This window comes from Lygodium microphyllum, chromosome 8, assembly GCF_053477565.2.
Source record: "Lygodium microphyllum isolate KBCC chromosome 8, Lygodium_microphyllum_v1.1.10, whole genome shotgun sequence".
Classification (NCBI taxonomy): Eukaryota; Viridiplantae; Streptophyta; class Polypodiopsida; order Schizaeales; family Lygodiaceae; genus Lygodium; species Lygodium microphyllum.
Window position 1 is genome coordinate 26,778,000 of NC_141142.1, and position 72,089 is coordinate 26,850,088.

Genomic DNA, 72,089 nt, shown 5'->3' on the forward strand with positions numbered 1-72,089 from the left:
ATTTTTGGGTTTTGACCATATTTTTGTATCTGAATTAATGTGATTTATCCAGCAGACTGTCAATTTACTTCCAGATGTCCAAGTTATAGGTTCCCATAGACTTATTTTTCATAAATATACATGGTATAACTGCAAATTATATGCTAAATATAAAAAAACTTGTATAACTAAGGTGGTTATTGGATAATAATGCTTAAATTTTGTATGCAATTATCTCATATAACTTCCAGTGAAACTCTTTTGAGTTCATAAGAATCCCATGATTTATATCATAAACAGTAAATTCTTTGACAGCGATACAAGTGTGACCGAGTTGTTCAGGTACCTTGTACATACGCTTCATTGATTTTTTTTTTCGGCACTATTATTACAAACATTTGTGCTTTTTCAAGGTGTTTTATGATTTTTTTGAGGTTATTGAAATATTATATATTATCACCTGTAAATACCATGCCAGAGTCTTGTGTTGATATACGACATGTTTTACAAAAGCTTGGCATGGACTACAATAACATCCATGCATGTATCAATGATTGCATACTGTTTTGAGGAGAATACGAGACTATGGAGACATGTCCAAAGTGTAGTGCTCACAGGTATTGACAGGACTTGCAAGGACAAACCATCCCTCAAAAAGTTCTCAGACACTTTCCGCTTGTCTCCCGCATAAACCACATGTTTCGTACGTCCGACATGGCGAGCTTGACAACGTGGCATGCACAGAATAGGTCCACGGATGGAGTTCGATGAATATCAACGGATTCGCGCGCATGGAGCTACATTGACTCTACCTTCCCAGGCTTTGCCGGAGAGCCAAGGAATATTCGGCTCGGTCTTGCAATGGATGGCGTGAACCCATTCGGTCTATGCTCAACTTCTTACAGTGTGTGGCCTATAGTCCTTGTCAACTATAACATCCCTCCATGGCTTTCTACAAAGAAAGGACATCTCATCCTTAGCTTGCTCGTCCCCGGCCGCTACAAAGTAAAAAATATGGACGTGTATCTTCGTCCATTAGTCGATGAGCTTAAAATTTTGTGGGAGGAGGGGATCACCGTACAAGATATGAGCAGGCGCAATGATCAACGGTCAGCCAATATTTGAGTCATTCTCATGTGGACAATGCATGACTTTTTGAGATTCGGAGAGTGCTAGTAATATCTAGTAATATCTCTAGTAATATCTATATTTTATCTCGTTCAAGCTAGTATTCACTAGGTCATGGTGTTGGAACAGGTCTGGTTACCTCACGTTATCATGCATGTCCATTGTTTGAGAACGATGTGGACTCATTTTTTTGTGGTGATTTGTCTATCAACCTTCCAGTGTATGCGGAGTTGTGCCAGGAGATTAACATGGGACCATAGGATACTTCATACTTGGAACATCCACTTACTCAATTTGTTTTGACCAATCGCTTATAAGGGTACATAAGATATGCATTTTAAGTGAGTTTTTTTTAATGATTTATATTGCTGTGCTTTGTATGATTTAAATTGATTATTCTAACATCATTTTTTGTCTGTACAGGTGACATTTTTAGGATGAGTCGAGGGATGAGCGATGAGGAGTTACACGACATCTTCGCACGCATGTCTCCAAACCAGATCGCGAGATTCAGAGAGATGGCAAACCAAGAGCTGTCTCGGTCTTTGTCCGGGCGCTCTTCTAGATCTGATTCAACGCGATCGGATGCTTCGGCTTCTAGCAGACAAGCTCGACGCTCACGACTTGGGCCAGAGGGAGGGAGTGCATCGGGATCATGGGAATGTTGTAGAGATACAGAGGCAGTGAGCCCGCGGTCGACACGGGATACATGTGCGACTCTTTGCTCTCGTGGCCCTTCCAGAGAGCATGGCTCAGGCTCAGGTGGATGCTGTGGAGACACGGACGCGGTGTCTCTGTCTCATCGTTCAGCTAGAGTTGCATCACCTCAAGGATTTGTCACACCTATGGGGACGTCTACTCCAGTTACTCCGGCTTTTGCTTAGCCATCAGCAGGTGGTACCCTTGTGGGTGCTACTCTGAGAGATATCACCCCGGTGGGTACACCGGATACACAGGGGTCTCCTAGATATGCCCATGAGCATGGACGCAGATGGGAGAGAGCCCATCATAGGAAAACTCCAAGGGGTTATGGATATCTAGTCGATAGTAGGTCATGAGCCATTATCATGAATGATGAGAGGAGGAGGGTGATGGCTCACATGAGAGAGTTGTGCCAACATGTTTTTCAGCACAACGTCTTGGATCATTGGAAGAACATATTGAAGGGGAGCAAGGACTACATAGTAGCATCCTTGCACGAGGAGTTTCCGGTGCCAGCCTCAGTAGCTAGATTCTCTATGGGCTGGATGATAGATTGCATGCATGCATACATGTCACAAAGACGATCCGACACACGCAAGGCAATCAAGAGTGGGGCTGCAAAGCTCGAGTGGTTAGATGCAGATGACTGGCACTGACTAAGGGAGAAGGCTATAGATTCTCCAGGACGTTGGAGTTAGCAGCGCGAGACGGTGAGGGCACGACTCGAGGCCGAAGTGGTCCATCATCTTGGGAGTGGCGGCCACATGACATATTTGGAGGACTTTGTAAGTTTTTCTTTTATTTTTCTTGTTTATTTTTTTTGAAATATTCTTTGTATTGACAATCATGTTTCTAACAGTTAGCATTTTGTTTTCTTTGCAGCACTCCACTACAAATCCTGATCCGACTAGCCTTGAGACTCGATATGTAGAGAGGCACTGTCTCATTGCATTGATCGACCGATTGTATAGATGTGGTGGCCCTGTAAGTCACTCATCTTTCTTGTCCGTAGTTACCATGAGATATTTGAATGCATTATTGTATGGTAGACTGATGTGTTGTTTCTTTTTCTGCAGAGTCCATTCGATGCTCCTTTGCAGTGGCGGGACGAGCTTTTGGCGGACGAGGATATGTAGCTCGCCCTTGGATCCTTGGAGCTCACACACCTTTATTTTTGAGTCGCCTGATCTATGTAGACATTTTCTATGTATTAGTGATATCCTGTCATGATTGTACCAACCGCTTATCATGTGATCATGCATTTATTTCATGTATCAATTTTATGATTTCAGTATACATTGTTTTTGTTTGCAAGCGCATTATACACAGTAGTGCATAAACTATTTTGTATGGCTCTCATAAAGCACAGATTGCTATATGTGGCAGGGCAGTCAATTTATTTTTTCCATGTTACCGTCCCTATTAGCGTCACAAATTTTACTACTCGCATCGTTATTGGCGTCATTATATACGTCGCAAACCGTCACTACCCGTGTCGGTATTGGCATTTGTATCAGTGTCACATTTACCGACGCTGATAGCGACGGTGATACTGACCGTTCTATGGCGTCACCAATAACTACACTTTTTGCAACGACGGGGGAAATTTTATTATTTGCATTCTCGTCGCTTTAAACGTCGGTATAAGGCCTATATCTTGTAGTATCTTTGTTGTTGGTTGTATACAATTGACCATTATATACTTCAAGAGCTTTGCTCTGACGTACCAAACATGCTCAGATGCATAGCAATCCTTCAAAAACTGTCATACACTTATAGGAAAAAGAGTTTTAGTTCATTATTGTTATTAAATAGACTATATTTTTATCATCAATGGACTATTTGCAATGAATATCTATCTTGAAGTTTAGCATCTTTCATATTACTTTTACATGTTTATCATCATTAATATAAACAAGGTTAACCATTCTTCTAGCATTTGCAATCACCCTCTAGCCACAAGAATGGATACCATCCTGATGAGGACACTGCAACCACCAACACAAAGTAAAACTATGAAATTTACGGATGGTAGTTCATAGAATAAACTTATGTTTCAATTATTTTAATCAATAACTTACCGCAACTTGTCTATATTGCATTGTTGCAAGCTAATCAGATGGCATAGGGGGGCCTTTTCTCTAGCTCTTCAATTAATCTTTTTACACCTCTATATATGAAACATATTGAAATTTAGAGTACTTACAAAAAAAAAGAATTGAAATATCAAGGAGCCCTTAGATAATATAACTTACAATTTAGCATTTTCATGGCTTCCTTTCATAGAGTTGATTAAAAAACATTGCTTATCCACACAGTCTACTACAACCAAGCTCGAATGAGTATAAACAATCAACAAAACTAAGAAAAACAAATCATTAACCTAAGGAATGCCATAACAATTACCTACAATCTCTACACCATTAAAGCCATAGAAGCAATGTTATAAAACATTAGGGAAAAATAATTCTTTATAGTACCACCAGATCATTATATCATAGACATGAACTTTTGAAACGCAAGTCAAAGGAAAAGAACAGAATACCATACCTTGTCTGGCGCTTTGCTGGAAAAAGTCCGTTTAAAACCAATTTTGTGAATAACTCTGGTGAAACATGAATACATTCTTCACAACCACAGCTCGAAGACCCTGCTACATGACCACGAAAATGTGTTCCATGACCATTAAAATATGAAACAAATTTGGCTGTTGTTTTTCTTTATTGGGGGACTTTTCTAAAAATTGATGGTACATGCATTACTTGGCGGTGTGTTAAGTGGAACACGTGCGACGTATTCTGAGACTGTTATTTCCAAAAAAAGGGAATGCGCACATCTTCTGAGATATTTTATACGGTGTGTTAAGTGGAACACGTGTGCACATATTCTGAGGTATTTCATGCATGTGAAAATATTAGAAATTTCGTCGAAATTTGTGGTCGCCTTTATTTTGCCATCATTATGTTAACTTTTTCGTTGGAACTATCAACACACGTTTGACAATCAATATAAAAGCTTTTCGAAATCATAATCTCCGATATTATCTTTCTTTCTCCCAGAATTTTGCTTCAATTTGCCTTCAAGGTCCTTGCTTCATGTTTGAAGAGCAGTTCAACAATTTCTAATAGGTAACAAAATTTTATTATTACAAGTATCTGAATAAAATCTCATTGATTATTATAGAAAGAATTTTTTATAACACTTGAAAAATCACAGATGTCATGTTCTTTGTGTCTTTCAAAAGGAGCATGGCACTTCCAGAAAGGATTTTATCATAAATTTCTGTGTTTTAATAGAATTAATTCATAGTTCATGTTTTTCTTCTTGTTTTGCATCTATTGACCGATGAAACGCGAAATAATGTCTCTGGTTAGTGATGTGTTGCTAATTGTCGTGTTTCATCGGTGAAATGTTGAAATAACTCTTGTTTTCAAGTGGTGTTCAGTGAAACGCGAGCTCTTCACCAGCTTTTGCCTCTGGACACCTTTCACGTTTCACCAGTCACTTAAAAATTTTCTCATTTTTCGATCTTTTGTCTTGTGAAATGCGATTTTGGGGCCTCTTTCCATGGTTCTATCGCGTTTGATTGGACATTGTTGCCATTCTGCTTTGTTTTCAGGGATAAATCTTTTGTTGGTCAAGATGACAAAGAGAAAGCTATCTTTGGAAGGAATGGATGAGGAGGAGCTAATGGAGACTTCTGATGATAGGGTCTTTGATTTCTTACACACAACTGGAAATTCTTCCAAGTTTAGCTATATCAGGGAAATTTTCAATGTTCCTTTTGATTTGAAAGAGTTATTGGAGGATCTTGAAGATAAACTTAAGGAGTACACATATTTTTATGATAGACATGTGCAAGGTTTAGAAGTCAATGGATTTGTTCATTATAGTGATGTCATGGGAGCCACCAGTATAGCCAGATCAACTTTGCTAGGCAGGTTCAACCTCATTGATGAGGAATTCAGGAAGAGAGAAACATGTTGCCCTTTCCACAGGTATCAACACCAATGTCTTCTGATCCACAAGGACATCGGATTTATTGTGTATCTTCAGTATATGGAAAATTCTTCTCACAGATATAGCCCAACAAGGAAAGCTAGAGGATATTGCAAGTATGGATAAGGAGGTCGAAGAGAAGGAGGAGATGTTCCAAGAAGATATTGAGAATCAACTTGTCCAAGGTTTTGATGTAGGTTTGTTTAAAAGTGACAATATCACAATGGTGGAAGAAAAGGAGATCGAGCCAAGTGCACAGGTTGATGAAGGTCCTCTTGCATGTGTTCCAATATTTTCCACTTATCTTATCAACAAGAAGATATATGTGTTGCTAAATGATATTCAACATCTTTTTGATCTTAGAGAAGATCATTGCTTAGCAATCCTTGCAAGTTGGGGCCAAAATGACATGAATTTTATAGGTTATGAACAAGAACCACTAGCAAGTCTTGATGTTGAGGGAGAGAATTTCCAAGACAGCTCTATAGCCTTACATACATGTATTAATTAGATCGTAGAATACGAAAAGGGGGGGCTACCTACAGAAGAAGAGTTCTTCACTACAAGATATAGACCTTATACCGACGTTTAAAGCGACGAAAATACAAACAACAAAATTTGCCCCTGTCGTCGCAAAAAGCGTCGTTATTGACGACACCATAAAAGCGTCGCTATTGGCATCGCTATATGCGTCGCTAATAGCGATGCATATAGCGATGCCAATAGTAGCCAGTAAATTTGCGACGCGCATAGCGACGAAAATAGCGACACGAGTAGTAAATTTGCGACGCCAATAGCGATGGTAACAGGGATATAAATTTTTTTGTGGCAAGGCAGCAAGCTCCCCTGCCACATATAGCACTGTGTACTGTATGAGAGCCATACAAAATAGTTTCATTACTGTATACAAAGTGCTTGCAAACAAAAAGAATGTATATTGAAATCATAAAATTGATACATGAAATAAATATATGATCGCATAAAAAGTGATTGGTACAATCATGACAGGATATCACTAATACATAGAAGATGTCTACATAGATCAGGCGACTAAAAAATAAAGGTGTGACAGGATATCACTAATACATAGAAAATGTCTACATAGATCAGGCGACTAAAAAATAAAGGTGTGTGAGCTCCAAGGATCCAAGGGCGAGCTACAAATCCTCATCCCGCAAAAGCTCGTCCCGCCGCAAAGGAGCATCAAACGGATTCTGTAGAAAAAGAAACAACACATCAATCCAGCATACAATAATGCATTCAAATATCTCATGGTAACTACGAACAAGAAAGATGAGTGACTTACAGGGCCGCCGCATCTATACAATCGGTCAATCAATGCATTGAGACTGTGCGTCTCTGCATATCGAGTCTCAAGGCCTTGCGGATCGCGATTTGTAATGGAGTGCTGCAAAGAAAACAAAATGCTAACTGTTAGAAACATGATTGTCAGTACAAAGAATATTTCAAAAAAACAAACAAGCAAAACAAAAGAGAAACTTACAAAGTCCTCCAAATATGTCCTGTGGCCGCCACTCCCAAGATGATGGACCACTCCGGCCTCGAGTCGTGCCCTCGCCGCCTCGCGCTACTGACTCCAACATCCTGGAGAATCTGTAGCCTCCTCCCTCAGTCGACGCCAGTCGTCTGCATCTAACCACTCGGGCTTTGTAGCCTCACTCTTGATTGCCTTGCATGCATTGGATCGTCTATGTGATATGTATACATGCATGCAGTCCATCATCTAGCCCGTAGAGAATCTATCTACTGTGCGGTTGGTATCGGAAACTCCTCGTGCAAGGATGCTACTATGTAGTCCTTGCTCCCCTCTGGTATATTCTTCCAATGATCTAGGACGTTGTGCCAAAAAACTTGTTGTCACAACTCTCTCATGCGAGCCATCACCCTTCTCCCCTCATCATTCATGATGATGGCTCCTGACATACTATCGACCAGATATCCATAACCCCTAGGAGTCTGCCTAAGATGGGTCCTCTCCCATCTCCGTCCACGCTCCTGGGCATATCCAGGAGACCCCTCTACATTCGGTGTACCAACAAGGGTAACCTCTCTCGGAGTGGCACCAAAAGGGGTGCCACCTGCTGACGGCTGCGCAAAAGCCGGAGTAACTGGAGTAGACAATCCCACAAGTGTGACAAATCCTAGAGATGACGCAGCTCCTACTGAACGACGAGATGGAGACACCACATTCGTGTCTCCACAGCAGCATCCCCCTGATCCTGATGCAGTCCCTCCCTCTGGCCCAAGTCGTGAGCATCGAGATCGTCTGCTCGAAGCTGAAGCATCCGATCGCGCTGAAGCAAATCTAGCAGAGCGCCCTGACGAAGAAAGAGACAGATCCTAGTCTGCCATCTCTCTGAATCTCGCGAGCTAGTCTGGAGACATGCGTGCAAAGATATCCTGTAACTCCTCATCGCTCATCCCTCGACTCATCCTGAAAATGTCACCTGCACAGATAAAAAATGGTGTTAGAATAATCAATTTAAATTATACAAAGCACAGTAATATAAATAATTTTAAAACAATCCCTCTTAAAATGCATATCTTATGTACCTTTATAAGAGATCTAAACAACGAATTGAGTAAGTGGATGCTCCAAGTATGAAGTATCCTATGGTCCCATGTTAATCTCCTGACACAACTCCGCATACACTGGAAGGTCGATAGACATGTCACCACAAAAGAATGAGTCCGCCTCGTTCTCAAAAACTTCTTGGACTCCTCTATTTCCATCATTGTTAGCCAATACGGGCTCCAAGCTTTCGACAGCCTCCACCCCTTGTAATATCGACCCCTCTATTTGCATATTATCTTCATCTATGCTCGGAACATCGCTTTGATTATATACTCTCGCACTTCGGGGAGTTGAAGGTATAACATACCACCATCGAGGTTGTCGGGGGTTTGGATAGAAGATTACTTGTTCACAAACACGTACAAAGCGAGTTCAAACCATTGTGACATAAACCATGTCGTATTATAATTAGCAAGCAAATGACTCCATGCACCTATTCACAATGGGCCGGCAATACAAAGGTGTCGTGCAAATCTATCCATTTTTTTTTGGAATCTATTTCAGAAATCCCAATGGACCTCGTCGAACTGTTGCTCAAGCTCCTCCAAGTACCACTTTGAACCACTGCACATCGAATAATATCATGTAGAAGCTACGGTAATCCATCGTAATAATACTTTGCAAGTTTCCAAAATACTCCATCTCATCCACAACCGTGTTCGGATCCGTTGCTCATCGTAGGCTCTCTTGCTTGAACCTTGCCATGACACCACAATCCATTGTGGAGCACATTTTGTCAATACGGTCCACGCGAAAATGCCGTCCGCGCGACCACGCTGCACTATATATTTTGTATTGTACATTGAAACACTCAAATTAGATGTCGCATATAAAATTTAGATATGACAGATTCTAAACCCCTCATCACCTTTGGACTACATCCCCTCGAGAATTCCCACTCCTCCATTGAGACCTCTGTCCCTTCGCTGGATGCTGCGGTCAAGGCTCCATGCATCGTGTTGACATAAACCATGGCATCTCCTCCATGCCTTCGGGATATCAAATCCGTCGATGATGCGTACTATGTCGGTGTCGCGATGCTGCGCATCTGAGCCGTGAACACCTCCATTTTTGTTGTGCATTTGTGTTAATTTCTGCGTGTGATTCATTGTTTGTGTGGTGCATTTTAATAAACTACATTCAATGTATGTATATATTCCCTTAAATGTATTGCATATACGATGCTTATAATAGGAAGGAAAACCTATCCTACCCTTTGTAGACCGTCCTGTTTGTGGGAGCATCCGAGACTTGGGGCAAGCTTACAATGAGTCCTTCACAGATCCAGATTGTAATTAGGACTCCAGTGATAAGGTCCCTGATTTTGTTGAGACTATGATATACTGTCCAAACGAGGCTGTTTGTATGGTTGGTCTCTATGCGTCAAAAGAGGAATTCACAAATGGAAGATAGGAAGCTAAAGATAGAGGGAGGATATTCGAATGGAAAAAGGGAGGGAAAAAGATGGATTGTCATGCGCTTGAATGGGAGGAAAGGTTCCTTCTTTTTCGTTTCTGTGGCGAAAAGGAAGGGGGAGTAATGCTAATTGGAGGGAAAGAATTTGAATGAGATAGCTTTTTGGGATCTCTCGGTCTGTTTTTGGTGTCTGTGGTGGGTCTACCTGGGACGGCGAGTCTGCATTTAGGGACCGCTGGGTTTTTCCGAGAGGAGGGCATGTTGAAGACGGGCAAGACAAGATCGATCAGAGGAGTTTTTGGGATGCTTGGAGTGGGGATGAGCTGCACTCTTTCGAGCACAAGCATATTGTTCGGACTTGCGCTTTTTCTGAGATGGGAAGCCTATGCTGAGGAATGGAGAGACAGGAGATTGGATTGGCACATTTGAAGGTCATAAAGGTGCTGTTTGGGGTGCCTGCTTAGATACTCCAGCACTGCGTGCAGCCACAGCATCTGCAGATTTTAGCTCGAATCAGGATGGGGATTGATCAGAGTTGAATGGATCGCTGTTTCGCCTGGTTTTCAGAACACAAGAAGGGAGCTACTACTGCCCTCTGATGAACCTCTCCCTGGTGGCTACCTTCAGCGTCGGGCAATACAAGATCGACCAGGAGAGGACCAAGGGGGCAGATGAATGCTGGAGCCTGTGTATGGAGGAGGCGAAGGGTCCCAATTAGATGAGGCTCTCTTCCGCTTCCCCCAATTGTCCTCCAAATTCGTGCAACTCTACTCTGCGCCCCCCCCCCCGGAGGTTTGCGCCCGAGCTTCAGGTCGTGTGAATCTTATTGGTGAACATATTGACTAAGAGAGCTACTCTGTTTTACCCATGGCTATACGATCCTTATCAGGAAATTGATCTTCAAAATTTGGACTTGATGTGTGGTCGATGCTCGCATCCAACACCTCAGGCGGGCTATTGTCCTTTCCTTGAAGCACGCACACTTACCAATGGAGCTGCAGGACAAGCAATCCCCTTTTCGTACATAAACAGGAGCCGAAATTCACTTGGCGATCGATCTCTCTGAGATTCTGCAACCTTTGCCTCAGATTCTCCTACCGTTGCTGCCGCTTTTTGTCCAGAGAAGTTGTGGATTTGCTTGCTGAGATGAATCGATGTCTTACACGACCAGTTTAGAGAAGATAGCTAATCTTCGGAAGGGAAAAAGGATAAAGATGTCAGTAATACACGCCATATCGCTGCCCAGATTTTTACTAATGCTTGATAGGTGAAGGAGGTTTTGGTCGAGTGTTCAAAGGCTAATTGGAGAGTACCAACCAGGTTGCGGCAGTGAAGCAGCTTGATCGTAATGGTCTACAAGGAAACAGAGAATTCCTCGTTGAAGTCTTAATGCTCAGTTTGTTCCATCATCCCAATCTAGTTAATTTGATAGGCTATTGTGCCGATGGTGATCAGAGACTTCTTGTTTATGAATACTTGTCGTTGGGATCTTTGGTAGATCACTTGCATGACTTATCCCCTAAAAGAGAACCCCTTGATTGGAATACACGCATGAAGATTGAGGCAGGATGGAAGAACATCACAGATGATATTCTCTATTCCTGTTCAGCATCTAATTTTGCAATGTAATTCTGAGTAGATATGTCAAAGGGCTGCTTTGCTTGAAGCTAATTTAGCCATTCAAACGTGCAGTCTTCAAACTTGTCAGGCGGGCACTAGCCATGATCAATAGGTACAAGGATCCAGTCTGTTTCTCCTTTCTTGCAAACCAGAATGTTTACACCATTTCAGACTGTGTTTGCAAGGTGAAGGTCAAGGACTGCAATTTTGTGAACTTCATGGACAGGTCTTTCCTTGGATAGCAAATCTGAAAGAGCTCACAGTTTTTTTTTATCGCTTGATGTAACCAACTTCCATGTTGCAAGTATCCCAAAGGCTCTGTTTAGGCTGAAAGTTCAGTAATCCTGTTCCCCTTCTCAGCAATCCTCTCGACAGAATTTTCATCTTCAAACATGGCATGCTACAGCTGAACGACCGCGAGCAAGTCTTTACTTGATGCTGTACTTGTTGAAATACAAAAACTGTTCATGACAGCTTATCAAGAACATGAATTTACTCAATTTCTTTGTTGTAACTCTATGATTATGATAAGGAATATAGTGATCATTGACTTCCAACATTTGAGTTCTTCTTGTTAGCCTCATTTCTTGCTGTACCTTGAACCCCGTGTTCTGCAGCTCTCGCACAATCTCTTTGACATTTCTGGTGAACCCGACGTGAAAGTGCTGCGTCATCAGCAAGATGGGAGACTCGCAAGAAGAGATGACAGATGATAATGTTATGAAGAACCTGTTTCAGTCATTTACCATGTATATGCAGCAGCAAGCTCATGCTAAACGTGACAGTGATGCTATGGATGCTTTGAAAGCTGTCCAACAGGAGATGAAGCAGTTTAATGGCCAGCAAGTGTCAACTTACCTGCATTTGTATGAAGAAAAGATGAAGTTTTTTGGAGTTTCTCAAGATGTTTGGAGCCGCTACTTCTTGCGGATCATGGTGCGCGCTCTTGAAGGTCGAATTGCAGAAATTCAAGAGGCACATGCAGGTTGGGCTGAATTTAAAAAGGCATTAAAAGATGAATATTTCCTGGAGGATACAGGTCTTATGAATCGCAGGAATTTTTTAGCATGGGTTTCTATGCCTAATAAGGGACTTTCTGTTACTGCTCTTCTGCGAGAGTTTGAAAGCCGTTATGATCAGTTGGATGGGACTGAACAGCAAGCCTTGGAGATGCAGAAAGTGGAGTTGTTTTTGCAAGCTGCAGATGCTGATTTACAGGAAAAGTCGGATGATCTTTTGGAAGATCAAGCTACTGATTCAGGTTTAAAGACTGAGTGGAGACATGTCATTGATGCTGTGAATGCTCTTGTCAAGAAGCAGCGCAGGAGAGTCAGATTGCATCGAAACACAGGATCAGTTCCTGAAAAATCCTTGGAGACTTCTTCTTCTACCCTTGCTACTTCTTTGCCTAAGCCTACTCTTCCAGTTGTAAATCCACCAGTTCCTGCTGCTCCAGTGCCTTTATCTGTAGATGATGTTATTAAAGGCTTGGCAGATTTGACGATTGAAGCAGTCAAAGCTGAAGTTGGTAAGTTAAAGGAGCAACTTATGTCTGTACCTGCTGTAGCGCCTGCTCCAGTGACTGCTTTTCCAGCTGGTCAAAGAAAAGGATGACGATGTATTTGGTGTGATAGTACAGAGCACCAACACTGCAGAGATTGTGATGCTTTTCAGGAAGCACGTAGGAAGAATGTAGTGTTCTGGGGACAAGATGGAAAGATATGGCTGACAGAGACTGGCGCTCCTCTTGACACGAACTTTGGTAAAGGAGGTATGAAGAAGCTTGTTGATGATATGGCTGCGCGATCAGCTTATGTGAGTGTTAGAGGAGATGCTTCAGCTTTTGGAGTTCAGCTTGAGCAGAAGTCTGATGGAGACTCTGCTTTATGGTCTTCTGCCTTGGAGATAGAGAGAAGAGGAAAAGTTGAAACTTCTACTATGACTTGTGTGGGCTCTAGCATCCGAGGAGAGACCGGATGGGATTCTCCCGTTGACAGGTATTCTATTTTTGATTATATGGCTAAAATGCAGGGTTTAGATGCCATGGTTGAGGAAAAGAGAAGAAGAGATGAGGAGGGTCCTAGCTCCTCCAAAAAGACTAGAGGGGGTGACTTTGTTTCACCACCTGTTACAGCTCCACCTAAGTCAAATTCTCCAACTCAAACAGGTTCCGATCAACCAATGGGAGACAAGCAGAAAGAAAAGAGGCAACCAAGAAAAGAGCCAGGATTCAAGCTCTTGTCAAACCTTGATATGCAAACGGATATGAGTAAGATTTTTCATGAAAGAATTTTGAATAGTGAAGTCACTTTTACTGTTGGAGAGGCTCTTGGGATTGCTAGAAGAGAAATACAGGATCAGATGCAGGATCTTTTGCGGAGGAAACGACATGCGATGGAAGGACCTGCTTTACAGGGATTGTGGCATGGAGCTCTTGGAGAAGTACATGATGATGCAGTGATGGTTGAGAATGCTTCTGTTAATCCGCACTTGGAGAAAATAGTGCAGCCTATGCAGTATGAAGATGATGAGTCCCCTATTCTCATTCCTCGCAGTCATTTTTCACGAAGTCATTGGGCTAGAGCAACCACTGAGACAGTGGTAAGGATTGGAGAGAAACAAATTCCCTTGATCGCTTTAGTTGATCATGGTTCTGAAATTAATCTTATTGCTCGAGGTGTTTATGAGAGTGGCAAGTGGCCTATGGATGCAGAGCATGGCTGGCGCATGAGAGCCGCCAATAATACTTCTGGTGATATGTATGCTGCTTGTCCGAGTATCAGAATTTCTATTGGTAATGTTGAAGAGGATTATCATTGCTTTGTTCAGGATTCATGCTCTTATCTGATTATTCTTGGACAACCTTTCATTACAGAAGCAAGAATGGAAACAAAAGTGATGGATGACGGATCAGCTTATGCGCGGATACGCAGTAAAGATGGTATGCGAGCTGTTCAGTTTATGACTGTTGGGGTAAATCATCCGAGAAACAGGGACTCCTTGCGTGAGGCACCACTACCTGCGAAGGAGTTGGATTTTCATTAGGTACCGCTGTCTTGCGAGACGCCAGTGGTACGGAGCGGAGAAAAGAGGAGATCTCGCCTCCTGGCAGCCAGTCTTTCTCCAATAACTTTGTTGGGATTACTTCAGATAGTTCAGTAAGTTATCAGAAAATTTCAGATTTGCCTAGAGCTGCCAGGCAGTACATTGGTCGTAAGGAGAAAGAGTTGAAGAATGCAGGTATTTTGCAAGTAGAAGAGCATGTGGATGGATTGTATGAAGGGATGTCTTATGCAGATACATTGTTTGAGATGAGAGCAATGTTGAAAACTGATGTATGCAAGGGTTCAAAGATCATACCTGTGCAAACCTTGGATATGTTTTAGGAAATTTCTGGTTTTATGCTGCAAACAGGGTTAGAGGCTGAGAAAACTCAGCAAACTGAATTTATGGCTAATCTTGATCAGCTAATAGAATTGCAGAGGGCTGAATTCATTCAGCCAACAGAGTTGAAAGCAGAAAAATTTCTGCATATAGAGTTTCAGGCTGCACCCATGCAGTCTATAGAGCTAAAGGCTGAAAATTTTCAGTCAACAGAGTTGAAAGATGCTGAAAATTTGCAGAAATTGCAGCAAAGGAAAGAGTGCTTGAATGATGCCAAGGTTGACACAAAATATAAAACAATTGATAAGAAGGTTAAGCCGGTTGCAGGCCCGCTTCCTTCTGATAGTGATGAACAGATTGAAAAAGCTATGAAGCAGCCTATGTTGAGGGATCCTACAAATATTGGACATAAGTTTTTAGGGCTGAAATCTGTCTTTGCTGCTAATGAAGTCATCATAGTTGGGCATATGGTTGGATATTATGGCAGAAAGCCTTCTCCTGCAAAGGTGGATGCCATCAACAGGATTGCAGAGTATTGCTCAACTACTTCAAAGGTGCGGAGATTTGTGGGAGCTTGTGTATTTTACATGATTTGGATTCCACATTTTGCTCATATTGCAGATGTTCTCTATCAGCTGTTTCGAAAGGGGCAGAAATTTCATTGGGATGATGAAGCTAATGGAGAAACAGGTTTACTAGAATCAGAAGATGGACTTGACCTGTTTGTGGAGTTGAATGATCCTGGATAGTTGGCACATCCGGAGGATGTGCAGGTTTAGAGGGGGTGGATGTCGCGATGCTGCGCATCTGAGCCGTGAACACCTCCATTTTTGTTGTGCATTTGTGTTAATTTCTGCGTGTGATTCATTGTTTGTGTGGTGCATTTTAATAAACTACATTCAATGTATGTATATATTCCCTTAAATGTATTACATATACGATGCTTATAATAGGAAGGAAAACCTATCCTACCCTTTGTAGACCGTCCTGTTTGTGGGAGCATCCGAGACTTGGGGCAAGCTTACAATGAGTCCTTCACAGATCCAGATTGTAATCAGGACTCCAGTGATAAGGTCCCTGATTTTGTTGAGACTATGATATACTGTCCAAACGAGGCTGTTTGTATGGTTGGTCTCTATGCGTCAAAAGAGGAATTCACAAATGGAAGATAGGAAGCTAAAGATAGAGGGAGGATATTCGAATGGAAAAAGGGAGGGAAAAAGATGGATTGTCATGCGCTTGAATGGGAGGAAAGGTTCCTTCTTTTTCGTTTCTGTGGCGAAAAGGAAGGGGGAGTAATGCTAATTGGAGGGAAAGAATTTGAATGAGATAGCTTTTTGGGATCTCTCGGTCTGTTTTTGGTGTCTGTGGTGGGTCTACCTGGGACGGCGAGTCTGCATTTAGGGACCGCTGGGTTTTTCCGAGAGGAGGGCATGTTGAAGACGGGCAAGACAAGATCGATCAGAGGAGTTTTTGGGATGCTTGGAGTGGGGATGAGCTGCACTCTTTCGAGCACAAGCATATTGTTCGGACTTGCGCTTTTTCTGAGATGGGAAGCCTATGCTGAGGAATGGAGAGACAGGAGATTGGATTGGCACATTTGAAGGTCATAAAGGTGCTGTTTGGGGTGCCTGCTTAGATACTCCAGCACTGCGTGCAGCCACAGCATCTGCAGATTTTAGCTCGAATCAGGATGGGGATTGATCAGAGTTGAATGGATCGCTGTTTCGCCTGGTTTTCAGAACACAAGAAGGGAGCTACTACTGCCCTCTGATGAACCTCTCCCTGGTGGCTACCTTCAGCGTCGGGCAATACAAGATCGACCAGGAGAGGACCAAGGGGGCAGATGAATGCTGGAGCCTGTGTATGGAGGAGGCGAAGGGTCCCAATTAGATGAGGCTCTCTTCCGCTTCCCCCAATTGTCCTCCAAATTCGTGCAACTCTACTCTGCGCCCCCCCCCGGAGGTTTGCGCCCGAGCTTCAGGTCGTGTGAATCTTATTGGTGAACATATTGACTAAGAGAGCTACTCTGTTTTACCCATGGCTATACGATCCTTATCAGGAAATTGATCTTCAAAATTTGGACTTGATGTGTGGTCGATGCTCGCATCCAACACCTCAGGCGGGCTATTGTCCTTTCCTTGAAGCACGCACACTTACCAATGGAGCTGCAGGACAAGCAATCCCCTTTTCGTACATAAACAGGAGCCGAAATTCACTTGGCGATCGATCTCTCTGAGATTCTGCAACCTTTGCCTCAGATTCTCCTACCGTTGCTGCCGCTTTTTGTCCAGAGAAGTTGTGGATTTGCTTGCTGAGATGAATCGATGTCTTACACGACCAGTTTAGAGAAGATAGCTAATCTTCGGAAGGGAAAAAGGATAAAGATGTCAGTAATACACGCCATATCGCTGCCCAGATTTTTACTAATGCTTGATAGGTGAAGGAGGTTTTGGTCGAGTGTTCAAAGGCTAATTGGAGAGTACCAACCAGGTTGCGGCAGTGAAGCAGCTTGATCGTAATGGTCTACAAGGAAACAGAGAATTCCTCGTTGAAGTCTTAATGCTCAGTTTGTTCCATCATCCCAATCTAGTTAATTTGATAGGCTATTGTGCCGATGGTGATCAGAGACTTCTTGTTTATGAATACTTGTCGTTGGGATCTTTGGTAGATCACTTGCATGACTTATCCCCTAAAAGAGAACCCCTTGATTGGAATACACGCATGAAGATTGAGGCAGGATGGAAGAACATCACAGATGATATTCTCTATTCCTGTTCAGCATCTAATTTTGCAATGTAATTCTGAGTAGATATGTCAAAGGGCTGCTTTGCTTGAAGCTAATTTAGCCATTCAAACGTGCAGTCTTCAAACTTGTCAGGCGGGCACTAGCCATGATCAATAGGTACAAGGATCCAGTCTGTTTCTCCTTTCTTGCAAACCAGAATGTTTACACCATTTCAGACTGTGTTTGCAAGGTGAAGGTCAAGGACTGCAATTTTGTGAACTTCATGGACAGGTCTTTCCCTGGATAGCAAATCTGAAAGAGCTCACAGTTTTTTTTTATCGCTTGATGTAACCAACTTCCATGTTGCAAGTATCCCAAAGGCTCTGTTTAGGCTGAAAGTTCAGTAATCCTGTTCCCCTTCTCAGCAATCCTCTCGACAGAATTTTCATCTTCAAACATGGCATGCTACAGCTGAACGACCGCGAGCAAGTCTTTACTTGATGCTGTACTTGTTGAAATACAAAAACTGTTCATGACAGCTTATCAAGAACATGAATTTACTCAATTTCTTTGTTGTAACTCTATGATTATGATAAGGAATATAGTGATCATTGACTTCCAACATTTGAGTTCTTCTTGTTAGCCTCATTTATTGCTGTACCTTGAACCCCGTGTTCTGCAGCTCTCGCACAATCTCTTTGACATCGGAATTCATCTCGCACTTCCTCTCAATCTTGCCTTGCAATCTGGTACTTCGCGAGCCACGTCGCCATGGAGGCATGGTGCAACATACAAAAGCAATTCACCTTCTCTTCCATTGAGGCATCCATTCTTTTTTCTACCCCATTTCCAACCACCACATCTCTAGTCAGTTTATCATTGTCCTTCAGCGTCCATAGCATTTCATTGTTTGGTTCCACCGTTGGTAGCCATTGTGAGATATGCACTAACGCCTCTGACACCAACCAACCTTCGGCCATGCTACCTTCTCGTCGAGCTCGTTGTCGCAAAAAGCCTTTCAGGGTTTTCATGAAGCGCTCCAGGAAGAACATCCATCGCGTATGGACAGGTCCAGCAATCTCCACTTCGTCCACAAGATGCACAAGAAGGTGGACTTGTATCGTAAGCATGCTAGTGGGCAGGTATTTCTCAAAGAGACAGACTGTCTCCACTGCTCTCCGCCTCGCGGATTCAATAGAGGACGTGTTAATCTCTTTCTATGAGATCCATTGCACCAAAGTCGACAACTTGTAAATGGCCCTGCGAATTTCTGGAGTAAGGCATCTTGCGATCGCGATCGGTAGGACAAACTGCCACAAATGAGAAAGCATTATGAATAATGGCCACTTTTCAAATTGCAAAATGCCCACGCTAATTACAATCCATTTGGTGCACAAACCTGACATATCTTATGCCAATCATACCTGAGAGAACACATCATATCCATCGGAGTGCAGATAGACTTGATTACTTGCTTCACAATGTGCTCTTCTTTAGTGGACAAAACCCAAGGAGCGCGAGGAAGTTGCACATGACCATCAGCACACGACTGCGGCCAAAGCGCCTCCATCTTACCTACCTCCTTCAAATCCATTCGTGCGCCTATAGTGTCTCTCTTTCCTGTGATGTGGTCCCATAGCAAGATGCCCACATTCTTGAAAATATGCATGGGATCCAACAAGTGGTTGACCTGTAAGTGGGTCCAATATGGCAACTCGTAGAAAACTGAGAACTGTCGCATTCTATTTGGATGTGATTCTGGGTTTACCATTTTCAGCTCGTACCAGCTTGCAGCGTTCATACGTGTTGGAGGTCATCCAAGAAAACCTTCCCTGAGTTCATGATCCTCCGGCAAGAAAGCGGCGTGTCCTTGATATACCATCTTCTTCATGGTTCGTGACCTTCGGGAGTCTAACTATGGCCCACACAATGGATATGTATGATAACCTGAGGTAACCATACCTCTAAGGCGAGCCACGACCTAGTGAATACTTGATTGAATGAGATAAAATATAGATATTACCAGCGAGAACGGAGGTCTGCTCACCTGAGCACTCTCCCAATCTCGAAAAGTCATGCATCGTCCACATGAGAATGACTCGAATGTTAGCTGACCGTCGACCATCGCGCCTGCTCATATCTTGCACAGTGACCCCCTCCTCCCACAAAATCTTAAGCTCATCGACTAATGGACGAAGATACACGTCCATATTTTTTACTTTGTAGTGGCCTGGGAAGAGCAAGCTAAGGATGAGATGTCCTTTCTTCGTAGAAAGCCATGGAGGGATGTTGTAGTTGACAATCACTATAGGCCACACACTGTAAGAAGTTGAGTGCAGACTGAATGGGTTCACACCATCCATTGCGAGACCGAGCCGAAGATTCCTTGGCTCTCGCGCAAAGCCTGGGAAGGTAGAGTCAATGGGCTCCATGCGCGCAAATCCGCTGATATTCGTTGAACTCCATTCGTGGACCTATTCTACACATGCCACGTTGTTAAGCTTGCCATGCCAAACGTACGAAACATGTGGTTTATGCGGGGGATGAGCGAAAAGTGTCTGAGAACTTTTTGAGGGATGGTTTGCCCTTGCAAGTCCTGTCGATACCTATGAGCACCACACTTTGGACATGCCTCCATAGTCTCGTATTCATCTCGAAATAGTATGCAATCGTTGATACATGCATGGATGTTATTGTAGTCCATGCCAAGCTTTCGTAAAACATGTCGTGCATCATCATGAGACTTAGGCATGGTATTTGCAGGTGGTAATATATGATATTTCAATAACTTGAAAAAAATCATAAAACACCTTGAAAAAGCACAAATGTTTGTAATAATAGTGTCGAAAAAAAAATCAATGAAGCCTATGTGCAAGGTCCTTGAATAACTCGGTCACACTTGTATCGCTCCACCCGTATTTTGCTTGCACACTTAAGAGTGCAAGCAATGTCTTCAACCGAGATACTCGGCACCCATTATATAATGGTATGGATGCTTCCTCTCTAAGCGGATCAGATGTCTCGACATCCATGGGAATCAATGCATCGATCATTGCCTCCATCTCAGGCTCCAAGATTATAGGTAGGTTTGGAAGGTTGTCTGTCCCCTCTGGCATTGACGGTATAGATTGGCCTTGCGAGTGGTGGATTGGCTCCTACAATCCATCCATCGCACGACCACGAACTCTTCTAATTGGCCGCAAAGACCCAATCTTATTGTGTATGGTTTTCAATTAGCTTGCGAGTACAATGCATGATTAATATTAACTCCAAATTACCATTTGCTGAAAATCCATAATCGCTTGATCAATGATCTTAGATTGAAAATCACCAAATCTTCGTACGTGTTCTATAGACAATCGGCGTTTTCGTCTAATTGCCAACTTGCATTGAGAGCAAGGATATGGGACACGCTGATTAAGATACGCCTCGCGATCTTGAACAAAAAGACCTTCTTCGTTTTCCATCTTATCTACATTACAACCCTCTCCCTCTCTTTCTCTTTATCTCCCTCTCCCTCTCTTTCTCTCTTTCTCTCTCATTTCCTCTTCTAAACAAACAAAAAAGAAAGTGATTTAAACCTTAAACAAGCAAAAGGGAGAGGGAGAGAGAGAATGCACTCTCCCTCCCTCTCCCTCTCCCTCTCCCTCTCCCTCTCCCTCTCCCTCTCTTTCTCTTTCTCTCCCTCTCTCTCCCTCTCCCTGTCTTTCTCTCTCATTTCCTCTCCTAAACAAGCAAAAGAGAAAGTAATTTAAACCTTAAACAAGCAAAAGAAAGAGAGAGGGAGACTCACCAATGAGATACTGTCAGTGTGGAGCGGCTCCTCTTTGCGATGAAGGCTCCTCCTCTCCTTCGCGAACAATGGCAGCGGCGGCAAGTCTTCTTCCTCTCCTTCTCTCACGATGGTCGCTCTCTCCCTTGCTCTCGCTCTCAAAACACAAAACATGCAAACGCGAAATAAAGCCACGCTCGGTTTCGGCCCGCTTTTTTCCCTGTGGAACGTCGCTATTTGCGTCGCTATTGGCAAATAGCGATGCCAATAGTGACGCAAATAGCGACGCCGCTACCCGCCGTCGCTACCAGCTCAAATCCTTGTAGTGCTTGTAGGTCCAGAAGAGACTTCATATTGATAATGTAGGGTATGAAGAGAGATTGAAGTTTCCATCAGATGAGAAACCCAAAATTTCAATAAATATTTATGACAATAGTCTTCTCGAAGAAGACAAATACCCTAAGGCATGAAATATAATTCGAAGTTACCCATTGAGTTTATGTTAGACTTTATTATGCATCATAGATAAATATCTTATATCTTATACTGTTGTGGTTTGTTGTGCAGATTGAGATTAAAGATCTGGACAACTTTCTTGGAAAGGGCCAAGGGCTCTAGGCCAATGAAGCTTGGGAAAAATCAAAGCCTTGGCCATTATATTGGAAACTCAAACAATCAAACAATTGTAATATATCATAGTAGATTGTCAAGCTCTCCAAGTCTACTAATGATGACTTTGAGAGCTATCTCAAAGGTAATTGGATCTCAAGTTTTCAACAGAGGTTTGAACAAGATCATTTTAGTGGAGAAGGAAGAAGCCATAAGATTTTTTGGCTTCATGCTTGGATATAGTGGACTAGAGCTGGATATTTTGGAGTTCTTGGCTCCTATTTGCTCTCTTATGTAGGAGATAGTAAGAATTTGAAGCTTCTTCCAGGCTATCAGAAACAAGAGTTTTTAAAATATAGAGGTCTTATTGAGTGGGATGAAACAAAAGATTCCTCTAGAGGCCCTGTCGAGCTACCTGAAACTAAGGACTCCTCTGAAGGCCCTGTTGAGGTGCCTGAAACTAAGGACTCCTTTAGAGGCCCTGTTGAGGCGCCTGAAACTAAGGACTCTTTTGCAACACAATCAGACTAGAAGATGCCAAAGATCAAGGGTTTCTTAAGACCCATCTTTTCCCAACTCTTTGTTTGGTTTGTAACCATTCTGTAAACCTTTGCTTTGCGTAAGAATTTAAATATCTATCTTTTTTTCTTTGGGCAACAATTTGTATAGTCCTTGCTAAAGATAATGTATTGCTTGATGTGGTTGTATCTTTAAGCTTGAATTTATACCAGATTTGTCGATAGAACCATTGAAAGACCTCTAATAAACTGTTGGCTTTGTGTCTTCCACCTCCATGTCTTGTGTGTCTAAAATATTTTGTTCTTGCTTGATAATGTGATTTTTTCATACCTTGGGTTGACCAGATAGATAGAGATCCATATTGTTTAATAAAATATGGAGCATGCTTATATAAAATATGTTGCATAGTCAACAAATAAAGAAAGTTATTAAAAAACATTATATGAGTTTGACAATGAAGAAACAAACATATAAAAACTTCTTACCATATAGTGAGTAAAGTGTTGATCACCCCAAGCTTCTGTCATCGCCTTTTTGAGAAAATGTTCAATTGGTTTTTAAAGTCTTTGAGATCATCATCATTCCATTCAGTCTTATCACAATAAAAAAACACTTTTTCTAGTGTTTTCCAAACTTTAGCTTTTCTATTTCGAGCTTGTCCACTATCAGTGTGATCCTTAACTGCATTATGTAGGGATTTCCATTGATTAAATTTAATAGTTGAGCCACCACTTCTCAAGTTTATCTTGCCAAGTCTCCCATGAAAGCCTAGAAACCTTCTAGCCTTCACTCCACCAATAGATGGTTTTTTTGGGACACAATTACCATTCTTAGACATCTGAAGATTTGGTTCAATAACAACAATACCACCATGCAAACCAATTACAAAGAGAACTTTTTCAACCTTTGTTATAGCATCTATTCTAGTTGATAATGGCTTCAGCTTCCATGCAAATCCTATATACATATGAATAAGCTTTTTAATTATCCTACAAAGTGCATGAAGTGTACAAATATAGGCATTCTCTAAAGGAATGTCCAAGACTGGTTTAAACTGTGAATCCATATTGTGCCTAGAGGGAGCTCTATTCCAATTGCTTGATTTTAACTCTGCAACTGGCGACATGCCGTATAAGCAAGGAGATCTCGAGTTGGCTCCCTTTGATACATTATACATACATTTGAGTGTCTTTAGGTCACTAGCTATGTGCCACTCAATTCTGTAGTTCCCAAATCCTTCAACAAATAGCTCTTCTCCTGCTTGTTGCCTTTGAATAACATTAGGTATTAACACAATATTAGTGAGTTTGGGAATCTCCCAATTCCCATTTTTTTAATACTAAAAAGGTGGCACCTAGATAGCATGCCCATAAGTTTTTCAAAGCCATATGACATGACCTATCATTAGAAAGTGCTTGAAAAATAGAATCTATTGAGCTATTGAACACTCGATTTGGAGTTATAGTGTTCAAGTTATGACAAATCTAAGGATTTGACCATGTGTCCTAAACTTATGGAAAATTTCCATATTCCCCAATATGGTGTTTATTGATGTTTGATGAAAAACCCAATATAATATATCAAAATTCTCAGTATCTACCTCAAATGCTCCTAGCCACCAGATGTTATATTCAGATTGAACACTAAATGATGTTGAGTGATTGCAATGACCTGACGAAAGTGCTCTATTCATCAAGGTGATAGAGATTCTCTCCAATTTTTTACATTTCAGAATCTCACTTTCATCAAGTTTAATCACAAATCTAGCCACTCCTTATGTCTCTGCCCTACTGACAAGTCATAAAATTTGATTATTAAGCATTGTAGGATGGGCAAGTCAAGGAAAATATCGTTAAATTCATTGAATGTAACCTCCTTTTTCTTGCCCTTGAAGGTAGCCTTGATATGAAAAGGCTCATCTAGAATCCCCATCACTTTGTTATTAACTCTCTATCTGATAGTCCTAACCACAAATGGCTTCGGAAGTATGCAATTGTGTACATGTCCTTGCTTCATATTTGATTGTAAAAGCTGGAAAAGTTGCATATAAGCATCTCGACTGATACCAATACTATCCAGTGTCTTTTGTACTATCTCAGAATCCAAAGAATGATCCTTTACAAATGACTCCAAGCATTGTTTCTTTGCCTTTTTAAATTTCTTCTTCTCCAAAATATCCTTTGAAACTACTGAAGGAAGAAGATGATAATAAAATTGAGCTACTTTTAAAGAATCTCTTTCACTTACATTTGGTTGTAGAAGAGATCTAAGAAAAATTAACGTCATAAATCAATGGAAGTAATTTAAATAAAGCCATATTTAAGATTTTCAAAGTGAAAAAAAATATACCTTGCTGCTTGGATTCTTTTACCACAGCCTCCTCCTCCTCGTTTGAGATTCTCAATATTTTTAAGAGCTCTTTGTCGATTTCGAAGGCCTAATAAAGTTTGCTTTCGTTGATAAGCTTTGATACACTTTTCCAATGAATGAATTTTTTAATTGTTGACAATCCTCTAGCTTCTGCAACAACTCTATGTTGTGTTTCATCAAAAGATGATTCTCTAGTCCAAGGATATCCTTTTCTACAACAAGGTTAAGTGTAAAACCTAAAAATCCATTGTAGCCATCACCAATAAACCTCATTAATGATGAGCTATTATAAAAAGGAGGAGTGCTATTTTTGCTAGGATCTTTGGGATATAGCTTTCCATCTAACCAAAGATTAATATTCTTCTTTCCTTCAAACCTCAATATATGTTTCATAGACTCTGTAACCGTGATAGATTTTGTTATCTTTCTTATTGGTTCATACTCACTATCCAACTCAATATGAAGATGATAGAGAGGTCTTTTATGAGAGCTATAGAGATCATTGGATGATGGATCCATAGCTGAGTTACAGAGATCATTGGGTGATTGATCCATAGCTAAGGATATGATTAAAAGCAAGAACGAAAACAAAGAAGAGACTACTAAGGAGGAGAAAAAAAGAAGAGAAAAATAATGGAGGGAGGCAATTGAGTATCCACCAAAATTTAAATTGAATATTAGTTTTCACTTTAATGAGGAGAGGTAAGATCTTCATTATGACAACCTTTGCCAACTTTATGGCGACCTAGATTTCTAGGTTTGATGTGACCACGAGAATATCACGACAATGACTTATTAACGAATTTTGATATTTTAACTTACCAAAATATAAACCTTTTAAAAAATCTATAAAATGAGTTTATTTCTCAAATTTTTTTCTCTCTCTAGGATCTCTTACAGGGCATTTTCGAGACCTCAAAACTCCCCTAATGAGAGCAAGTGAGATAGTCAATATGTCTTGCATCTTGGCATTCATGTATAGTAGAAACAAAGAATAAGAATTTGTTGTTGGATGCTCCTTCTCCGTAAGCCTATGCTTTCTCTTTCCCTCTTCTCCACCAATAACCCTGCCCCTCCATTGCCTATACGCTAGCTTCTTACTTGTGCCACCTTCTAGCACCCTTGCCCTCACATCTTTATGTCTCCTTTGATATTCCTTATAGTAGTACCCATCCTAAGCATCATGGCAATGGCAGCCATTTAGCATCCCATGCATCACCCAACCGCCTCCCCACACCTGATCCACATAGCATAAGCAATGGTGCCATTTTACACCTCACCACCACCGTTACTATCCACACAAGCTATAGCTAAGACTTAAGATAATTAAGAAATGGTGCATATTTAAATGATTATGGAAATAAATGAGGTGTTTCATATGTGTTTAAGGCATTGTTTGTATGGCCATCATATAAATAGGTTTTCCATGCTTCTTAAATTTCTAGATGTGGATGGGTAGATAGAAAATTACTTCTCCATCATGGATCTCCTAGTTCATGGTGGTTCCTTCAATAGTAAGTCACCCTCAAATAATGTCATTTTCCCCCACTAGAAACATACATATACTTAAAATCATACTATGTGACCTTTTTCCATTTGGCATTCCCTTTATACCCCATGAGAAGAATCAACAATATGAGAAGAGAAAGACAAAGAATAAGAAGTCTATCCCTAATCATGGGCAACCAAAGACACCCATGAAAGAAAAGGAGGAGAGATGAGAAGTTTTTCATTGTGATCAATGGAGTTCCCTTTCAAAATTCCCTTTATTCCTTCAAGTTTGTTATCCCTAGCCAACCTCCTCTTCTTCCTCAATTCCTATCTTTCCTTTGTCCCCTCCTATGCACTCTATGCAATGACCTAATGAGATAAGTTAAATTTTTATTACCCTCAAAACTTCTCATTAATCTTTATCATGGAAACCCTAATGACACTAACCTCAAAATTTTCATTCTCCTATCTCATAACACTAAGAAACCCCACTCCATATAAGGAGAAATACATAAAGTTATATCTACAACTCGATCCTATTCTTATAAGTGCCTTTTGAGCTACATGATGGAGGGAGTCATTATTTCTATCTCCATTGGAATGGAGGAGTTATTCTCATGATTCATGTGGAATGTTGAACCCTATCATTTGAAGACTATGCAACATTTTTGGTGTGGGAGTATGATTGAGGTAGGAGTTTCCTTACTTTGGTGGTCATAGTTATGGAGTCCCTATACCCTACCATGGCTAGGCCTTATCATCATGATCCAAGTTTTTTTCTAACAATTCTATGAGTTTTGTATGTTGGATAGTGGTTCCTCTTTCACAAGGTTCTCGAGGACACTTCACGCTTGAGTGTGGGAGGAAATGATGCCACCTAAATAAGCATAAAAGAATCCAAGCACACACCATGTTTTCATTTTTTGGTCAAGAGATTACTACTATCTTGTTGAGAAATTAGTAAAAGGAGATCTCACACGGAGAGGGGGCCACATCCATATACATCAAAATAAATAGTATGCACAAATGTGCATGTGCATGCACTTCTAAAAAGCTAGAAAGAATTGAAATATGAAGGTTAAAGCCTTATGAATACAAATGTATCAAAATATGAAGCCTAGAGCGTTAACGAGTACAAATGTATAAATTTTTTAAAGAAATAATTAAAAATATAAAGGGTTGTGTGTCTTTTGGGAAAATGGTGCAATGGAGTGCACAGTGTCGCACGAGGTTTTCATAGGGGTTCATGGAAGTCACTTGCCGCAGGGACGCTTAGCAAGAAGAGAGCAAAAAGATTAAGAATAATACTCAAGTCAATATAAATACATGGAGTGAAAGAATGGTTAGGATTCTCATTCGAACGATTTCATGTGTCGGCATGATAAGGAGAAGTGGGAATACAAAGATTTCAGCCTTGTTGATATGTTCTCATACATAGGTTTCTTGATTGCTACACAGAAGGGATGGAATAGAAGAAGTTCAATAAATCAATTCGCAAGAGAATTTCCAAGTTTGGTCACAAGAGAGCTTTATATATCATGGATATGCATGAAAAGAGAAGTGATTACTACTTCTGAAGTCTTTGTCGGTACAAGAAAGTAACTCTATCTCATAAATCCTTGGAGAATAAAGACTGGTAGGTTGCTTGGCATACGAAACACCCTCAGAACTGATATGCTGGCGAGGTAAATTGGAATTTTTCTCCTTTGGTCATGTGTCCTGAGCCAGAAATTTCTGCATAGAGTCCTTGTAAGCATCCAAAGCAAGAATTCAGGAAGCCTTGAAAACTTCATGGTAAAGCTTCAGATCGACGTTGCAAAGGAAGAGTTTCATGCCGTTTTTAACTTATATTACTGTGCCCTTCTTAAAAACAGCCATCATTCAGTTAGCCTACAATGTCATCCAATTATGGACTAGTTGGCTCTTATGCTAAGAATATGATATGATGATGAGAGGCCAGGTGTCATTGTTCAAAGAAACATCATAAGCAATCATGAATCCAATGTTGTGGAGGTTAATGAAGACCTTCAAGCACTCCGAAGCAGGCTTGGACTTAGCGATGGAGGCCTTCTTATGGACAACCAGGAATCCAACGTCGGCAGCTCGCAATGGGCTCTAATGGCTCCAGAATGAAGGTGTGAGTCAACGACTTTCCAGCTTCCAGTTTATCCCAAGAACTGGAGCTGTTTCTGCTAACAATATATGCCTTATCACCGAGCAAAATACCATCATTGTTACTGCCCTTTGCCAATTAGAATATGCCGCCAAGATGCCGCCACAACTCGAACACCGCTTGGAGGCTACTGTCAGTTAAGAAGAGAGTCTGCTTCTCCGTCTTCGTTGTCATTTTGTCCTGCTTTTGCCTCTCTGTCATACCAACGTCGTCCTTCCATTCGAAACGAACTAGCTTCGACCAAGCAAGAGCTTCTACTGTAGCTTACGACTGTCGTAGTGCATGATAACACACAGATCGATCGTCCTCTGCGACTTGATCTTGTCCGCACTAGTCGTGGCACCTTTCACACTCAATGATTGCTTGACGAATTGGAACGTGCTGTGCCCCCCTCAGAGCTCGCCAATGTGCCTTTTATAATGGTCCGCCACCTCGTAAAGCTTTAGAAAAGCTTCAAAAAAGCATTGTTCGTAACATCAATGGCGACATCAATATATCATTCTACTTTTTCTATTTGAGGTGCCACAACAAAAAAACAACATTCTTAATTTTCGACTCTGGTTGTTATAACTGATTACGTCGTCTGCTGATGCTAATCCTCATGCCTTTTCACCACCTTCTCAAAATAATGCCGCAGGCGATCCATGTGAGTACAGTCATCTCCCGCCGCTACATAAGCACGGTCGTCCTTTGCCTCTGCTATATGCACTCAGCTAGTAATCCCTTGCCAAATTTCACCCTGGAACTGAAACTTCCTGCAGAAAGAGCATGTTTTTGCTCTCCTTTTATTATAGAGTCAGCCTTATATTTAGACAAGGACTTCAGGCGTTTGGGCATGCACTTGTATGTAAGATCACTGAAACTTGTGAGAAGCACGATGAATCTGGCAATGCTTCCACAGTTACATCAACCCTGAGGATCCACATGTAAATTGTAGTCATGAGCGGCAGCAAATGCAATTGCATTATCATGCTTTGGCAGTGATAAAACCAGATATTCATCCTGGATAAATTCAATGACATTAGATGTTATTTGTTGAACCTTCAGACCCCCAATACTTCTCTTGTGACTAGCCTTCTTTGGTACTATACTTGAGGCTTTCTTAGAATACACAAGTTCTAGTCGAAGCGTTAGGTCCACTATCCCGTCGTTCTTTACTACATCCAAATATACTCGAGCAGTCACATGTTGGCCTACCATGACTTCCATGCCCAATTGATGGGTTGTGAGGAATTTCACCACATCCTTATGATTAGAGAAACTGATAATTACACCATAATCTTTTATATAATCAATCTCCTCTTAGTGAAAAGCTCCTTTTTATGGCAACATTCTATTTCCATACACATGCAGTTGCGGATATTGTGCATTAAGTCGAATTTGTAGTTAGAGCAGTGATGATTGATCCACCGAAAGAATGGTCAACAATTTGCAATCCATAGCCTTCACATTCCCCACTGGGTCCAATAATTGAGCACTTATACTTGTTTGACCATTGAATACAGACACTTCTATTCTTGTTATTTTAGCATGGTCATCCATTCGTTTTGAGCCAAATAACTATCTCGCTAATTGTATAACAATTACATAACTTGATCTAGTAGTCTCTAATCCTAATGCTTTGATGGCAGTAACACAAAGATGCTTAATGGAAGAACTGACAACCTTGATGAGAGTTCATCATTATAGACAATGCTTGAGATAAAACTCGAGCACGCATTGGAAATTGTAGTGTCCACACATGGCCCTTAGCTACTCCATTAAACCACATGAATTTATGTTTCCATACCCTATGAAGGTAATTCCAAGTTTGTAAGCATGCCCTTGAGCACCAAAGTTATTGGTCAATGAGTTCAGCCTTTCCAAAGCTCTGTCGCATGAGGAAAGTCCAAAACCAAGCTGGTCTTTTCCTTGGATCCTTAGCCTTCAAAACAATTACTTGTTTTTCCATGCAATGTGCCCTTTCAAGAATATGTTTTGAAAAAGAACTTCATCACTACAAGGATTTAAGCCTATAGGGACAGCGAGTAGCGACGCAAGTCGCGATGTCGCTATTTGCATCGCTATGTGCATATAGCGACGCAAATAGCGACACCCCACAGGAAAAAAAAACAGGCCGAAATCGAGCGCGGGTTTATTTCACGTTTTTTCGTCTACTGTTTTGATAGCGAGAGAGACCATCGTGAGAGAGGGAGAGCAAGAAGGCTTGCCGCCGCCGTCCTCCGCGAAGGAGAGAAGGAGCCTTCATCGTGAAGAGGAGCCGCCGAACACTTGCCATTTTTCATCGGTGAGTCTATTCTCTCCTTCTTTTGCTTGTTTAGGGTTTAATTCTCTTTCTCTTTTGCTTGTTTAGGAGAGGAAATGAGAGAGGGAGAGGGAGAGGGAGAGGGAGAGGGAGAGAAAGAGAAAGAGAGAGGAAAGAGAAAGAGAAAGAGAAAGAGAGGGAGAGGGAGGGGGAGGAAATGAGAGAGGGAGAGAAAGAGAAAGAGAGGGAGAGCGAGAGGGAGGGAGAGTGCATTCTCCCTCTCCCTCTCCCTTTTGCTTTTATAATTTGTGTATATATATTGAGAGAGGGAGAGGAAATGAGAGAGAAAGAGAGGCAGAGGGAGAGGGAGGGGGAGGGAGGGAGAGGGAGGAAATGGAAGAGGTTGTGGGAAAAACTGTCTATTCACTTTTTTGAAGTGTTCAAATTAACATAGGGTGCATGCATAGATCATTCTTGTGTGTGCAAACTTGAGAGCTCTCTTCTCTCTCCTTGTATCCTATCTTCTTATGCTTCACATTGAGGGCGAGGGTGAGGGTGAGGGTGAAGGTGAGGGAGAGTGAGAGAGGAATTAAGTGAGGAACTAGAAGAGTGAAGCTTCTCTCCTATCTTGCATTCTTCTCTTCTTCCCCTTCTTCTTCTACAATTTGGAGGGTGAGAGGTGGAGTTGAGATGAGGTTGGGATATCCCTCTTTCTTTTCTATGCTTCATCTCTTTGTTGGAGTACTTGAGGAATTGATGGATTGCAAAATGGAGTGGCGTAACCAATTGAGGGAGCCATGCTTGGATTGTGAGAATGAATTGATTTGAGATGATGATTTGATTGGTTGAGTTTATTAGAGTAGATAGAAATCAACAACTCAATTTTTTATTTAAAAACTCTCTAATCATTTGTAGTAGAGATTTGAATTGCATTTGATTGATGATTGCTATGGAGGATTAGTTATGTCCAACGTTTATCAATTGCATTAGGAAAGAAATTAGTTATGTCTGCTGTTATATCTAATGATTGCTATGAAGGATTAGTTATGTCTAATGTTTATCAATTGTATTAGGAAAGAAATTAGTGAAATTTTTTTACTTACGATATGAAATTAGTTCTCTAGATAAAACACCCTATGGGTTGCATTCAAATTGAACTCACAATGTAACTCATCTAAATGCAACTCATTGGAGAGTGTTAGGAGCATTTAAATGGAAGGACCTCTTGAGTGAAAGCTAGCAGGAAGAGAGGGAGATATTTTCCAAATAAAACATTTAAGGAAGAAAATGAAATGAGAGAGGGAGAGGAAGAGAGAAAACGAAATGAGAGAGGGAGAGGAGAGAGAAAAAATGAGAGAGAGAGAGGAGAGAGAAAATGAAATGAGAGAGGGCACTAAGGCTCAATACATAACCTAGAAGCATATAAATACCGCTGACAACACTATGACAGATATAAGTACTAGATCCAAGACAAAACATCAAACCATCCTACGATAGGGGTACTGCATTCAATGAGTATCAAGAGAGCATGTACATGTCACAATTAGTCCTATTGTCTCACTATAATATATCTAACAAATGGCTCATGTATCATCCAATGATAAGAGGCATGAAGTGTCTTAAATTAATGCTTGATGTGAGAAGTGATAGTCAAAATTAAAGAGACTACGCTTCAATCTCAATCCAAGTGCATTCTACAAGCATGCCCAAGTATATGGCATCAACCATTGACATTAGTGTAGCATGCAAAGTAATCAATAAGCATCAACAAGCAATAAGCATGAAGTTTCTATGACAAAATAGCATTCAACCCTACTTATTACAGAAGTGAAAACCTCTATAAAATTGAGTAAATGAGTGCTCAAATTAGTCCAATAGCATGCCAAGACATTGACATAGCATCCCAAGTGATCTCACATCAAATAGGCTTCTCGAGAAGCATAAGTAACCTCCAATAAACAATGAGTGAAGGGTTTTCCCAAATTCTATTACAAGTCATTAAATTTTTTGTTGTAACGTAGACAAGATGGAAAACGAAGAAGGTCCTGTTGTTCAAGATCGCGAGGCGTATCTTAGTCAGCGTGTCCCATGTCCTTGCTCTCAATGCAAGTTGACAATTAGATGAAAACACCGATTATCTATAGAACACCTACGACGATTTGGCGAGTTTCAATCTGAGATCATTGATTAGGCCATTGCCGATTTTCAGCAAATGGTAATTTGAAGTTAATATCAATCATGTATTGTACTCGCAAGCTAATTGAATACCATATACAATAAGATTGGGTCTTGCTGGCAAATTTTCTATCCAGGGAGGTGATGTCTCGTCCCAAGGGGGAGTGCACTCTTTGCGGCCAATTAGAAGAGTACGTGGGCGTGCAATGGATGGAGTGCAAGAGCCAATCCACCACTCGCAAGGCCAATCTATACCGTCAATGTCAGAGAAGAAAGGCAACCTTCCAGACTTGCCTACAATCTTGGAGCCTGAGATGGAGGCAATGATCCATGCATTGATTCCCATGGACGTCGAGACTTCTGATCCGCTTAGAGAGGAAGCATCCATACCATTATATGATGGGTGCCGAGTATCTCGGCTGAAGACATTGCTTGCACTCTTAAGTGTGCAAGCAAAATATGGGTGGAGCGATACGAGTGTGCGTGAGTTGTTCAGGTATCTTGTACATACGCTTCATTGAATTTTTTTTTCGACACTATTATTACAAACATTTGTGCTTTTTCAAGGTGTTTTATGATTTTTTTCAGGTTATTGAAATATCATATATTACCACCTGCAAATACCATGCCTAAGTCTTGTGATGATGCACGACATATTTTACGGAAGCTTGGCATGGACTACAATAACATCCATGCATGTATCAACGATTGCTGTCTGTTTCGAGGAGAATACGAGACTATGGAGACATGTCCAAAGTGTTGTGCTCACAGGTATCGACAGGAATTGCAAGGGTAAACCATCCCTTAAAAAGTTCTCAGACACTTTCCGCTTATCCCCCGCATAAACCACATGTTTCATACATCCGGCATTGCGAACTTGACAACATGCCATGCGCAGAATAGGTCCACGGATGGAGTTAACATTAGCATCAATAAAAAAATTAAAACTAACATTCACACTAATGAAAACGTTAACACTAAAATTTATTGCAGCATTGACTCTACCTTCCCAGGCTTTGCTCGAGAGCCAAGGAATCTTCGGCTCGGTCTCGCAATGGATGGCATGAACCCATTCAGTCTGCGCTCAACTTCTTACAGTGTGTGGCCTATAGTCCTTGTCAACTACAATATCCCTCCATGGCTTTCTACGAAAAAAGGACATCTCATCCTTAGCTTGCTCGTCCCAGGCCGCTACAAAGTAAAAAATATGGACGTGTATCTTCGTCCATTAGCCGATTTGCTTAAGATTTTGTGGGAGGAGAGGGCCACTGTGCAAGATATGAGCAGGCACAATGGTCGGCGATCAGCCAATATTCGAGCCATTCTCATGTGGACGATGCATGACTTTTCGGGATTGGGAGAGTGCTCAGGTGAGCAGGCCTCTATTCTCGCTGGTAATATCTATATTTTATCTCGTTCAATCAAGTATTCACTAGGTCGTGGTGTTGGAACAGGTCTGGTTACCTCAGGTTATCATGCATGTTCATTTTGCGGGCCACAGTTAGACTCCTGAAGGTCACGAACCATGAAGAAGATGGTATATCAAGGACATACTGCTTTCTTATCGCAAGCTGGTCCAAGCTAAAAATGGTCCACCCGGAATCACATCCAAATGGAATGCGACAGTTCTCAGTTTTCTACGAGTTGCCATATTGGACCCACTTACAGGTCAACCACTTGTTGGATCCCATGCATATTTTCAAGAATGTGAGCAGCTTATTATGGGACCACATCACAGGAAAGAGAGACACTATAGGGACACCAATGGATTTGAAGGAGGTAGGTAAGATGGAGGCGCTTTGGCCACAGCCGAGTGCTCATGGTCGTGCGCAGCTTCCTCACGCTCCTTGGGTTTTGTCCACTAAAGAAGAGCACATTGTGAAGCAAGTAATCAAGTCTATCCGCACTCTGACAGGTATGATGCGTTCTCTTAGGTCCGCATTTTCTAAAGATGCCCAATTATAAGAGCTAAAATCCCATGACTGGCATAAGATATGCCACGTCTGTACTACGAATGGATTGTAATTAGCATGGGCATTTTGCTATTTAGAATGTAGCCATTATTAATAATGCTTTCTCATTTGTGGCAGTTTGTACTACCGATCGCGATCACAGGATGTCTTACTCCAGAAATACGCGGGGCCATTTACAAGTTGTTGACTTTAGTGCAATGGATCTCACAGAAGGAGATTAAGACGTCCTCTATTGAATCCGTGAGGCGGGGAGCAGTGGAGACGGTCTGTCTCTTTGAGAAATACCTACCCACCAGCATGCTCACGATACAAATCCACCTTCTTGTGCATCTTGTGGATGAAATGGAGATTGCTGGACCTGTCCATATGCGATGGATGTTCTTCTTGGAGCACTTCCTGAAAACCCTGAAAGGCTTTGTGCGACAACAAGCTCGGCTAGAAGGTAGCATGGCCGAAGGTTGGTTGGTGTCTGAGGCACTAGTGCATATTTCACAATGACTACCAACGGTGGAACCAGACAATGAAATGCTATGGTTGCTGAAGGACGATGATAGACTGACTGGAGATGTGGTGGTTGGAAATGGGGTAGAAAAAAGAATGGATGCCTCAATGGAAGAGAAGGTGATTCGCTTTTGTATGTTGCACCATGTCTCTATGGAGACGTGGCTCGCCAAGTACCAGATCGCTAGGAAAGATCGAGAGGAAGCGCAAGCTGAATTCCGACGTAGTACACATCATCGACCGATTCAATATCCCGAAGGCATGGAGGAGATGCCCCGGTTTATGTCAACGCGATGGTTGCATGGAGCTTTGACCGCAGCGTCTCGCTAAGGGACAGAGGTCTCAATGGAGGAGTGGGAATTCTCGAGGGGATGTAGTCCAAAGGTGATGAGGGGTTTAGAATTTGTTGTATCTAAATTTTATATACGACATCTAATTTGAGTGTTTCAATGTACAATACAAAATATATAGTGTAGTGTGGTTGCGCGGACGGCATTTTTGCATGGAGCGTATTGACAAAATATATAGTGTTTCAATGTACAGTACAAAATATATACTACAGTGTGGTTGCGTGGATGGCATTTTCGCATGGAGCATTATGACAAAATGTGCTCCACAATGGACTATGGTATCATGGCAAGGTTCGAGCAAGAGAGCTAGCGATGAGAAACGGATCCAAATACGATTGTGGATGAGATGTATTATTTTTGGAACTTGCAAAGTATTATTACGGTGGATTACCGTAGCTTCTCCCTAATACTATTCGATGTACAATGGTTCAAAGTGGTACTTGGAGGAGTTGGAGCAATAGTTCGACAAGGTCCATCTGGATTTCTCGAAATAGATTCTGAAAAAAAATGGACGGATTTGCGCGATACATTTGTGTTTCCAACCCATTGTGAACAGGTGCATGGACTCATTTGCTTTTGCTAATTGTATTATGACATGGTTTATGTCACAATGGTTTGAACTCTCTTGTACGTGTTTGTGAATAGGTAATCTTCTATCCAAACCCCCGACAACCTCGATGGTGGTATATTATACCTTCAACTCCTCAAAGTGTGAGAGTATATGATCAAAGCAATGTTCCAAGCATAGATTAAGATAATATGCAAATACAGGGGTCGATATTGCAAGGGGTGGAGGCCGTCGAAAGCTTGGATCCATCATCGGCTAACAATGATGGAAATACAGGAGTCAAAGGTTTCTTTGAGAACAAGGCGGACTCATTCTTTTGTAGTGACATGTCTATCAACCTTCCAGTGTATGCGGAGTTGTGTCAGGAGATTAACATGGGACCATAGGATACTTCATACTTGGAGCATCCACTTACTCAATTCGTTGACCAATCGCTTATAAGGGTACATAACATATGCATTTTAAGTGAGATTTTCTTTAGATGATTTATATTACTGTGTTTTGTATGATTTAAATTGATTATTCTAACATCATTTTTTGTCTGTGCAGGTGACATTTACAGGATGAGTCGAGGGATGAGCGATGAGGAGTTACAGGACATCTTCGCACGTATGCCTCCAGACCAGATCGCCAGATTTAGAGCGATGGCAGACCAGGAGCTATCTCGGTCTTCGTCAGGGCGCTCTGCTAGATCTGCTTCAGCACGATCGGATGCTTCGGCTTCGAGCAGACGATCTTGATGCTCATGACTTGGGCTAGAGGGAGGGAGTGCATCGAGATTAGGGGGATGTTGTAGAGATACAGAGGCAGTGAGCCCGCAGTTGACACGAGATATAGGTGCGACTCCTCGCTGTCGTGGCTCAGGTGGATGCTATGGAGACACGGACGCAGTGTCTCCATCTCGTTGTTCAGCTGGAGCTCTGTCACCTCCAGGATTTGTCACACCTATGGGGACGTCTACTCCAGTTACTCCGGCTTTTGCGCAGCCTCAGTAGGTGGCACCCCTGTGGGTGCCGCTCTGGTCGATATTACCCCCATCGGTACACCGGATGCACAGGGGTCTCCTAGATATGCCTAGGAGCGTGGATGCAGATGGGAGAGGACCCATCTTAGGCAAACTCCTGCAGGTTATGGATATCTAGTCGAAGCAGGTCAGGAGCTGTCATCATGAATGATGAGGGGAGGAGGGTAATGGCTCGCATGAGAGAGTTGTGCCAACAAGTTTTTTGGCACAACATCTTGGATCATTGCAAGAACATACCGAAAGGGAGCAAGGACTACATAGTAGCATCCTTGCATGAGGAGTTTTCGGTGCCAGCCGCAGTAGATAGATTCTCTACGGGTTGGATGATGGATTGCATGTGTGCATACATGTCACATAGACGATCCGATGCACGCAAGGCAATCAAGAGTGGGGCTGCAAAGCCTGAGTGGTTAGATGTAGACGACTGGTGCCGAGTGAGGGAGGAGGCTACAGATTCTCCAGGACATTGGAGTCAGCAGCACGAGGCGACGAGGGCACGACTAGAGGCTGGAGTGGCCCATCATCTTGGGAGTGGCGGCCACAGGACATATTTGGAGGAATTTGTAAGTTTTTCTTTTGTTTTGCTTGTTTATTTTTTTGGAATATTCTTTGTACTGACAATCATGTTTCTAACAGTTAGCATTTTGTTTTCTTTGCAGCACTCCATTACAAATCGCTATCCGACTGGCCTTGAGACTCGATATGCAGAGAGGTACGGTCTCAAGGCATTGGTCGACTGATTGTATAGACGCGGTGGCCTTGTAAGTCACTCATCTTTCTTGTCCGTAGTTACCATGAGATGTTTGAATGCATTATTGTATGGTGGGCTGATATGTTGTTTCTTTTTCTACAGAGTCGGTTCGATGCTCCTTTGCGGCGGGACAAGCTTTCGGGGGACGAGGATATGTAGCTCGCCCTTGGATCCCTAGAGCTCACACACCTTTATTTTTGAGTTGCCTGATCTATGTAGACATTTTTAATGTATTAGTGATATCCTGTCATGATTATACCAATCACTTTTTATGCGATCATGTATTTATTTCATGTATCAGTTTTATGATTTCAGTATCATTGTTTTTGTTTACAAGCGCATTGAACACAATAGTGCATAAACTATTTTGTATGGCTCTCATAAAGCACACAATGCTATATATCACAAAATTTTTTTAATCACTATTATCGTCACTATTAGCGTCGTAAATTTTACTGCTCATGTCACTATTAGCGTCGTTATGCATGTCGCAAACAGTCGCTATTAGCGTCGGTATTGGCATCGCTATCATCACGACACTGATAGCAACGGTTTGTGACATGCATAACGACGCTAATAGCGACGCTGATAGCGATGCCAATATTGACTTTTCTATGGCGTCGCCAATAACGACGCTTTTTGCGATGACGGGGGAAAATTTTATTGTTTGCATTTTTGTCGTTTTAAACGTCGGTATAAGTGCATGCCCAATCACTCATGCAGTTTGCAAACTAGAATCCATGCTATGCAATCAATCGAGTGATGCTTACAAAAAAAATTATGAATGCATTGAAGAAATTGTGCCTAGCTTAATTACAGCTGGTCCTGTGTCATGCAAATGAAATAAAGAAACACACACAATAGAAAATAAATTCCTGTTTACGTTGACTAATGTGATCAAATTCTTAGTGAAAAACTCCACCCTCAAATTTGCAGTGGTAGATGCGTAACATCACAACATCCATCCCCTCCAAACCTGCACATCCTCCAAATTGGGCCATAGCTACCCATCCTCATCACCTCTAGGCTCGATGGTCAATGCAATCTCTTCATCTTCTCTAAAAGTATATGAAATGTCCACATCTTCATTTCCATCATGTCTTGGCTCAAGTCCATCATAAATTGCATCATCCAACTCCTCAACTGCATAGGCTACATCATCTCTTCTCTAGAATAATTTGATTCTCTTTCCTACAATCAGATTCCACAAGATCATACCTCAAGCTCTGCTAAGGAATATGTAGCATTGTCATGGATATGCTGTACCAAATAAGGCCCAAACTATTGTCTCGAAACCTTGCAGATAGCACTATATTGGTTGTCTAGACTATTGTCATAGACCAACACCCAATCTCCTTCCTTAATGTCTTTAGGTCTCAATCTGTGTCTACTATCAAAGCGGTCTTTGTTGTGAATTCTAGCCTCTCTGAACTTTTGAACTGCTATCTCAATATCTTCAAATCTTCTCTCCAATTGACGAATACGAAGAGCTAAAAGATCTTCTCTAGTCGTCTCTTCTTGTTGCCACGGTAAAGCACTCCAAGTAAGTGTGCAAGTCTCTGTGTCATGACTGTTGGCTTCTACCCATACATCAACTCAGCTGGCATATAACTTGTAGTCACACTATGAGTAGTGCGGTTAGCTTATAAGGCATAAGTCAACAACCTAGGCCACTCCCTGACCCATCCACCACATGCTTTGGCCAAGTTTTTCACAATCGATGGATGACCTCTTTTGCTCTTCGCATTGCCTTTTGGATTATTTGCCAAAGTCAAAGCAAGTTTAATGCCAAGGCAAGAGAAAAACTCCCTAGCCTCATTAGCATCCAACTCACCTATATCTGTAGTAATTTTTCCACTACATCCATACTTGCAAATAACATCCTCCAATAGAAACTTACAAACCATTGAAGTAGACTTCATTTGTAATGCTCTTCCTTCCACTTGATTTGTGAGATCTTCTTGTGCCAAAACAATGTAGCACATCTGCCATCAACCAACATGCATAGTAATCAAATCAAGAACCCACTTGTAGTGAACACGTAGCGAGTAGGTAGGATGAAGCTCATCTCTATGCCTCACTGAAGAGGACAACTGACAATCAGGGCATGTCTCAACAAACTGTGAGATATCTCTATACATTCCTCTCCACCAATAGCACTCTTTAATCTTCTCATAGGTCACCCAAGCAACTACATGTCCAGCCCAAAGACTTTCATAAAACTCTTTTATGATCCGCACCTATGAAGCTCTATCACAGACAACTCTCAATGGCTGTCCTTCTCACTTTCGTGGATGCTTCCAAAGTCTGTATTGAACCATCCATCCTATCACAGACAACTCTCAATGGCTGTCCTTCTCACAGACAACTCTCAATGGCTGTCCTTCTCACTTTCGTGGATGCTCCCAAAGTCTGCATCGAACCATCCATCCTGTCTAGACATGAAACCATCCAATAAGCTTTTCTCGTGATCTTCTTGAAGTCTGCATTGAACCATCCATCCTGTCTAGACATGGTACTCAAATAACAACCAATCTATAAATACTCTCCTATATACAAAGACTCATCAAAGCTTTCCAAAGTAGACACATGATAAATATAACTAGCATGCATGGCTGAAATATCAGCCCCATCATAATCATCAATGTAAGAAAAATCCATATCATCATACCTTGCTCATGAAAGCATGTCAGCTACTACTGGGTTGTCTTTACCTGCTATGTGCTTGAACTCAGGATTCATAGATTTTATGTACCCAATCCACTTAAGCATGGAAACATCTAGAGTAGAACAACTTGTAATCATACCTAGAAGAGGAAAACAATCAGCCTCAACCACCGTAATAGCACCAATGAAGTACTCTCTGTCATTCTTGAGAGTCGTGACAACTCTACCTCTTAATTTGTGAATACCTACATTGCCGCTCCTTTAGGAATTTTGCCCCAAACCAAATAGCATACCTATTCCCAAACCAAATAGCATACCTATTCCCATCTACATCATTTTGGCCAACAGCCCATCCAATGCTGGTAGGACTAGTATCAATAGTAAGAACAGTAGGTCTCCCAGACTCATAATCTGCCTTTCGAAGAGTCAGAGCAGCTCTCAATAATTTCTTCAATTTCTACATGGCTTTAGTATGTCTCATCTCCCAATAAAAACATTGCCCTTTTCTCAAGAGCTAGTAAAGATCATCTATAATATGAGAAAAATGAGGAATCCAAATAAGATAAAACACACAAGCTCCAAGAAACTTGCGAACCTCCAAAGTAGAAGAGAAAGTCTTTGCAATCTTCTCTATGGCATCAACCTTCACAGGAGAAGGCTTCCTACCATAATACCCACACATATGTCCAACAATCAAAACTTCTTTGGCTCCAAAAATAGATTTCAGCCCTGACAAGGTCAAATTCACTTCTTCTAGCCTGCAAAGAATCCTCTCAAGATCTCTGATATGTGCGGCCACAAAGAACCTGCATCCATGATCATCGAAAGACTCATCCTCTTCTTTCTCCAAGCAACCCTTGATAGGTAGATCATCAATGAAAGGCATAGTAAGATCTGGAATAAAATCTCGTAAGACCTTATTCATCCCATTCATCATATGTGCAACTAAATTAGTAGCTCCTTGCAGAAGTATACACATTTCGGACAAGGCCTAAAGGTGTCTTCATCGTAGTCAAATCTTTGCTCTCAAGGGCAAGCTGGAACTAGTCATATCCAAAATAAAGATCACCGAGTGAATAGATAGCACGTCCAACAAAAACTTGAGCAAACTCATCCAGGTTCTGTACCAACATTTTGAATAGTGACCCTGTTTACTGGCTGTAAGTCTTATATGAATCTAAGTGTCTCATTCTTCTTAGGAACTCTGAACCATCTATTAGAATATGGAGTTGAAGATGGTTCTAGAATTCCCATCCTGATCCGCTCATTCAAATACTCTACCAATTTGGGCAAGTGAGCTCTAGGCATAGGAATAGACCGTAGATTCCAAGGGACATGCGGAATGGTAAAAATAACCATAGGCATCACAACCCTAGGATCAACACCTCTGGTAAGTTACTCATGAATATATGTGTGTATCACATGGGTTCAAAATAATATATTTTTGAAATACCATTTTTTACATACAGAAGGGTGTAATATAAAGGAGTTATTTATAGATTGAATAGAAAATGGTTATTCTTTATTTACAAAAAATTCATAGATAAGGATATTTATAAATAGGCCTTGAATGCACGTGATGTAGAGGATATACGTATAATAACTTCCCCGAGATCAACACATACAATCTCATGTGGGAAAAAAACAAAAGTTTTTCCATGTTTGCACAACATCTCTTCAAAACATCTCACCTCTTTTGGAAGCAGAAAATCTTCAGTCCAATCTTCATTTCTTTCAGTGTCTCAGCTCAAAACTTATGTTCAACACCTATATGATATCGTAAAGGAGGTTGCATAACAGCTCTCCTAATCATCTCATCATTGTCCAAAGGTAGCGATCATGCAATTGGTCTAACCTTCTTGTCAATTGTCTTATATTTTGTTTGAACTCTAGCTTCATTGTTATAGGTTGCAAATTTCAACCCTTGTTGAAAATACCCTGGTAAACACAATTTTTTTGTGTATACACAACAACATCCAACTCGTTTTACTGAAATATGTCAGCAAAGAATACTTTTTGCTGAGAATTCTCAGCAATCAAATTCTCTTGAAGCATGAAATTAGAAATTTTGCAATACATTACCATAGAATGGACCTGTAAGACATATGATAACTCTTGATTTTTAGTTTTCAACAATACTGAAAGATCTTCCATAGTATCCGAGCACGAAAGACCATCATAGAGACCATCTATCCGATCTTCGCACAAAACACCTGCAAGTATCAATTCTTTTTCTTTTATTTTTACATACTGCTTGGCAGCTCTAGACATATTAGAAATATGCTGAAAACACAAAGTACTTTTAGTGGATACACCATAAACACATGAGAAAAAATTGCTGCTGTTAGAGGCGAGAGCTTTTCTCCCGAACTCGTACCACTATCGTCTCGCAAGATAGTAGTACCTAGCAAGAATCTAGCTCTCCTACTGGAAGAGGGGAATCCCTCAAAGAATCTTTATTCTGCTGATGGTTGATACAAACTGTCATAAGCTAGATAGCCCTCTTTCCATCCTTGCTTTGGATTTATGCACAGATAGACCCATCGTTCAAAATCTTAGTCTCCATCCGAGACTCAGCAATAAATGGTCACCCCAAAATAATAGGATAGGAACAAGAGTTCTATACAAAGAAATGATAAGATTCACCCGCATCTCCAATAGAAATCTTCAAGTTCGAACAAGCAACATACAAATCTCCTATAGTGTTGTTGGCTGCATGCATGCGTCAACCATGATCCATATCAACTGGCCATCTACCAGTATCATATAAACCTCACACTATGACATTAATCTTGAAGCCATAATCCAAAAGAGCAACACAACGAGTCTCCATATCGCCAAGCTTGACTACAATCTATGTTGTTGCATGAGCCCAATGACTACGAGAAAAATGCCTATGAGACACCAATCTAGATACATCTCATCATATTGTGCTGATTGAAATAAAGGATGAAGAAACTTCTTGGATTGCATATATAAATCTCCATCCGTAGACTCCTGAGTAGTCTTCTCATCAGAATCAATCTCCTCAATTTCCAACCCATAGAGAATAGCCTTGGCAACAGCTAAAGCCTCTTGATGGATCATATCATGTGTCTACTCTTCAATAATATGTCATTTTCTTTTAATAATATCAATGATAACATCATGAAATTCTCTTTTAGCAATCCCCAAGACTTCTCCAACAGTAATTTCAATTTTACAATTAAGAATTCGATCCTCAAGTACCTATTTCATGTCTGTGGTCATCTTAATGTCGAATAGCAGCTTGAATCTAGGTTGCTTTTTTGGCTTTATGTCCTTTGCCTTTGGGGCCTTCTGATCTTCTTGTACTTTCAGCTTCTGTATGTTAGCCATACTCTGCTCAAGTCTTGAAGAAGAAGGCTAAAGAACTAGATCACTCCTCTTAGTCGCCCTCTTCGATCCTTCAAGTTGATCATTATCTCTTTTCCACTTCTCTTCAACAAGCTCTTCAAATCCTTGAGATTTCGTGATGTAAGCATAGATGAAAAAGACATCAACTCAATCATTCCATCTTGTCCCTTTTTTTTTGCATCTCCTATGGTTGAAAGTTCCGATGATGAAGCTTTTCCCTTCTTCTCTACCTGCAGTGCATAGGACCCTCGGGGAGTCCACCTATAAGAAATCATCTATATAACGTGTGTTCAAGGGATATTAAGAAATGCCCTTTCTTTACATGCTATATGGCCTTAAAATGACTCTTTTTTCTTTACTAAACTTACAGATTTTTTTTCAAATTGTAATAAAAAATCCCCTTTTGTAACTATAATCCTGTAAGTTTTACTAAATATAATACCCTTTCTTTTAAACTCACGTGGTATCTTACATGTTCTATAAGGTGGACTTCCTGAGATAGGACCATAAGGGAGATTTGTCCTTTGTCCTTCAGCAATTGCACCAACTCAAGACCATAGCCAGTAGCTTCTCTTGCCACCTCCCCCATCACATAAGAAGAGCACAAAAGAGATTCCTCCAATAATTTCTTCATTCCTCCTTTACCAAAATTTGGATAAATTGGTTGTTTTGTATCTCCGAAACATATCATCTTGTCCTTCTAGACTACCAACTTCAGCCATTTTGCCTCCAAAATCTTGGCAGTCCTTCCGCTCATGGTCTAGACTATCATACCACATGCAACAGTGAACATGATCATTTCTGAAAGAATTTGTGGAAGTAGAAGAGGTGGGGGTAGAAATTGGAGCTGGGCTAAGTGGCTTCTCCTTCCTTTTGGTCATCTTAATTTGAAGATCTTTCAAGTTCTTTGAAATTTCCTCTACCATTTCTTTGACAATCGGTTTTGCAGATGGTTTGACAATCCCAGTAGGAATAGGCATAGAAGTAGGCATAGACATAGGATGAGAAATAGGAGAAGAATTGGACGGAGCAACAAGAGAAGTAGGAGAATTCGAGGTAGGAGAAGACATCACTGGTGGTGGTTGCATGCTGTTCTGCAAGCAAGCTTTCCATCTCTACCTCTTTGTCAGTGTAGAAACTGCATCGACAAAATCTTGCCAATTAATCTTCAATCCCATAGGTTGTGTATGATCTTCAAGAAGCTCTCCCAACTCATCTTGAAGTGCAAGATCAACTGCCTGCATCTGTAATGTGCCTGCTCCTCAAATTGTGGGACATGTCTTAGCAGTCCATCGAGAGATATATCTAAAAGACACCACCCGGCACTCCCAAGGAATGACACGGGGTTTGCCAACTAGGGTCTCTCGAGTCTGCCTCACAACGGAACTTATCCGACCGTTCCCAGTAGGATCGACCTGAAGTCCGGGTTCCTAGCAGTCGGGTCTTCCTAGCAGCCTTCTAGCATTGGTCGACAGCCACTCCACTTTGCGTAGATACAACTGGACCAAGGCAGACTCACACCGCACTTGGTTCAAAGAGAATGGGAAACGAGAGGGATGCATCGCTCAACCTCTCTGCCCGTAAGGCATAGTCCCATTCTGGTTCCCTAAAACAACATGAATCAGGTTTCTAACTCACAAGCTCTAAGGTCATTGTCTATCTAACGTTTGCATCAAATAAATTCCATTGAGGAAAGCTCTTGACTAACTGAGACTACCCTGCCATAGGATGGACCCGACGGTCACATCCACCACGCTTCCCTCGGGGGTTGTTTTAGTTATCTAATTACCTACCACATTATGTTTGACACATAAAAGTAGCTTCCTTCATTAACTCGTTAATTACAGGTTCCTTTACATAATCTAGGGCACAGACACAAAGACAAGATAAAACAAGATCAAACACTTTCTTAACTTATCTTCAATTGTCTCCCGCCCATACAGAAGAATTAAGTGTCCCTTTTTGCCTCCGCAGAAAAATCCTTTCGTATCTCGAAAATAAAAACCCGAAGGTTTATCCTACCAAGATTCTGCCTTGTAACTAGTATCAAGGCCTCGAGATCCCATCTTGAGTCACATAGAATACTTGTGTAGGGTCCGCAGGCATTGGGATTCACGGCCAGAGCGCCCCTGGCACCCAAGCGTCCTCCTACGCCAAGTAATTTCCATGGAGAGACCTCTTGCAGCGGGTTCGATCCACATTCCCAGCGCAGATTCATAACCCCCTTGGTTAGGGTTTGGTGGTTCACGGGGGGTAGCTAGCGCCATCCTTCCTTAATTATCCCTTTAGGAAATCATCCACAGCTGAAGCAACCAGCCTAATAACATTTACTAGGAAAAACATCTCTTTTGTTCCCATGGCAATTTATCATTACAATTCCCACCATGAAAATATAATCACTTGGATATTCATCCAAAACCACAACCAATCCTTAAGTATCCTTTCGGAAAAAATCAAGCTGAAACAACCAGCCTAACATCCTTTAACTAGGAAAACATCCTTTCCTAATCTAGCAAGTAACCACTCTACCTAGCAATCACTTTTTCCATCTTTAACAAAATCAACTTTCGTTCAAACCATTTCAACAATTCCAAGCAACATGCTTAGCATAAATCAACTACCATAAAGTTCACTCTCCCCCTTGGGTTAGGACTTCGCAAGGTCAATTTAACAAATTCCTTCTAGAAATTTTAAATGATCTAAGTGGTCTACCCCTTGATCCTGATTTGATCAAGGCTAACATTGTCCTATTGTTTCAACTCCTATGGCAAGCTATGCACAACATTAATGAGTCTACAGATTTTAAGTGTGATGATATAAACATCTAGAGAGAACAAGAGTTTGAGGAACCTTGACTTGATTCACAGGAGTAGGGGCATAGTTGATGCTTGCCTCTCCATCTCCATTTCTCATGTCTCTGGCTCCACTTATGATCGAGACTCGTCGCAATACTTGGCTTTGGTGGCATCGTGGAGAACTCTACCAAGATCTTCTTGTTCTTCAGCTCCACTTTTTCTCAACCTCCTTCTCCCTTCTCTCTCTCTCTCTCTCTCTTCCTCTACCTTTCTCCCTATGATTACCCCTCCTCTCTCTCTCATCCACCTTCCCACTCTCCCTTTTCTTCCTCTCCTTCTCTCTCTCCCTCTTCTTCTCCTCCTTTCTTCTCTCTCTCCCTCTTCTTCTCCTTCTTTCTCTCCCTTCCTCTTCTTCTTCTTCTTCTTCTTCTCTTCTCCTTCTCTCTCTCTCCCTCTTCTTCTTTTCTTCTCTTCTCCTCTTCTCCTTTCTCTCTCTCCCTCTTCTTCTTCCTCTCTTCCTCTCCTTCTCTCTCTCTCCCTCTTCTTCTTTTCTTCTCTTCTTGTCCTTCTCTCCCTCCCTCTTCTTCTTCTTCTCTTCTTCTCCTTCTCTCTCTCCCTCTTCTCCCTCTTCTCTCTTCTCCTTCTTCTTCTTCTTCTTCTTCTTCTTCTTCTTCTTCTCCTTCTCTCTCTCCCTCTTCTCCCTCTTCTCTCTTCTTCTCCTTCTTCTTCTTATTCTTCTTCTCCTTTTCTCTCTTCTCTCCCTCTTTCTCTCTCCCTCTCCCTTAGCGTTGATCACAGGAGGGCCTCTCTGGTCGGCTGACGACCACCAGGGGGGACCTGGTGATGCTACGGACTGACGTCTAGGAAAGAGGGGGGGCTACCCGCTACCATGGAGAGAGGGGGGAGAAAAGGTGTTGTCCACACGAAGGGGGGCTCTTGTCCCGACGGAGGGGACCATGCTGTAGTAGCAGGGGGGGCGCTGTGCCTCAGCCCCATGAGGGGCTTTATAGAGGGGGAGGGAGGTGTTGGAAGACGGCCATCTAGTGGCCACCACCCATCCCACCTGGGGGGGCTACATGCCCCCCTAACTCCCTCTTACTCACACACACTCTCTCTCTCCCTGCCATGCAGTGGGCAGGGGTAGAGAGAGTGAGAGTAAAAAAAAATTGAATTTTTTTTTAAAATGTTCTTAAGGGAGCGGAGGTTTGCATGGGGAAAGGCACGGGGGCATGGGGGACATTACATCCTCTCGCCCTTAGAGGAATCGAGATGTCCTCATCTCGAGAAGAAACTGGGGAAGACAAGCACTAGTGGGGCTTATGACCTGTGGGTTATGACCCACCATTCATCCGCTACACAACTCTAAATATGCAGCACTCGGTCCTTTAACTTTTTTTCTCTAATACCAACTATAACATGTCCACTTCTCAAATTGCGGGACACGTCTCAGTAGTCCATCGAGATATATATCTAGAAGACGCCACTTGGCACTCCCAAGGAATGACACGGGGTTTTCCAACTAGGGTCTCTCGAGTCTGCCTCACAATGGAATTTATCCGGCTATTCCCACTAGGATCGACCTGAAGTCCGGGTTCCTAGCAGTTGGGTCTTCCTAATAGCCTTTTAGCCCGTCAGTTGACAGTCACTCCACTTTGCGTAGATACAATTGGACCAAGGCAGACTCACACCGCACTTGGTTCAAAGAGAATGGGAAACGCGAGGGATGTATCACTCAACCTCTCTGCCCGTAAGGCATAGTCCCATTCCGGTCCCCTAAAACGGCATGAATCAGGTTTTGAAATCACAAGCTCTAAGGTCCTTGTCTATCTAATGTTCACATCAAAAAAATTCCATTGAGGAAAGCTCTCGGCTAACCGAAACCACCCTGCCGTAGGATGGACCCAACGATCACATCTACCACGCTTCCCTAAAGGGTTATTTTAGTTATCTAATTACCTACCACATTATGTTTGACACATAAAAGCAACTTCCTTAATTAACCCGTTAATGACAGGTTCCTTTATGTAATTTAGGACACAGACACGAAGACAAGATAAAACAAGATCAAACACTTTTTTAACTTATCTTCAATTGTCACCTGCCCATACAGGAGAATTAAGTTTCCCTTTCTACCTCCGCAGAACAATCCTTTCGTATCCCGGAAATAAAAACCCGAAGGTTTATCCTACCAAGATTCTGCCTTATAACTAGTATCAAGGCCTCAAAATCCCACCTCGAGTCACGTAGAACACTTGTGTAGGGTCCAGAGACATTGGGATTTATGGCTAGAGAACCCCTGGCATTCAAGCATCCTCCTACACCAAGTAATTTCCACGAAGACACCTCTCACGGCGGGTTCAATCCACATTCCCGGTGCGGATTCATAACCCCCTTGGTTAGGTTTGGCGGTTCGTGGGGGGTAGCTAGCACCATCCTTCCTTAATTATCCCTTTAGGAAATCATCCACAGCTGAAGCAACGAGCCTAATAATATTTACTAGGAAAAACATCCCTTTTGTTCCCATGGAAATTTATCCTTACAGTTCTCGCCATGAAAATATAATCACTTGGATATTCATCCGAAACCACAACCAATCCTTAAGTATCCTTTCGGAAACAATCAAGCTGAAACAACCAGCCTAACATCCTTTATTTAGGAAAACATCCTTTCCTAATCCAGCAAGTAGCCACTCTGCCTAGCAATCACTTTTTCCATCTTTAACAAGATCAACCTTCATTAAAACCATTTCAACAGTTCCAAGCAACATGCTTAGCATAAATCAACTACCATAAAGTTCACTCTCCCCCTTGGGTTAGGGCTTCGCAAGGTAAATTTAACAAATTACTTCTAGACCCTTTAAATGATCTAAGTGGTCTTTCCCTTGATCCTGATTTGATCGAGGCTAACATTGTCCTATTGTTTCAACTCCTATGGCAAGCTATGCGCAACATTAATGAGTCTAGAGATTTTAAGTGTGATGATATAAACATGTAGAGAAAACAAGAGTTTGAGGAACCTGGACTTGATTCGCAGGAGTAGGGGCATAGTTGATGCTTGCCTCTCCGTCTCCATCTCTCGTGTCTTTGGCTCCACTTATGATCGAGACTCATCGCAATACTCCGCTTTGCTGGCATCGTGGAGAACTCTACCAAGATCTTCTTCTTCTTCAACTCCACTTTTTCTCAACCTCCTTCTCCCTTCTCTCTCTCTTTCTTCTTCTTCTTCTTTTCTTCTCTTCTCCTCTTCTCCTTTCTCTCTCTCGCTCTTCTTCTTCTTCTCTTCTTCTCTTCCTCTCCTTCTCTCTCTCTCCCTCTTCTTCTTCTTTTCTTTTCTTCTCCTCTTCTTCTTTCTCTCTCTCCCTCTTCTTCTTTTTCTCTTCGTCTCCTTCTCTCCCTCCCTCTTCTTCTTCTTCTCTGCTTCTCATTCCCTCTCTTCTCTCCCTCTCTCCTGATGTTGCGGACTAACGTCGAGGAAGGAGGTGGGGGGGGCTGCCTGCTGCCACGTCGGGAGGGGGGGAAAGCATTGTGCATGAGAAGGGGGGGGTAGTAGTAGCAGGGGGCCGCTATGCCTAAGCCCCACGAGGGGCTTTATAGAGGGGGAGGGAGGAGGTGGAAGATAGCCATCTAGCGACCACCATCCCTCCCACCTAGGGGGGCTGCATGCCCCCCCAACTCCCTCTTACTCACTCACTCACACTCTCTCTCTCTCCCCCCGCCATGCAGTCGGCAGGGGGAGAGAGTTAGAGTTAAAAAAATTTGAAAAAAAGGTTAAAAATTACTTAAGGGAGGGGGTTCGCATGGGGAAAGGCACAGGGGAACGGAGGACATTGCAGCAAGAATAACTCCACTTTCTCCAAGTTTAGAGCTCTTTGCTCTAATGCATCCAACTGGTTGTATCACTCTTTAAACTCCCACAACAATTCAGAAGCAAGAATTTCTTTGTTGGACTGATAGACCTACTCTCTAAATGTCTTCCGTGTAGCAATATCGTAATCCTCTAGAAAATATTGATATTTGAGAGCTTTCTTGAAAGCATTCCATTTTGAATCTTGCACAAACAAATTTGTCACTCTAACCTGCAAAGTAGGCGTGACAAGCCATAAGAAATAATTGCTCCAATTGGATAGAACTCCAAAAAAGAAGTGCATCTAGCTTTCAAAGGATTTAAGATAGGCCGAAACATTCTGGTCATCAAAAAATTTGTGCTCACTAACTAAAGCCTCGATCGCCTTGGTTGCACCATGCATATGGTCTTGTTCTTGATGTAGCATATGTTGTTGATCCAATTGTTGTTGCTGTAATTGATGCTATTGTTGCATCGATAACTGCATTTGCTAATTCTGCATCATAATGGAAGAAAGAGTTTGCAATAAAGTATTCATTTCATCGATCGAAAAGGAAGAAGTAGTCGATGATGAAGGTGGATTGTTCAAAGAGTCTCCCATCTCGACAATCATAGGCGACACTTTCACGTTGGGTTCACCAAATGTCACAAGGGATTCTTGCGAGGGTTCGTGAAAGTCACTCGCTACACGGACACTTAGCAAGATGAGAGCAAAAAGATTAAGAAGAGTACTCAAGTCAAGATAAATACATGGAGTAAAAGAATTGTTAGGATTCTCATTCAAACGATTTCATGTGTTAGCATGATAAGGAGAAGTGGAAATACAAAGATTTCAATCTTATCAATATGTTCTCATACATAGGTTTCTTGATTGCTACACACAAGGGATTGAAGTTCAATGAATCAATTCACAAGATAATTTCCAAGTTTGGTCAAAAGAGAGCTTTATATATCATGGATATGCATGAAAAGAGAAGTGATTACTCTCTCTGAAGTCTCTGTCGATACAAGAAAGTAACTCTATCTCATAAATCCTTGGAGAATAAAGACTAGTAGGTTGCTTGGCATACAAAACACCCTTAGAACTAATATGCTAGTGAGGTAAAGTGGAAATTTTCTCCTTTGATCTTGTGTATTGAGCCAAAAATTTCCGCGTTGTCGTACTGCTGCGCATCCGAGGTGTGGAATCCACCAAAAATTTGTGTGCGTGACATTTGTTACTTTGTACATACTTAGTCATTATGTTTGCATTTTTGTTCTGCTGGTAGTATAGTTGAGAGGGGTTTGGAGCAAGAGGAACTTATCTGTAATGCTCTGGTTGACATGTATGCAAAATCTGGCATGCTTGGAAAAGCCCAATAAGTATTTGACAATATCTCAGCTCAAGATGTCATATCATGGAGTGCGTTGATTACAGGTTATGTTCAACATGGATATGATGAGCAAGCAGTGATGTGTTTTGTACAGATGCAGCTTGAAGGCATGTCTCCAAATGCTGTTACATTTGTTTGTAGCTTGAAAGCCTGTATTAGCATGGGATCCATGAATGCAAGCAAACAATTATATATGGAGGTTGTGAAGAGAGGTTTGGAAGTGAATATATTTGTGGGGAGCATAGTGGTGGATATGTTTGGGAAGTTTGGCTCAGTTTCAAAAGCACAAGAAGCACTTGAACAACTACAAGGTAAAGATATAGTGCCATGGAATGCCATGATAACTTGCTACATTGATAATGGATATGGCAATGAAGCATTAGCTTGTTTTGAACAGATGCAGCTCAGAGGTATTTCTCCCAATTCTGTCACATGTATTTGCAGGTTCAAAGTTTGTGGTATGGTAAGAGCAATAGAAAGAGGCCAGCAATTATTCAATTGCTTCATTATACATAGTTTAGAGAGCAGCCCCTGTATTGGAGGTGCTGCAATAGATGTATTCTGCAAATGTGGCTTACTAGCAGAAGCACATGACGTGCTTAACAAGCTGCCAGTTCGAGATGTGGTTGTGTGGAGTGTGTTGATTGCAGGGTATGCTGAATATGGACTTGCTAGTGAAGCACTGCATTGCTTCAAATTAATGCGGCTGGAAGGAATTTCTGGAGATGCTGTCATGTATGTGTATGCCATAAAAGCTTGTGGGACCAGAGAGGCTCTTTTTAGCGGATGATGTTGCTTTCGACCTGCTTTTTGGATTTGGGTAGATGAGAACGATTAGAATGGTGACATGCCTATGAGGGATGATGGGAAAACAACCACTTTCTAAGATTGTTCTAATTGCTCCTTCTAAGATCAACCCTTACCGTATTATTATGGTGATATGCCTCATAATCCTGGCTTTCTTTTGGCAATTCCGGGCTCTATTTTGCTTTTCCCTAGTCGTGGCTAAAGTCGGGGAGGATTTTCTTGGAGATAAAGACCTTACTGTCTATCAATGAGACCATAGCTTCAAACATCGACAGATTAAATCAGTGGAGAATTGGAGATTGGACAAAATATGTACAAGCTAAAGCCTGCTGGAAACTCTTGATTGTTCGAGCAGATAAGCTAGTAGTAAGAAAAAAAACAGGCTTATTTAGAAAAAAAAAAGGGGATGACCTTATTCGAAAATATTGGTGTTTTGGCAACAAGGCACATACTTGTGGTAGAAGACAATCCTATATTGTAGAGATTAACAAAGACACAGTTGATTCGTTTATGGGCAACAGTTGAGTGTGTTGATAATGGTACCGAGGCTGCATGACTGGTTCTAGAGCACCTATACCGTGGAAAAGTTTCTTCCTCTGAGGAAGATGGGAGGCTTTCAAAAAACCAATCAGAAGAATGAACAGAGTCAAAACAGAGTCGGGCTTTTGACTTGGTCCTCATGGATTGTGAGATGCCCATTTTAAATGGCTATGAAGCAACCCAGCGGATTCGAATGGAAGAAAATAGATGTGGTGTTCGAACTCCTGTTATTGCACTGACAGCTCATGCAATGGCCCAGGATGAAAAGAAGTGCATTGAAGTAGGAATGAATTTTTATTTAACCAAACCATTGGCTATTGCATCTTTACTTGATGTGGTCAGAAAATCATCGGAGGAAAACAATCTCAAACCATGTAAAGAGGCATTTCTTGACAATGGGTTCCACTAGGCATGCCATCATGAAAAAGAAACTCTGCTTTATGCTGCTAAGTCCCCTCCCAATATATGCTTTTCAAGCATCAGATGCATCCTGTCGATAAAAATGTGTATGGAAGTTTGAAGAGTTATCAAGCATCAGATGCATCCTATCGATAAAAATGTGTATGGAAGTTTAAAGAGTTATCAAGCATCACATGCATCCTCTCAATCAATGTCTGTGTATGAAAGTTTGAGGATTGCACGGGGGGGGATTGAAATGGCGGTCCTACTATTTCACATTATAAAGGGCCCCCAGTTTGGCTGGAGACTAGTTTGTGATGGTCATGTTTTGTTCCTTGGTCACACAGTCTTTATCAGATCATGAGCTCTACCTGAGGAAGATTTGAAGGATACCAATCTTATTCTGGAATATAGCACCAACTAATCTGTCTACTTTGAATTACTTCTTAGGCCTTCTTTCCTCATTCAGAGAGAATTCAAAATCCTAGTACAGTTGGACAAAAAGGTGAAGCCTAGAGATGTGAACCTACATGGTGGTGCTTAATGTTGATGTAACCTTGTGGAAGATTCGAAGGACACTCAGTCTAGTTCTCGGATTCAGCAACAACTGCTTTGAATTACTTCTTTGGCATTCTTTCCTTCAGAGAATACAAAATTTATGTACAGTCAGCCAGCAAGATGATGCAATCACTGATAGACCCGTATATGGATTTCAAAGTGGAGATTGACTGTCCAAGTAGAGAAGAATGCAGTGTGAGTGCAATAGATTGGACTTCATGAGTTTGTTGCTTTGCCATGGAATGGGTGGATGTGTAAATTTTATGCCAAGTCTCATGTGGACATTCTCAGAATGACCAAAAGCAGTATACATTGTTTGTATTACTGGAAGGATGTTATTGATTGCAGTGTACATGTAAGCAATCAAGTTTCATGTTTCATGGGAAGACAAGGTGTATGAATACTCCAGTATTCGAGTAGATTTTCCACAGAAAATTCACTTGAATGGGCATCTAACTGCTCTACAAAATGCAGTGTTTTCTACCATCCAAACTATGAACATGCCCTCTGTTTTCTACCACTTTTGCTACTCACAAATCCTCTCATCTTGCTTATTCGTATGATTGATCTTCTATCCTGAAATTAGTCAAGGTCCTCTGTGGTCGCAACTTTGCTTTTGAAAACCCTTCCACATCTTTGGTGAACCCGACGTGAAAGCGTCGCATTTAAATTTCAAGATGGGAGATACTTCAGCATCAGTTTCAGCCTCTTCTACATTTCCTACTTTGTCCTCTACTTCAACTTCATCATCGACTTCTGTTTCAAGTACTTCTACAGATGATTTTGTTGAGATGGCAAGCTCAACACATGTGGACATGGATGATGGACCGCCTGGTTAGATGGGTCCACACGTCTACACTTAGCACGTCGGTGGTCATTATGACTCTCACATGGCCACTGACTCATTACTTATTATATTCAGGTTGTTACACCTATTTACAGCTGGCATAGTTATAGCGCCATTCGACTAGTGTAGTCGGTTATGCATTGTTTGACTTAGTAGGCCACTTTCCTTTTATGTTGTATCTTATCTATACTTTGTGTACATTGTAAAGAGTCTGGAAGAATAAGAAGAAATCAGCAAGAAAACGTTTTGGCCTCCATCTCTCTTCTTGTCTCTTGAGTGAGCTTCTCCTTGTGCATTTTGTGTGTGTTTGGCGCAGCATCTTGAGCAACCCCCTCCACCACGCGATTCTTGACATGGTATTAGAGCCGCGCCATTGAGAGAGGCTGATTTGGAAGGTTGAAGCAAAGGAGAAGAAGCAAGGTTCGAGCAAGCAAGCTACGGGTAAGAATCTCTCCCATTCTTCCACTCCTTCTCTTGGATAGTGCCTGTGGAGGCACCGGAAGCAGGGAAGAGCAAAAATCTCAGATTGCTGTGAGATTTGGTGTGCGTGAAGAGCGTTGTGTATTCTACAGATTCGCCCTTTAGGGCTCTCCCGCAGTAATTTTGGGCATCTGAGGCCGTTTCAGGGCCCGTTTTAGAGCCGCAAGGTTGCGGACAGCAGTTTCAGGGTACGCTGTGACTTCGACTGTATTGACCGAACGTGGGTGCGTAGGTTACAGATTTCAGATCTGTAAGTTCAAAGGTGTTTACCAGTGAGTAAACACAAGGTTTATCTGCAAACTGGTTGCGGATTGCATGTATTGTTGAGCAGACAGTGAAAAAGGCTGTCTGGTGAATTGCTGTGTACTACAGGTCGAGGGTTGCAGAAGATTTGCTTGCTGTTTGGTATTATTATTGTGATAATGGCAGAGAATAGTGGAAGCCCCATCATTGAGAAGCTCGACAAGAACAACTACCCTTCATGGAAGTTCCGTGTCACGAACTTTCTTATTGGAAAAGGCCTCTACGAGTTCGTTTCAGGTGAAGAAAAGGAGCCGGAGGTGAGTGATCCTCCAACTGCAGAAGAGACAAAGGCACGAAAGGAATGGAATGCAAAAGACAAGAAGGTCATGTATTGGTTGTCTGCAGTAATTGACAATAACATGCTGGGACACATTAGAAATGCAGAGAATGCATATGCAGCTTGGACCATACTTGAAAGTATGTTTTCTGTAAATACAAAGGCACGAAAGATTCAACTCAAGCAAGAGTTGAATACATTAAAGAAAGGGAAGATGTCTATCAATGAGTATGCACTGAAGGTAAGAAGCATTGCAGGTGCATTGGCAGCGATTGATGCAATGCCCGATGATGATGATTTGGTGTCGTCTACCTTGGGTGGACTTAACAATGAAAAGGCTTGGAAGTCTTTTGTAACTTCCGTATATGTCAGAAAGCCATTTCCAGATTTCGATGAATTGGTCTCTCTTATGATCACTGAAGAGATCAACATGTAGAGTGAGACATCTGAAAGAAGTGGTGAACAGGTCCAAGCTTTCTACTCCAGTTCTGGAAGGGGACGTGGCAGGTTCTCTTCAAGAGGCCGTGGTACAGGACGTGGTAGTGATAACCAGCAAAACAGATTGAATCAGCAATTTGGCGATATGCAGGTTTCAGGAGGTCGTGGTAACTTTAGAGGCAGGGGGAGCTTTAGAGGAAGAGATGGATGGCAGAACAGAGGTTCTAACAACTCTGGTATTGTGTGCCACTACTGTGGCAAAACAGGTCATATTGCAGCCCAATGTTATGCTAAGAGAGATGATATCCGCAGTGGTAAGTTGCAGCAAGGAAACTATGCATCGTCTTCACGACAGAATGAAGACAAAAATGAACGTTTGTTCGTTATGCAGCATATGTTGAATGCTGTTACAGGAAAGGGAACACATGAAGATGTTTGGTATGTTGATTCAGGTGCATCCAATCATATGACCAGCCATGCAGAATGGTTTGGAGAGATGTAGGATTTGCAGAATGTAGGTTATGTGCAGACGGGTGATGACTCATGCCACCCAATTTCACACATTGGAAAAGTTCCCTTGTCCTTGCATGATGGTAAGACAAAGAGTCTTTCAGATGTATTACATGTGCCATCTATTACAAAGAATTTGGTGTCAGTCGGTCAAATGGTAGAGCAAGGGCTGCAAGTCAGATTTAATGCAAAGGGCTGCTTTGTAGAAGACTTCAATGACAAGTGCAGGTTGGTAGCAAAGGGAAGTAGAGTTGGACGTATGTTCACTCTAGATGCTGGAATTCCTACTATGAATGCGGCTATGTATGCCAAAGGAAAAGGTGTTTTTGCAGACATTGAAATTTGGCACAAACGCATTGGACATGCAAATGTATAAAGGCTGAAATTAATGCAGTCCAAAGGGTTGGTTACAGGTTTGCCTACATTTAAAGTTGCAGAATTTTAGAAGGTATGTGAAGCATGTCAGTTTGGTAAGCAGGCAAGACAACCCTTTTCACATGACAGAGATGTAAGCAGAAATATCCTTGATGTTGTGCATACAGACATTTGGGGGCCTACACAAAATGTATCTCTTGGAGGCAGTTCATACTTTGTCACATTCATTGATGATTGCTCTAGAAAGTTGTGGGTATATTTTATGAAGGAAAAGAGTGAAGCTTTTGAGCACTTTAGAACTTTCAAGGCTGCAGTTGAAAGAGAAACAGGCTTGAAAGTAAAGTGCCTGAGGTCAGATGGAGGGGGAGAGTATCTCTCAAATGAGTTCAGTGATTTTCTGAGGTCTCATGGGATAAAGAGACAGTTCACATGCAGGTATACCCCACAGCAAAATGGGGTTGCAGAAAGGAAAAACAGGCATATTGCAGAAGTTGCACGCGCCTTGATGGCTGAAAAGAATATGCCTAAGCATTTTTTGTCTGAGGCTATTCATACTGCTGTTTATATTATGAACAGAACTCCCACAGCTGCAGTTCATGGTATGACCCCCGAAGAATGTTTTACAGGTAAGAAGCCTGATGTTTCACACTTGAAAGTATTTGGCTGCATTACGTATGTTCATGTCCCAGATGAGTTGCGGAAGAAACTGGATCCAAAGGCTGAAAAGTGTGTCTTTATTGGATACTCTTTAGAGCAGAAAGGGTATCGCTGTTACAACCCTGTCACATGTAAGTTCAGAGTGAGCAGGGATGTCATCTTTGATGAAATGAGCAGTTGGTATGCATCTAGTGGTGATGCATTGGATGATGATGATGATCATGACACTCATGTGCAGGCTGAAAAGCAAGAATCACGAACTCTTAGCGGACCAGAGACATCATCTGGTAGTCCTTGGTCTGGGAGACTAAGGAGTAGCTCTACATCTTCAGGTGCATCTAGTAGCACTACAGGTAAAGACAAAGGAAAGAGTAAAGTGTTAGAAGGCATTGATGCAGTTCTTGATGGAGACTCCAGTGGCTCAGAGAGCTTGGATGATGAGCTTGGCATTCCTTCAGTGAGGACTCCAGGTGTGCAGAGAGCACGCGTTAATGCAAAGACTCCATTGAGTGATCCAGTGGTACGCAGGTCTAGCAGGGTGAGATACCCTGTTAAAAGATTTGGTTTTGAAGGTTATGCAGTTCACCATTATGCTTATATGGTGAAACTAGTTGAGGATGTTGAGCCTACATGTTTTGAGGAGGCTGTTGGTCATGCTCATTGGGATGTAGCAATGGATGAGGAGATGGCTGCATTAGAGGCCAATAAGACTTGGGATCTAGTATCATTGCCAAAGGGAAAGAAAGCTATTGGATGTAAGTGGGTTTATAAGATTAAGCACAATGCAGATGGTTCTATTAGCAGGTACAAAGCTAGGCTGGTTGCAAAAGGCTATGCCCAAACATATGGCATAGATTATGATGAAACCTTCAGTCCAGTTTCTAGGATGGCAACTATCAGATGTGTGATTGCTTTGGCAGTAGCCAAAGGTTGGAGGTTGCAGCAAATGGATGTAAAGAATGCCTTCTTGCATGGTGATTTGCAGGAAGAAGTGTATATGGATCAACCAGCAGGTTATGAAGATTTAGAGCATCCCACGTATGTGTGCAAGTTGAAGAAGGCACTCTATGGGCTCAAGCAAGCACCTAGAGCATGGTCTGACAAGATTAGAGAGTATCTTGTCAATATTGGCTTTTATGTTTCTAATGCTGATCACTCACTTTATGTGAGAAAGGGAGATGCAGGTTTGGTCATCATAGTCATCTATGTGGATGACTTGATTATTACAGGTGATAGTGATAGTGGAATTGCTGAAGTCAAGGGCTGTTTGAAGATGAAGTTTGAGATGAAGGATTTAGGTGAGCTAAGGTACTTCCTTGGCATTGAGGTGATCAGATGTGATGATGGTATATGGCTGTCCCAAAGACAGTATGGCTTGGATATGTTGTCCAAGTATGGTATGACTGCATGCAAACCACTTTCAGTCCCGTTGGAGCAGAATGTAAAGCTGAGTGCTGATGTTGGGGATGAGATAGAAGACCCTACTATGTTCAGGAGGATAGTGGGGAGTTTGATTTACATGACCATTACAAGGCCAAACTTGAGCTATGCTGTTGGTCTTGTGAGTCAGTTTATGCAAGTACCTAGAAAGCCACATTTGGATGCAGTGAGACGCATATTGAGATATGTGAAGTCCACATTACATTATGGGCTTTTCTATGAGGCAGGTACAGATGTACATGTGTTTGGATACACAGATGCAGATTGGGCTGGTAGTATGTCTGATAGAAGATCTACCAGCGGATACATGTTCTCTCTTGGTAGTGCAGCAGTTGCATGGAGCAGCAAAAAGCAATCTACAGTTGCTTTGTCGAGTACAGAGGCTGAGTATAGAGGTGCTGCTGTTGCAGCATGTGAGGTAGTATGGTTGCAAAAGTTACTGGCTGATTTGGATGTATAGGTGGAAGGTCCAGTTGTCATTTATTGTGACAACATGAGCAGTATACAGTTGGCTAGGAACCCTGTGTTCCATGCTAGGACAAAACATATTGAGGTACACTACCACTTTGTGAGAGAGAAGGTACTAGCAGGTGAGATTGACTTGGTGTATGTCAGCACACAGGATCAGATAGCTGATATCTTCACGAAGGCATTGGGTACAGAGAAGCTTCAAAAGTTTCGAAGCTTACTTGGAGTTGCAGAGATGCAGTTGAGCTTGAGGGGGAGTGTTGAGATGGCAAGCTCAACACATGTGGACATGGATGATGGACCGCCTGGTTAGATGGGTCCACACGTCTACACTTAGCACGTCGGTGGTCATTATGACTCTCACATGGCCACTGACTCATTACTTATTATATTCAGGTTGTTACACCTATTTACAGCTGGCATAGTTATAGCGCCATTCGACTAGTGTAGTCGGTTATGCATTGTTTGACTTAGTAGGCCACTTTCCTTTTATGTTGTATCTTATCTGTACTTTGTGTACATTGTAAAGAGTGTGGAAGAAGAAGAAGAAATCAGCAAGAAAACGTTTTGGCCTCCATCTCTCTTCTTGTCTCTTGAGTGAGCTTCTCCTTGTGCATTCTGTGTGTGTTTGGCGCAGCATCTTAAGCAACCCCCTCCACCATGCGATTCTTGACAGATTTAAAGTAGATTTTACAGAATATGTCTATGTATATGTAGCTTCAAAATCAACAGTTATATCAACAACAGTTTTCTCAGCAAAGGCAACTATATTCGGAGCAAGAGAATGCAATCAGCGCGACTAAGGCGATTGAAGCAGTCGAGAATGAAAAGAAGCTATTTGATGGCCATAATGTATCGGCTTATTTGAAGACATATGAGATCAAGATGGTATTTTTTGGAGTACCAACAGGACTTATGAGTAAATATTTTCTTCACCTTGTCACACCTGCCTTGAGGGTAAAAGTGACTGATTTTTTCCTTCAAATTTTGCATTGGAAAGATTTTAAGAAGGCCCTGAAAGAGGAGTATTTTCTTGAAGACTTTGGGATGGCTACACTGCAGTCATTCCGAGAGTGGGTCTACATGCCAAACAAAAGTCTAGCTGCTTCAGAATTGATACGAGAATTTGAAGAGAGGTATAGTCAGCTTGATGCCATTGAACAAAGAGCATTGGATATTGAAAAAGTTGAGCTTTTCTTGCAAGTTGCAGATCCTACTCTTCAGAAAGAATTAGGAGAGCTTCTTGAGGATCGCACGAAGCCTATGGGTCTTAAAACAGATTGGCAAGATGCCCAGGATGTGGTCTCGACTTTGACCAAGAGGTGGATATGGAAGACCCGCTTACAAAATGGATCTATGACACCGACGCTGTCTTCCGCTCCTATGTCTGCTTCTACCCCTGTTATTTCTTCTCTTACTCAGCCAGTTACTTGGCCTATGCCAATGCCTACTGTTTGTAATCCTCCTTTTCCTCCTGTTCCAAGACCGATGCCGGCTCCTTCTGCTCCAGAACCATTCGCTCCGTCGGTTCCTTCCTTTCTTGATGACATAATCAAAGGCATAATAGATTTGACACTAGAGTCAATTAAAGCAGAATTGGTGGGAAAATTGAAAGAGCAGTTTGCTTCGACTGCGCCTATTATTTCTTCTAGTGCTCCTAGTGCACCTAGAAGTGCTCCTAGTGCACCTAGGAGAGATCAAATATGTATTTGGTGTGATAGTACGGACCATCAGCATTGCAGGGATTGTGAATCTTTTCAAGATGCAAGGAGGAAGAATTTGGTATTTTGGGGACAAGATGGCAAGATTTGGTTGACTAAAATAGGAGCTTCGCTTGCTACCAATTTTGGGAAAGATGGAATGAAGAAATTAGTAGATGATATGGCTACGCATACTTCTTATGTGGCAGCTAGAGGAGATACTTCTGCATATGGAGTCCAGATTGAAAAAGGTTCAGAGAGTCAATCAACATTATGGACATATGCTTTGGAGACGGCAAACAAGGGGAAAATTTAGCAGACTGTTTTGACTAGTGCAGGTTCTAGCATCAGATCTGAGACAGGTTCGGATTCACCTGTTGACAAGTACACTATTTATGCCTACTTGGCTAAGTCTCAGGGAGCAGATGTACTTGTTGAGGAGAAGCATAAGAGAGATGAAGAGAATCCAAATGTAGCTAAAAAGACTAGAGGGGGTGAGTTTGTTACTTCACCTACTGCAGGGCCGTCTTTGAGACCAGGGCCAGAATGACAAATGGAGGATGCTCAAAAGAAAGAAAAGATGCAGGAACCTAGATAGAGAAAGCAGCCAGGGTTTAGATTGATGTCCGGTATTGAGACATCTACAGACATGAAGAAAATCTTTAATGACAATATACTTGGCAGTGAGGTGACTTTTACTATTTCTGAGGTTTTGGGCATCTCGAAAAGAGAGTTTCAAGATCTGTTCCAAGAAGTCCTGAAGAGGAAAAGACATACCTTGCCTACTACTGATACACAGGGAGTTTTGATTGGGAAGTTGGATGAGGATGAGGATGAGGTTATGGTTGAGAATGCTTTTGTTTTTCCGCAGACAGAGAAGAAGGTTCAGCCTATGCATTATGCTGAAACTAATGAGCCTATCTTGGTACCTCGTAGTCATATTTCGCAGAGTCATTGGGCTAGGGCAACTACAGAAACAATGGTAAAAATTGGAGAGAAACAGGTGCCTTATGTTTCTTTGATGGATCATGGTTCAGAGATTAATCTCATAGTTCGTGGAGTTTATGAAAGTAATAGATAGCCTATGGATGTAGAGCATGGGTGGCGTATGAGAGTCACCAACAACACTGCAGGTGATTTGTATGCTGCCTGTTCCAGTGTCAGGATTTGTATTGGAGATGTAGAGGAGGATTTCCATTTCTTTGTGCAGGATTCATACTCTTACCCCATAATCCTGGGACAACCATTCATTACAGAGATGCGCATGGAGACGAAAGTAATGGATAATGGATTTGCTTATGCACGGATTCGCAGTAAAGATGGTATGAGAGCAGTCTAGTTTATGACTGTGTGTGTAAATCATGCTAGAAACAGGGATACTCTTCGAGATGCGCATTTACCCACTGTGAGGGATTTGGGTTTTCATTAGGTACCGGTTTTCATTAGGTACTGCTGTTCCGCGAGATGACGGTGGTACAGAGCAGAGGAGATTGGAGTTCTCGCCTGCTGGCAGCAGTGTTTTCTCCTCCAATTTTGTTGGAATTTCAGCAAACAGTTCGATGAGTTATCAGAAGATTTCTAAGTTGCCTAGAGCTGCCAGGCAATACATATGTAGGAAGGAGAAAGATTTGAAAAATGCAGGTATTTTAGAGGATGATGAGTATATAGATGGGATGTATATTGATAGTATGGTTTGTGCAGATACGATGACATAAATGGAAAATATGCTGAAAACTAATATGCACAATTGTCACAGTAATGTATCAGTGCAATCCCTGGACATGTTTCATGAAATTTCAGATTTTGTGTCACAGATAGAGTCAGATGCTGAGGTGACTCAGCAAAAAGTGTTGAGTGCTGAAGAAAATCAGCAAAACAGAGTTTCCGGCTGATTATGATCAGCCTACACAGACACAGAGGGCTGAAAACTTTCAGCCAACAGAGAACGTTGATGTTTTGGCAGCAAGGCACATACTTGTGGCAGAAGACAATCCTATATTGCAGAGATTAACAAAGACAATCCTATTGCATCTTTACTTGATGTGGTCGCCAAAATCGTCGGAGGAAAACAATCTCAAACCACGTAAAGAGGCATTTCTTGACAATGGGTTCCACTAGACATGCCATCATGAAAAAACAACTCTGCTTTATGCTGCTAAATCCCCTCCCAATATATGCTTTTCAAGCATCAAATGCATCATGTCAATAAAAATGTGTATGGCAGTTTGAAGAGTTATCAAGCATCAGATGCATCCTGTCGATAAAAATGTGTATGGAAGTTTGAAGAGTTATCAAGCATCAGATGCATCCTCTCAATCAATGTCTGTGTATGAAAGTTTGAGGAGTGCATGGGGGGGGATGTTGAAATGGCGGTCCTACTATTTCACATTATAAAGGGCCTCTAGTTTGGCTGGAGACTAGTTTGTGCTGGTCATGTTTTGTTCCTTGGTCACACAGTCTTTATCAGATCATGAGCTCTACCTGAGGAAGATTTGAAGGACACCAATCTTGTTCTGGAATATAGCACCAACTAATCTGTCTGCTTTGAATTACTTCTTAGGCCAATTCAAAATCCAAGTACAGTTGGACAAAAAGGTGAAGCCTAGAGATGTGAACCTACATGGTGGTGCTTAATGTTGATGTAACCTTGTGGAAGATTTGAAGGACACTCAGTCTAGTTCTGGGATTCAGCAACAACTGCTTTGAATTACTTCTTTGGCATTCTTTCCTTCAAAGAATACAAAATTTAAGTATAGTCAGCCAGCAAGATGATGCAATCACTGATAGACCCGTATATGGATTTCAAAGTGGAGATTGACTGTCCAAGTAGAGAAGAATGCAGTGTGAGTGCAATAGATTGGACTTCATGAGTTTGCTGCTTTGCCATGGAATGGGTGGATGTGCAAATTTTATGCCAAGTCTCATGTGGACATTCTCAGAATGACCAAAAGCAGTATACATTGTTTGTATTTACTGGAAGGATGTTATTGATTGCAATGTACATGTAAGCAATCAAGTTTCATGTTTCATGGGAAGATAAGGTGTATGAATACTCCAGTATTCGAGTAGATTTTCCATAGCAGATTCACTTGAATGGGCATCTAACTTCTCTGCAAAATGTAGTGTTTTCTACCATCCAGAGTATAGACATGCCCTCTGTTTTCTGCCGCTTTTACTACTCACAAATCCTCTCATATTGCTTATTCGTATGATTGATCTTCTATCCTGAAATTAGTCAAGGTCCTCTGTGGTCGCGACTTTGCTTTCGAAAACCCTTTGACAGCGTGGAGTCCTTGTAAACATCCAAAGCAAGAATTCAGGAAGCCTTGAAAATTTCATAGTAAAGCTTCTAATCGACGTCGCAAAGGAAGAGTTTTATGCCTTTCTTAACTTGTATCACTATGTACTTCTTAAAAATAGTCATCATTCAGTTACCCGACAAAGTCATCCAATTATGGACCAGTTGGCTCTTATGCTAAGGATATGATATGATGATGCGAGGCCAAGTGTCATCATTCAAAGCAACATCATAAGCAATTGTGAATCTGAAATTGTGGAGGTTAATGAAGACTATCAAGCGCTCCAAAGCAGGCTTGGCCTTAGCGATGGAGACCTTCTTATGGAAAACCAGGAACGCATCATCTGTAGCTCGCGATGGGCTCTAATGGCTCCAAAATGAAGGTGTGAGTCAATGAATTTCCAACTTCCAGTTTATCCCAAGAATTGGAGGTGTTTCCGCTAACAATATTTGCCTTCTCGCTGAGCAAAATACTGTCCTTGTTGTTGCCCTTTGCCAATCAGAATATCCTGCCACACGTCGAACACCGCTTGGAGGCTACAGTCAGTTAAGAAGAGAGTCTGCTTCTCCATCTTCATTGTCATCTCATCCTTCTTCTGCCTCTCCATCATAGCAACGTCGTCCTTCCATTTGAAACGAAGTAGCTTCAAGCAAGCTGGAGCTTCTACTGCAGCTAACGACTATCGTAGTGCATGATAACACGCAGCAGGCTGACCGTCCTCCGCGACTTGATCTAGCATCCACACCAGTCGTGGCACCTTTAACGCTCAATGATTGCTTGATGAATTGGAACCTCTTGTGCCCCCCCTCCGAGTTTGATCCACCACCTCGTAAAGCTTTAGAAAAGCTTCAAAAAAGCATTGTTCGTAACATCAATGGCGACATCAATAATATCATTCTGCTTTTTCTATTTGAGGCGCCACAACAAAAAAACAACATTCTTAATTTTCGACTCTGATTTTTATCAGTGATAACGTCGTCTGTTGCTTATCCTCATGCCTTTTCACCACCTTCTTAGAATATGCCAGAGGCCATCCACGTGACTATTGTCGTCTCCCGCTGATACATAAGCATGGTCGTCCTTTCCCTCTATTATATGCACTCGGCTAGTAATCCCTTGCAAAATTTCACCCATATTTCCATTGGTTGTATTAAAATTTCTTGCAAAAAGAGCATGTTTTTGCTCTCCTTTTATTATAGAGTCAGTCTCATATTTAGACAAGGACTTCAGGTGTTTGGGCATACGCTTGTATGTTAGATCACTGAAACTTGTGCGAGGCATAAGCAACCTTCTCGATGAATCTGGCAATTCTTCCACAGTTACACCAACCCTCTGAGCAAGCATGCATTTTTTTAAATGAGGAACCACATGTAAATTATAGTCATGAGCCACAGCAAATGCAATTGCATTATCGTGCTCTGACAGTAATAAAACCAGATATTCATCCTGGATCACTTCAATGACACTAGATGTTATTTGTTGAACCTCCACACCCGCAATACTTCTCTTGTGACTAGCCTTCTTTGGTACTGTACTTGAGGCTTTCTTAGAATACACAAGTTCTGGTCGAAGCGTTAGGTCCACTATCCCATTGCTCTTTACTATAGCCAGTACTTGAGTAGTCACATGTTGGCCTACCATGACTTCCATGCCCAATTGATGGGTTATGACGAATTCCACGATATCCTTATGATTAGAGAAACTGATAATTACACCGCAATCTTTTATATCATCAATCTCCCCTTAGTCAAAAGCTCCTTTTTATGGCAACACTCTATTTCCATACACATGTAGTTGTGAATATTGTGCATTAAGTCAAATTTGTAGTTAGAGTAGTGATTGATCCACCTAGAGAATGGTCAACAATTTGCAATGCATAGCCTTCACATTCCCCGCGGGGTCCAATAATTGAGCACTTATACTTGTTTGACCATTGAATGCAACCACTTGTATTCTTGTTATTTTACCATGGTCATCTATTCATTCTGAGCCAAATAACAGTCTCGCTAATCGTATAATAATTACAGAACTTGATCAAGTAGTCTGTGATCCTAATGCTTTGATGGTAGTAACACAAAGACGCTTAATGGAAGAACTGACAACCTTGATGAGAATTCATCATTATAGACAATGCTTGTGATAAAACTCGAGCATGCATCGGAAATTGTAGTGTCCACATACGGCCCTTAGCTCCTCCATTAAACCACATGTATTTGTGTCTCCATACGCTGTGAAGGTTATTCCAAGTTTGTAAGAAAGCCTTGAGCACCAAAGTTATTGGTCAATGAGTTTAGCCTTTCCAAAGCTCTGTCGCATGAGAAAAGTCCAAAACCAAGCTAGTCTTTTCCTTGGATCCTTGAGCCTTCAAAACAGTTACCTGTTTTTCCATGCAATGTGCCCTTTCAAGAATATGTTTTGAAAAAGAACTTCATGCCCAATCACTCATGCTGTTCCCAAATTAGAATCCATGCTATGCAATCAATCGAGTGATACTGACAAAAAAAATTATGAATGCATTCAAGAAATTGTGCCTAGCGTAATTACAGGTGCTCGTGCATCATGCAAATACAAATAAAGAGATACACACAACGGAAAATAAATTCCTATTGACGCTAACTAATGTGATCAAATTCTTGGCGATAAACTCTGCCCTCACATTTGTAGTGGTGGATGTGTAGAGTCACGAGAATGGCGGATTATGTACCTCCTTCTCCCTCTTTTTCCAAGATTCCCGTATTATCTCTTTATGGTGCAATCTTTCTCTCTCCTCTCTTCTCTGTCCTTTGTGCAAAAATTCCTCAATTCCCTTTCCTCTTTCTCTTGTGCATAATGGTTGAAGCTATGGATGAAGATGACAAATCTATTTATTATAAAGAGCAAGAATTATGGTTTCTTTCTAGTTTTAAGATCAATGGCAGAGCCATACACATAGATTTTATATGCATTGTCTCTAGTTTTGTGTTCATTTATGTTCATGGAAGGGTTGCCTTCAATCTTTCTTCTTGACTAGCAGGATTGAAGATGCATAAGGCGAGGAACTTGGTTCAATAAACCCCATCTCAAGTAACTATTTGACTTGCTCGGCAACTTCTTCACATTCACACTTGGAGATTCTATAAGGTTGCTTATTTACTAGCTTGGAATGGGGCTCTATATCAATTGGATTGTCGACTACCCTCTTATAGAGAAGGGCTACATGAATTTGAAATAAATCATTATACTCCTCAAGTAAAGCCTTCAAGGCTGAATTCTTAGATACTTTGGAGGGTTGATCTGAATTTTTGATATTCAAGTGTAAGATAGATCTATGAGCATTTCTTAAACTCCCTTTTGAGTTGCGCTATTATAATTAGCCAGAAATTAACATTATAATGAACTCCCTCCAACTGGATGTCAAGTTGTCCATGCATCATAAAATCCATGTAGAGCTAAGAGAAGTCCATAGCAAATTTACTCAAATGTTTCAGGTAGTCACAGTCCAAGACAATATCAATGGGGCCCATGCAATTAGATCAATTGGTGTCACATAATTTTTAGCCAAGCATAGGGTAACTTGGGAGCATATATGTGTGTTGATTTCTTTTTTATCATTTGCTACCTAATCAATGGCTAATTTCAGTCAAATCAATAAGGTTGTTGTAATTCTGTAGCAATGCATTTCAACCAAACAATGGCAGATTTATTAACAAAAATGTGTGTACTACTATTATCCACAACTTAGGATAAATACATACTTTCCATTAATACTACCTTGAATGTGTAGAAAGATGGGGCTCCTAGAGCCAATCCATGCATCCATGGAGATGGAGCAAAGGAAGTGGTAGTTGGGTGGGGTATAGTAGGGGTAATCAAATCAAATGCATGAGATAGACACAACTGTTGGGGCAACTGCTATCAAAGGAAAACCCATCCTTTGGATCATACAGCTGCTCCTGGTCGAAATCTTTGCAATACTCCTTATTTTCAGCATGTATTTCCTCCTCATTATTGTTTCAATCTTCCATTACATACATGCTATGAACTTTGACCCTTGGCTATCTTGTAAGGGAATTTTGTGGCATGGTCAGCCATTGTCATGCCGCTACGTGGACACAGTGTGAAAAACCTTAGAGTGTATCATCGTCTAGCTTTCTTATTAATCTAGAGAGTCAATTTTATTATGGGATATTTGGATAATTTTAGCCTATTTTTGATATATTAGCCCTTATTTCTTGTAAATATCCTCAAAAGGTGTAGTAAAATTCTAGAATAGGGTGGCATACAAAAGCAAGTTACTTTTTAGCCAGTTTTTAAATATCTCATGGAAAAAGAAGGGCTTCAAAATTCGCGCACTATGTGATCTCAGTTTTTAGGCAGCAAACAAGTACTCTAGATGGGAAGAGAGGAGGAGTGATCCAAATAATTTTGACCAAGTGTCCTACGGATTTATCACCCTTCGAAGTCAATGAAACTATTAGATTTTCCATTTGAGTAATAGAGTAGAGGCTAGTATTTGGTGCCCATTTTTGGGTATAACAGGGAGCTCCAAGAGATATATTGCTTGAAGTTTTCTTCTAAGTAGTAATAGACATTATCTGGATAATCCAAGAACAATTTTTCTTTGAGTTTACACATCAAATAATCAATTATGATTGCTGTAATAACCAACAATACATAGGGATGAAGTGTGTTTGGAGTCCCATACAAGGCTTTTGTTTCCCTTCTATGGTAACTTTCACTCAACCGCCAAGACCCACGGACCGCTTATTGCTTCAAGCGTTCCAAGACGAGCACTAATGGCTACCTCTCACATAGCCGACACACCATCCATATCTACGGGTGTAGTGAGCTTGCCTCCATACCGATCTAGTTACCTCATCTCCCGCGCACTCTGGTAGCTCCACGATCTAAGTGCAAGCTTTAAGCAAGCTCTCAAGCTCCACGCTCCAAGCTCCATTGCCACGAGCAAGAGAAGGGAAGAGAAGAGAAGAGAAGAGAAGAGAAGAGAAGAAGAGAGGAGAAGATGGAGAGCTTCTCCTCCCCAGTCCCTCACCCTCACACACTCACTCCCTCACACTCTCACACTCCCTCTCTCAAGCACAAGCTCAAGCAAGCAAGAAGAAGAAGAAGAAGAAGAGGAGAAGAGCCACTTTTTTTTTGCCACACATAAGAATGAGCTCCTCATTCACTTTTCAACTTCATATACAAAAACCTAAATCCCTTTTGGGCGGTCATCCCCTTATCCCCTTTTTTACATGGCCGGCCGTGGCCTAGGCCCTTTTTCCCATTGTCCTTATATCTTCTTAGCTTCCTTCCTATCGCCCATCTACCTTTAAAAATTGCATGGATGAGAGCTCGGTGCTTTAAATTAAACCATGATGCGCTAGCGCTCTTTTATAAAAGTATTGACTTGCGCTTTTTCTTGTGGGTCCTTTTACTTTATTTAGGATTTTTCTGCACTTCTTGTGCTTCCATATTTTTCTTAGTATGCCTTTGTCTTCCGTTTCACTTTGCCTTGGCCTTTGTCTTCTACTTTAGATTTTTCAAATTTTTCACCTTGTTTGTCTGACGGTTAACACCTTCTCAAGTTCTATCAATACATAGAGCTCAAGGGAGAAGTACTTGGGCTTCTCCTACCAAGAAATCATCTAAACTACTTATTGGCATTTGGATTGCTTGGACTCTTTGTCTTGGATATAGATTAGAGTTTACATGTAATACATGTAGAATCTAAATAATTCAACTTTGTCTTTATCTTGTGGAAAGGCTTTGCTAGACTCGGTAGAAGATTTTATGATTAATTCATGATGTATGGGCATGTCTTAAAAAGAACTTGATTTCCAACATTCTTGGGATTCATGTGGATCTCATGCCTATTCTTTTTCTTCTCTTCTATCTCCTATTCTCTACTTCCTTCTTTCTATGATCCTTGGTGTTGGAGAATTTGGAGCCAAAACTCTACCATGGGGGTAAGAGACAATAGGGTGAAGGGAGATTCAGGGAGAGGATAGATAGAAGATAAGGGGCTTAAAGAAATAGAAGATGTAGAAGGATACTCATAGAGGTGAAGCTTGTCAATTTATTTCTACATCTTGAGAAGATAAATCTCTTGTAGACAAGAAACATGCATTTAAAAATAGCTTACTCTCTACTGCTTAGACCGCCAATCTAATGCTTTCATTAGCTCCAAAAGCGGGGTAAAATACTAAGACACTTGGCCAAAACTCTCCTAGATCGCTCCTTCTTCTTCTCCTAGTGTTTGGAGTGCTATTGGCTGCCTGTAAACTACGATCACGTAGCACGTGATTTCACCAATCCTTATTTTTACATAAAATCCCCCAAAAATGACTGAAAGCCAGATGTTGTTTTTTCATGTCATCTTATTCTAGATGTTTTCTACAACTTTTGAATATTTACAAGAAAGAATATCCAAAATATAAAAAATAGGCTATACTTATTTGAAAATCTAGTATTTTTGAACCAGCCACACTACGAACACTGACACTAATGACTAATATGCATTGAATCTCTAGATCAATAAGAAAGCCGAATGATGATGCACTCTAGAGTTTTTTGCACTGTGTCTGTGTAACAATACGACATCCACCCCCTCTTAACTTGCATATCCTCTAGCATGTGCCAAAGTCTTATGGATATGCAATGTTAGAAGAAGTATCCTCTCCCATGTCAATGTCTTCATCTTCTACCTCTTTTTCTTCCATATTCGCATGTTCATGCTCAGTATCCAACTTCTTCAACTCATATACCGAAGACTCCCTACGTTTAAAGACCTTGATGTTGCAAATCAGAGTTGAAGGCATGAGAGAGTGTGCACAAGAGGGAGAGAGAGAGCTTAAGTACAAGAACAAGATCTTGTTTAGTCAGT

General features: G+C 41.5%; 1 protein-coding gene across 1 annotated transcript; it reads left to right on the forward strand.

Moving 5' to 3' along the window:
• The first annotated feature begins 52,205 nt into the window (after positions 1-52,205).
• On the forward strand, positions 52,206-52,916 carry LOC148032086 (pentatricopeptide repeat-containing protein At4g18520, chloroplastic-like). Its single transcript, XM_087683880.1, has one exon. The coding sequence runs from the start codon at positions 52,206-52,208 to the stop codon at positions 52,914-52,916; it is 711 nt and encodes a 236-aa protein (XP_087540006.1).
• Positions 52,917-72,089: the final 19,173 nt, after the last annotated feature.

What these genes read in the sequence shown, in the direction of transcription:
- LOC148032086 (XM_087683880.1), top strand. Translation starts at nt 52,206, where the DNA reads ATGTGTTTTGTACAGATGCAGCTTGAAGGCATGTCTCCAAATGCTGTT.